Below are 72089 nucleotides of genomic sequence, written 5' to 3' on the forward strand. Positions count from 1 at the left end.
TCATTATGCCAGTGGCAGTGACTAGTGTCCGTGAAAAAAATTATATAATTAATGCAGGAGAGGAGAGAGAAGAGTGCAACTGACGGTAAATAAAGCACATGAGTTTATTAATTGTGAAAAATGCACAAAGTTTATACATGTACTACAAACATCTGACACCGTTCTGAAAGTTCAACAGTTAATAAGTTGAACTGAGCAGTGTTGTGAAAAAATCATAATTCTACAACAAAATCGTTGATCAGATAACTCCATGAAGACTACTTACTTTTTGTAAACGCGCTTCTCAGTTGTGAAAGCCGCTTTATTTCATTTAGTATGGGAAAACTGACTTTTCACAAAAAAAAAATCGGCCAGAGCACCCTACAGATTCAAAAAATCAGTGCATGTGTCAATTTCGTAGGAAATTAAACGAGGAAGAAAACTTTCAACGACCGCACAACAATCCGGCATTTGTAGAAAAAGTTATTAACGGGAACCCGACTTCTTTGGTCGGACAATGGCTCATTCTTCAATATATGTAGCACCACTACTGCTAGTGGTCGTAATATGATTTGACTTTCTATTATTATGCTATAACTGTTGATCTGAGTTGTTTGATGTGTTCACGATAGTTACTCAGCTTAGTATAAAGATTCTTTTTAGTCTAACTCTTCAATATGAAGATATAAGTTTTTGGTACCTTCGACAAAGTTTTAGATAAACTCAAATTCAATAAGTCCTCTAGGGTTCTCTTCCTCGTTGAATTTACTAAAAAAAAAAGACGGGTGGGCAATGTAAGAAACATAACTGGATGTCGTGAATACGAAAACAACTGACATGTTCTTTAACACTTCCGAATATCAATTACATTTTTCGCAAAAACAAAGAAGGCTTCATTTGAGCTCGAATACTGTGAATTTCACACAGCGAAAAGTGCACAAATCTAATCAAACTGTTCTAGATTGGCACTAAACTGAGGATATTTACCTTCAATTTGCGAGCAAGAAATCCTAATAGTTCTTTAGAGAACTTTTAGCGCCATTAGAACGGCTGATTTTGTGTGATGCTCTCCACCGTTGTCCTCTTTTCGTTGTTTTTTTCACCAATGCAAACAACTGGCAGCTGTGGCGTAATCGCTCTTGTCGGAAGCGAAACTAGCTTTGCAAACGACACAAAATACATCTGCTCGCAGTGGCGATAGAATCCAAACTGATCCAATTTTTGTTAAGAGGTTTCTTTTTACGTGATTTCGTTTGTAGCTTTTTCAATAATGGGCGGTTTAAACGGCTATAAAAATAGCCGCATACAGAATTTTAATGTCCATTATTTCATTTTGGATTTGCATAATTCATTGAAAGAAACTATCAGGATGCTGTATGGGATTCGTTCCTGCCTTTCAGAAGGACCAAATTGTGGAACTCACTACGATATTAAGCACTGTTCGGAACATTTTTCTCGAATGATTTGTTGTACAGCAGCAGATATTTTGTTCTCTTCCTCAGAACGCGCTCTGATTGGCTGCTGTTGACATGGGTCAAATGAGACAGGTTTTTCAATAGTGTACTATTGAAATACATCAATGGTTTTTCTATACACGCTTAAGTTGAAAAATTGCGATTCTATTGGTTTCGATTCTACTGGTAGTTAGAGCTATGAGCTTTAAAAATACGAGAAAGGCAAACTTGCCTTATGAATTATTCTATTTGATACTCGTTTATAACAAACATTTCAGAAATGTTTAATTTTTTAATTGTTTGAGATTATGTCACACAACCAGGCGCGTATACAGGGGGGTGTTTTAGGGGTTCAAACCCCCTCCGAAACTCAAAAAAGTATGATATTATGTAAACTCTTTTTTTTCAAATAAGTAAAAAATAAAATGAATAATTTTCAACAAACGACTCCACAATAAAAAAATTTCAAATAATTATATAAAAAGTTCCATTTGTATGGAAATTGATCAACATGTTCTGAAACACCCCCCGAAATTTTTTTCTGGGTACGCGCCTGCACACAACTGAAGATTTTATCATAAAATTGTGATCATATTTCCGATGGCATGTAGCAAAAATTATGTCGATTCGTTAGATACAACAAGAGATATTCACGATCAAAAATTTATCACTCTCTCAGAGGGTAAATTTTGAAAAGGCGCCTCATAGTAAAGTAAGTCGTATTCACGACAAAAAAATCGATGTATTGATTTTTAGAGTTTACATGTTCGAAAAACTCAACTTTCCTTAAAATCTATAAAATCAGTATTTTTGCAAAATCTGTATAAAATTCAGTAAATTTTATAAATTTACTTAAAAATCAGTAGAATACTAAAAAATCCATATACCTGGTAACTCTGGTTACTGACAGTTTTGCTACTATTACTGCTGCTGATTCTCTTGCTATTATAGATTATATTGTTGTTATTATTATTATTGTCATGACTGTTGTATTTCTTATTTTGGTTCTGCGTTAAGTTAGGTTTCCGTCTGAAGTTGGCCTTATCTGCTTGCTTTTCTTGACGCCTACGGTTGCGTTGTTTTTTGTCATATTCAGTCCAGTCGGTCTTCCAACTTTTTCTGTCAAACAGTTCGTGCACTGTGTGACATCCCGATGTACCGGTTTATACTTTTGCCATTCGATGATTATATGGAATAACAATTTTATCGTTTTTAGTTGACTCATGGTGGCGGAGCTCTTCTCCAGATGAACCAGGTACAGTTGATCTCGATACCTTTTATCCATGTTATGTCGTTTCATTTTAAACACCATCAAAGGCTTTAGTCCAGCTTCCGACAGTGCCTGCTTTAGTTCGGCTTCCATCATGTCGGGTAGTCCTCGAACCATAACCTTCATAGGTTTACAAGGATAAATTTTTAAATATTACCATTTAATTCTGTTATAAGTATATCACGTCACTATACAAATTCACTATGTATCTCACGACACTATAAATCTTGTATAATAAACGTCACATCACATATGCACATTTCGAATACAATTTATATTCATCTTCAGTGTGATAGTTTTGTTTAGTTATTGTTATGGTTCTAAAGGTTTGTTGGCGGCAATATCGTGTGTGAAGTATTCCGCTTTTGTCTGCTTCAGGTACAATTCCACTGCTTTGTAGTGGTTCAAAGCCGGAACAGTTAATTTGTAGCCTTCATTAAATAAACGGATTGCTGCCTGTAGTCCTTTGCTGATCAGCGTGTTGAAAGGCGGCATTTTTTCCTTCTTCTGCAGTTCCTCTTCGACATCAACTGGCAGATCAGCGTATTGGTTGTTACTCAGCAAACGGTCGTTTACCTGTACAACACTTGGCTTCAGACGCTTAGCATCCTTTGGATCCTTCTCGGATCTATGGCGCGTTTTACCCATAGCTTGGATAGGTAGACAGCTGCGAATAAAAGATAAAACAAAATCGAAATTAGTCGTAGAAGGTTATTCGTCTATCCACATCGAGTGTTAGATGATGAATAAGTTAGAAAAGTGGACTCATTCTCTTCAACATTCGTTCGCCTCCGACGTATCCACCCAAGGGCAAATCATGAAAATTTTTCAACATAGTTCCACGATCCGCATCCTGTCGTTTTCGGGTGCGTATAGTGTGAAAACTTTGTCAAATTTGTTCACAATTAGTACGGTAGTTTTAGGATTATTCTGTATATTTCTGAAAAAAATAACATTCTCTGGGCAGTTGATAAAGGCTTCCATTAGCCCTCCTAAATCTCGTGTTTTGAAAGTTTTAATCGATCAAACTCGATGTCATTCTCTCAGGCGCATATATCGTATTCCTCGAAGTATGTGAATTTTCCAAATCTTCTTTCTCATTCCATCCAAACTATATATTTTCCAATCCGTCCATGTGCGGATTCCATTTTGACTTTTGTTTATTTTTTAATAGCGTAAACCGTTCATATTCGTCTATGAGTTATCTGGCGATGGCTACTTTTCTTTCTGCGTTCTTCCGCTTCGCAAGTTAATTTGTTTCTGCTTGCTACTTTTGACGTTTTCTTGTGACTACTGATATAGGGTGTAAAGATTCGGCCTGCTCGGGCAGTCTCGATAAAAAATCTGCTACAACTTTGTCTTTACCTTGTTTCTAGTGAATGGCCATTTCTAACCCTTGTAGTTCCAGACGTAGACGCGTTAGGGTAAGCGAAGTTTCTTTTAAATGCCATATTGAAATCAACGGTTCATAGTATATACAATAAATGTCTCATTGCCGTTTCAACCTTCCGAGTGAACGGACGTGCTTTGTGTTTACTGCGAAAGCGTTGAAAACCAGTGCCGTGTGTGATAAAGTGACCGGACGATCAAAACTAGATTGCTATTGTGTAATAGACAATAGTGATTTTTCCTGTGAGAGGTTTTATGCACATTATATACTGAAGCAGTGTATTGTTGTGAGCGGACGATCGAAACAGTACCGTTAGCCGGTGATTGTTCGATCGATCAAAACAGGCCCAGCGGTGTACGTGATATCACTGTGCGGATTAAAAAAGAGTGTGCTTTTTCCTCTCGGAGGTTTTTTGCACACCATCGCAGCGGCGATACGCCGATCGACGAGGGCTAGGCCTTGGTGGCCCCCGTTGGATTTAAGTTAAGTATCATTATTTAGTTTTTTTTTTCCTTCCTGCATTCGACTGTTCTATTTCTCCCCGATTCACTTATTTCTGTGCGGAGGTAGCTCCGCAACATGTCTAGTGTAAATTCTGACCCCCCCGTTCCCGATGATCAAATGGAGACTTCCCTTGACTATAAAAAGTCTCGCATAAAGAGCTACCCGGATGGGCTCGCACTACCGGCCGGTCCTTATGCGGTCTATTTCCGGACCAAATCGAAAGAAAAAAAATTAAATATTTTAAAAATATCGCGGGACCTGTCCTCGCGATACAATACCATAAAAAGTTTTGATAAGATACGTCCAGACAAGCTCAGGGTCCTGTTTACCAGTTCAAAACAGGCTAATGAGCTCGTTCAAAATGATCCTTTTACGCGGGAGTACCGCGTCTACGTGCCAGCTCGTGAAGTCGAAATCGACGGTGTGGTCACCGATTCGAGTTTGACTTGCGAGGACGTTCTTAAGTACGGGGCGGGTTGTTTTAAAGACCCCTCACTTAAGAATGTCAAGATACTGGATTGCAAGCGATTGCATTCAGTATCGATCGCCGGGGATGGAACAAAGTCCTATCCCCAATCAGACTCTTATCGTGTGACCTTCGCCGGTTCTGCTTTGCCCAACTACATCCTCTTGGACCGGGTTCGTTTGCCTGTTCGCCTATTCGTACCCCGAGTAATGAACTGTACTAATTGCAAACAACTGGGGCATACAGCTACCCATTGCAGCAATAAGCCACGTTGTGCTAACTGTGGGGAAGCTCTTGCGGACGGCTCTTGCGGTAAGGATGCTGAAAAGTGTCTCTACTGTAAGGAGGGTCCGCATGACCTCTCTGATTGTCCCGCTTACAAACTGCGAGGTGATCGAATGAAGCGTTCCCTTAAGGAGCACTCCAAGCGTTCTTTCGCAGAGATGCTTAAAAGTGCCACCCCTCCTAAACAGACAACGAACCCATATGCCTGCTTGTCAACTGACGAGAGCGATTCTGACGACCCTTTGGAAGGTCCATCTTCGGCGGTCCCTCATAGCTGTAGGAAAAGAATAAATAAATCCTCTCATAAGCTACCTAGTAAGGGTTCGAAGATGTCTTCCGAAGGGCTTCGAAAAGTTACAGCTAACGGGAATCGGGACACAACACCGAAGCAAAAAGCTCCTGGTCTCGGAAAACTCAATTCCGAGATGGAATTCCCACGACTTCCCGGGACTACAAAATCCCCAAGCGTCCCAGAAAATCTACCAGAGAACCAACTAGGTGCTGGACTTATCAAGTTCTCTGATGTTGTGGACTGGATTTTTACAACTTTCAATATTTCAGACCCTCTTAGAAGCATTTTAATTGCTTTCATGCCAACAGTAAAAACATATTTGAAGCAGTTGACTGCAAATTGGCCCCTTCTCTCAGCGATTGTATCCTTCGATGGCTAAATCATCCACCGAGGTCACGGATCTAATCACTGTTTTACAGTGGAATTGCAGAAGTATCATCCCAAAAATAGATTCTTTTAAATTTCTAGTAAATAATCTGAAATGTGACGCATTTGCATTGTGCGAAACTTGGCTAACTTCTGAAATATCCTTAAACTTCCACGATTTTAACATTATTCGCCTGGATCGAGATGTTCCCTATGGAGGAGTACTTTTAGGGATCAAAAAGTGCTATTCTTTTTATCGAATTAACCTCCCCTCGATACCAGGTATTGAAGTTGTCGCATGTCATGTTACAATCAAAGGTAAGGACCTTTGTATTGCTTCCATCTACATTCCCCCTAGAGCCTTGGTTGGGCATCGGCGGCTCAGTAATATCATAGAGCTCCTTCCCGCACCGACGTTGGTTTTAGGAGACTTTAACTCACACGGTACGGGATGGGGCTGTCTTCACGACGATAACAGATCAGCTATGATCCATGATATTTGCGACAACTTCAATATGACAATCTTGAATACGGGAGAAATGACACGGATTCCTGCACCACCAGCAAGACCAAGTGCGCTGGATTTATCCCTTTGCTCGACATCGCTACGGTTGGATTGCACGTGGGAGGTAATTCCTGATCCCCACGGTAGTGATCATCTACCGATCGTAATATCAATCACCAGCGGCTTAAAACCATCGAAGACAATCAATGTTTCGTATGACCTCACACGAAATATTGATTGGAATAGCTATGCGACCTCGATATCTGAGAAACTTGAAAGAACTCTACAACTTCCTCCGGAGGAAGAGTACACGTTTTTGGCTGGCTTGATTCTCGATACTGCGATTCAAGCTCAGACGAAACGTGTACCCGGCGCAAAAACTAACATCCGTCCTCCCAACCCGTGGTGGGACAAAGAGTGCACAAATTTAAACGCGGAGAGAGCCTCCGCGTATAAAAAATTCAGAAAAAATGGAACACCTGATAATTACCGGAATTACGCGGCGTTAGACGTTAAAACTAAGAACTTGATTAGAGCCAAGAAACGCGGTTACTGGCGTCGGTTTATAGACGGCTTAACGAAAGAAACATCTATGAGCACTCTTTGGAACACAGCCCGACGAATGCGCAACCATAACACCATAACGAATGAAAGCGAGGAATACTCCAACCGCTGGATATTCGATTTCGCTAAAAAGGTATGCCCAGACTCTGTTCCGGAACAGAAGATCACCCGCGCCGCGACACCAAATACAAACGAATCACCGTTTTCGATGGTAGAGCTTTCACTTGCACTTTTGTCATGTAACAATAAAGCCCCGGGATTAGACAGAATAAAATTCAACTTGTTGAAAAATCTGCCTGACCCCGCCAAAAGGCGCTTGCTGAATTTATTCAACAAGTTCCTCACGGGTAATATTGTCCCACACGACTGGAGACAAGTCAGAGTTATCGCCATCCAAAAACCAGGGAAACCAGCCTCCGATCACAATTCGTATCGGCCGATTGCTATGCTTTCCTGTATCCGGAAATTGTTCGAAAAAATGATTCTGTTTCGTCTAGACAATTGGGTCGAAACTAATGGTTTACTTTCAGATACACAATTTGGTTTCCGCAGGGGCAAAGGAACGAACGATTGTCTTGCGTTGCTCTCAACAGAAATTCAAATGGCATTTGCTCGTAAAAAACAAATGGCGTCAGTTTTCCTAGACATTAAGGGGGCTTTTGACTCAGTTTCTATAAATATCCTATCTGAGAAGTTGCATCAGCATGGTCTTTCGCCAGTTTTGAACAACTTTTTACATAATCTATTGTCTGAGAAACACATGTACTTTGCGCATGGTGATTTGTCGACAATACGATTCAGCTACATGGGTCTTCCTCAGGGCTCATGCTTAAGCCCCCTTTTATACAATTTTTACGTAAGTAATATCGATGAATGTATCAACACATCTTGCACGCTAAGACAACTTGCCGACGACAGCGTTGTGTCTATTATAGGACCCAAAGCTGCCGATCTCCAAGGACCATTACAAGATACTCTCGACAACTTATCATCATGGGCTCTTCAAATGGGTATCGAGTTCTCTACGGAGAAAACTGAGCTGGTTGTATTTTCGAGGAAGCGAGAACCAGCACAATTACAGCTTCAACTAGGGGGTGAAACCATAGCTCAGGCCTTCACATTTAAATATCTCGGGGTCTGGTTCGACTCCAAAGGCACCTGGGGATGTCACATTAGGTATCTGAAACAAAAATGCCAGCAGAGAATCAACTTTCTTCGTACAATAACCGGATCATGGTGGGGTGCCCACCCAGGAGACCTGATCAGGTTGTATCAAACAACGATATTGTCCGTGATGGAATACGGATGCTTCTGCTTCCGATCAGTGGCGAACACTCATTTCATCAAGCTGGAAAGAATTCAGTATCGTTGTTTGCGTATTGCCTTGGGTTGCATGCAATCGACTCATACGATGAGCCTCGAAGTGCTGGCAGGCGTTCTTCCACTGAAAAACCGGTTCTGGGATCTCTCATATCGTTTGCTCATTCGATGCGACATTTTGAATCCTCTGGTGATTGAAAACTTCGAAAGGTTAGTTGAGCTTAACTCTCAAACCCGTTTTATGTCCTTGTATTTTGATTACATGGCTCAGAATATTAATCCTTCTTCGTTTGTTTCCAACAGTGCTCATTTCTTGGATACTTCTGATTCTACTGTGTTTTTCGACACATCCATGAGAGAAGAAATTCGTGGAATTCCGGATCACGTGCGCCCTCAAGTGGCCCCAAATATTTTTTATAATAAATTTAGAACAGTCAACTGTGAAAAGGTGTTTTACACTGACGGATCAAACATCAACGAGTCCACAGGCTTCGGCATCTTCAATCAAAACATCACCGCTTCTTACAAACTCAGTGATCCGGCTTCAGTTTACGTCGCAGAATTAGCTGCTATTCAGTACACCCTCGAGATCATTGAAACCATGCCCAAAGACCATTACTTCATTGTCACGGACAGTTTAAGTTCAATAGAAGCTCTCCGGGCAATGAAGCCAGGAAAGTATCCCCCATATTTCCTGGGGAAAATACGGGAACATTTGAGAACTTTATCTGAACGGTCTTATTTAATATCGTTAGTCTGGGTCCCTTCGCATTGTTCCATTCCGGGCAATGAAAAGGCAGACTTATTGGCTAAAGTGGGCGCATTGGAAGGTGATATTTATGAAAGACCAATCTGCTTCAATGAATTTTTCAGTATTTCTCGTCAGAAAACTCTCGAAAGTTGGCAAACTTCATGGACGAATGACGAACTGGGACGATGGCTACACTCCATTATCCCTAAGGTATCGACGAAACCTTGGTTCAAGGGGATGAACATGAGTCGTGATTTCATTCGCGTTATGTCACGGCTCATGTCAAATCACTATACATTCAACGCACATCTCCGGCGTATCGGGATCGTGGAGAACGGGCTCTGCACCTGTGGCGACGGTTATCAGGACATCGAGCATGTCGTGTGGTCGTGCGTAGAGTATCGTGACGCCAGGTCGAAGCTACTGGAATCCCTCAGGGCCCGAGGTAGACCGCCTGAGGTGCCGGTTCGGGATGTGTTGGCGAGTCGGGATAGTTCATATATGCTTCTCATATACCAGTACCTCAAACACATTGATATACAAGTGTAATGTGTTATTCCTCGCTCAGAAAATATAATCTCCACCTACAGGTTCGACACTAACATCCGCCCGTTTCTCTCGATCCCCGTCCCTGTCCACCATCTTCATTGGAACTAACAAGATCTTTTTTTTTGTCACTAACTTTTTCGTTCCCCCTTCCCTGTTTTTTCATCATCTCGATGGCAACTAATTAGATCTCTGTCGTTTTCAAACATTTTGTTCCCACACCCCTTTTTTACCCCGTTTCCCACAATATTTACTTCTTTTTTTCATTCTCTTCCGTAACATCACCATCACCGGAAGACCGCTCCAGTCAATGACCAGCATGCGGGCCACCCGCCGGGCCTTCGTAGCCTGGGGGTGTTTCCCGCGGACCCTCACGGACCGAAGAATGCGGCCAACATAGAAAATTACCATCGCCATCTGGAATCATCTCATCCTAAATTCAATTCACCGGCCACTACCGATCGCCAGATACTATATTACATAATGATACTACTCTAGTTTTAAGTTAGACGATAATTAAGATTAGTAAATACCCTTGGCATCTTAGAGCTTAAGCAGTGTGCCTTAATATTATATTATATTATTGAATAAAAAAAAAAAAAAAACAATAAATATCTGATTATAAATAAAATGTTTAAAATGGGTCATTGCCCATACGAACCAAACCAACCTAACATTCTTTCGCAAGAGATCGTTCAATGGTTTACGTTCCTTTGCAATGTGAGGTATGAATTTTCTGTAGAAATTCATTTATTTATTTGCTGTCAATCAAGAGTAGACCATATTATTAATTACAATAATCGTAATTATTAAACTATTCTAAATAGATCACTAAATAATATATAATTTAGTATGTGTTGAATAATAATAATTAGCTTACCGAATAGAATTGAAATATTGTTTTAGTTTGTTCTTTTACATTGTGAAATCTACAGCTTTTGAATGCTTGTTGAATACAGCCATCAATTGGTTTATTGGTCCATTTTTCGCATAGTTTGTTCAAAATATAATAAAATAATTTCGATTTCTAAGTTTTTGCCTTGAGCATTCAACTACTCATCAACATATTAAAGCAACGAGCATGGTTAAGCAAATAAATCTTGTAGTGAATCCACTGCAGTTGCTTTTCTAAACATGGAAAAGGCATTAGACAATCTTTGGATCAAAAGTTTAATAGCAGGAATGTCCGACTTCCAGTTTCCATTCTATTTGATTATAAATTAAGGATAGCACTCTTCAGGTTAAATCAGGAAATATCTATACCTATGACCACCCAAATATATCTGTTTGTTGTTCACATTCTATATTCTGCGACGATACAAGTCTTTTGCGGTAGGTAGAAAGCTTCGAATTACAGGGTCCGGCACTCGAAGTGTAACCAATTAAAAAAGCCATAAATTCAATTTGGAAAATTACTTTTACTTAATTCAAAGTAAAAAATGTGTAAAAATAATACAAAATTCAGAATCAATTTACTTTTGCTCGATATGACCACCTTTTGCCTTGACTATGGCCTTGAGAGGGTCAAAAAACGAATCGCAAGCTGCCCGAATGTGACTTGCAGGTATTTTGGCCCACTCGCGGACAATAACTTTTTTCAGCGCCTCGAGACTGGTGTATCTTTTAGTTCGGACTTTGCTCTCCAAAATGGCCCAAAGAGAATAATCCATTTGATTCGCATCTGGTGAATTCGAGAGCCATTGTGTGGACGTGATGAAGTTCGGAACGTTGTTTTTCAGCCATTCTTGGTTCACTCGAGCTTTGTGAGACGGTACCGAGTCCTGCTGAAACGTCCATGGTCTGCCACCGAGATGTTTGTCTGCCCACGGCTTCAAAGCAACCTTCAGAATACTTTCCCGATAATATGTCGCATTTACCTTGACGCCAGGCTGGATGAAAACGATTGGAGAGCGCCCATCTGCGGTTACAGCGGCCCAAACCATTATCTGTTGCGGGTGCTGCCTCCTGGTGGCCAATCGATGACTCAAATTCTCGTATGAACGGTCGGTCAAGTAACCCCTATCGTTTTGAGAGTTTACGAATTGCTCAATTGGAAAAATTTTCTCGTCAGAAAATACAATGTTCGGAAATTGACCGCTTTCGGCCAAACGAAGCAACTCCTTCGCTCTCTCAAGTCTAACTTGTTGCTGCTTCGGTGTGAGATCATGCGCCTTTTGGATCTTGTAAGGCTTGACCTTCAGATCATTTTTCAGTATGCGGCGGATGCTACGGTCGGATATTTTCAGTTCTTTTGCCATTTGATTGGCACTTCGTCGAGGATTTCGTTCAAGTCGCTTCTTCACTTTTTGAACCATCTCATGTGACGTTGCAGTCTTTTGATGACCACCTCCATGACGTTTTGCGATGCTACCAGTATTATTGTAACGAGTTATGGTGCGATAAACAAAAACTTAATTCACTTTAAGGTGTTTGAGCTCACGAACAATCGCTGGTTGTGATTTTCCATCTAAATATAAAGCAATCACACTATTACGTTTTAAATCCATCACTGATTTTTTTTCGCGTGGCAAAATGCTGTCTTGCGCTTGTAAACAATACAACTCCGAACTGTCATTTAGCAAATTTCTAGAGAGCTGATGCCTGTGCGTCAGCTGCGCGAGCGGTCTGAAGTTGGTTACACTTCGAGTGCCGGACCCTGTATTTGTACTCGTTATTTTGTAATAGTGATTTTGGTATATTTTCTTCCATGATAATAAATTGAATTGTAAAAATCAACTATCGCGAAGATTAGTCGATGTTACAATGTTAATAATAGAGATAACATAGATACTTGGTATAAATCCTAATTCGCGCAGCGAATACTACCGTTACTGAAATTAATACTAACAAATTTCCTTCTCCCGTGACACTTGTGGAGGGCGCAGTAGTATATACGGCCTCTAGTGACAACAAAGGTTGGACTAACATTCCTTCCCATTCCTTAGGCGATCTACTGGCCGACGCCGGTACTGATCAATGGATTCTGGGGTTACCGGAAGATGTATATTGAAGGATGATTCACCAGTCCCAGATCGGATCATCTAGAAATTCCTTGTAACACAGGGATCAATAAGTCCCGAGACTAACAATGGAAACAAAATTTTTTTTGCAAATTTTTTTTTATTCATCAACATAATTCAATTTTTCAATACCATGTTGATAAAAAAATTTATCTTTCACTTCAAAATAAGCTTCAGTTTCAGCGATGACCTCCTCATTTGAGCCAAATCTTTTTCCCTGGAGCATTTTTTTAAGATCAGCAAAGAGCCAGTAGTCACTGGGGGCTAAATCTGGCGAGTATGGGGGGTGGGGAAGCAGATCAAAGCCCAATTCGTTCAATTTCGCCATTGTTTTTATCGACTTGTGGCAGGGTGCATTTTGTTCCATCGAAAGCAATCGCGGCACCCACTTGGAAAAAATCATTTTCATGCTCAATTTTTCATGAAGGATAATAAATACACTTCCATATGATATCTGTGTCATCTCAGCAATCTCACGGAGCTTCACTTTACGATCTTTCATTATAATTTTTGTCACCTCACTCACATTTTCCGGTGTAACGGCTTCCACAGGTCTACCCGACGTTCCGCGTCATTTGTGTCGGTACGACCACGTTTAAACTCGGCGAACCACCGAAAAATCGTTGCTTTTGATGGACAAGAGTCCGGATAACATTTCTCAATCCATTGTTTCGCTTGCACGGTGTTTTTACCCATTAAAAAACAATGTTTTATCAAAACACGAAACTCGTTTTTTCCATTTTTTAAACAAACTATAAAACGACTTTACTCCAACCTCGATAACTCAGCTGTTTCTGGTCGGATCGACTCAAAATTTTGACCCGTTTCAAGCAAAGGTTAGTACTCTAGAAAGACGTGGTTACTGGTTTACTACGAGCGCCATCTCTTCTTTAGTCTCGGGACTTATTGATCCATGTGTTACAATTTCAGCTAATCTCGGTCAGTAACGGAGTAGCAACCAGGGGTGGTCGCTCAAGCTCAAATGTTAACTTCGTAGTGAGTATGAAGGTTCACTCGATCTCTCTGTTTTCTTCGTGTAGCCTATACATCATTAGTCGTATGATACGATCTTTCTCTATGGAACATACATGTTCCGACATGCAAAGCCGCCTTACTTGATTCTACTGCCGGTGTGTATATCCACTGTATTAGTCTTAAGAATAAATTATTAATTTATGAACCATTCATTCATATTCTGTAAACAGTAATCTTATATTCATTAGTTTTGCCATATGAATCGTTTGCATTTATAGAAGTCATGTGTAAAATTAATTTTTTTAAGAATACACGTGAAATCTGAATCAGCGTAACCACAACGAAAGTGATGAGAACATCGTATACCATTTATACGAAAACCCGATGGAACTTTTCCGACTATATAATTTATATTCATCAGAAGTGTCATATTGGTTCGCAGACGATGTTAAAGCTGGGTATAAATAAACGATATAAATTAAATTAAATCAATAAAAATTTATAACATTTAATGGATGAGCACTTAAAACTTAAATGGTGTCTAATAAATTTTAAATTTAGTTTATAAAAATATCACATGAAAATATCACATACAAAATAAAAAAATGACATCTATTCCAATATAACTTTGTTTTACCCCTGCGCTACTTCAAACTTCTGTTATTTGGTTACGGTTTACTATAGGGTGATTTTTTAAGAGCTTGAGAACTTTTTTAAACAATAAAACGCATAAAATTTGCAAAATCTCATCGGTTCTTTATTTTAAACGTTAGATTGGTACATGACATTCACTTTTTGAAGATAATTTCATTTAAATGTTGACCGCGGCTGCGTCTTAGGTGGTCCATTCGGAAAATTCGCTTTTTTATCGACAAATTTTGTTCAGCGATGAGGCTCATTTCTGGTTGAATGGCTACGTAAATAAGCAAAATTGCCGCATTTGGAGTGAAGAGCAACCAGAAGCCGTTCAAGAACTGCCCATGCATCCCGAAAAATGCACTGTTTGGTGTGGTTTGTACGCTGGTGGAATCATTGGACCGTATTTTTTCAAAGATGCTGTTGGACGCAACGTTACAGTGAATGGCGATCGCTATCGTTCGATGCTAACAAACTTTTTGTTGCCAAAAATGGAAGAACTGAACTTGGTTGACATGTGGTTTCAACAAGATGGCGCTACATGCCACACAGCTCGCGATTCTATGGCCATTTTGAGGGAAAACTTCGGAGAACAATTCATCTCAAGAAATGGACCGGTAAGTTGGCCACCAAGATCATGCGATTTGACGCCTTTAGACTATTTTTTGTGGGGCTACGTCAAGTCTAAAGTCTACAGAAATAAGCCAGTAACTATTCCAGCTTTGGAAGACAACATTTCCGAAGAAATTCGGGCTATTCCGGCCGAAATGCTCGAAAAAGTTGCCCAAAATTGGACTTTCCGAATGGACCACCTAAGACGCAGCCGCGGTCAACATTTAAATGAAATTATCTTCCAAAAGTAAATGTCATGTATCAATCTAACGTTTAAAATAAAGAACCGATGAGATTTTGCAAATTTTATGCGTTTTATTGTTTAAAAAAGTTCTCAAGCTCTTAAAAAATCACCCTTTATAACTATGATCAACGATGATTCCATCTGATGTTTAGTCTTTCATTTACAATAGTATATTATGTTCCACTTAACTGTCTGAGCTATAACCTTCTAAAGTTTCATCTGGAGTAGAAAAGTACCCCACGAGAGCGCTTACATTATTTGTTTGTATGGAGTGAAAAAACAGAAATTTTATCATGGCTTTTCTGTCTGCAAAATATCGAAGCACAATATGTCAGCAAAATGTAAAACACACAGTTGGCTAAGAAGTGTATCGAAAATAAGCCATCCACAAATTTTTCTTTCAAATTATGATATAAAACGATATTTTATTCAAACTAAAAATGAATCCATTATTAACCTCGTACAATACTTGAGCATAAAGAGAACCGGTTGAAATTTAAGTTATTCCTTCATGAGTTTTCAAACTTTTGATCGAACACTCTTCATCATGTTCCGGACAAGTGTTGCATCGCATTTTTTGGACGCTTGAGCCCAAATTTTTTTGAACTCCTGCATGTTTCCAGCTGCCTAACCAGTCTTCTTGAAGACCCTCTTCACGATTGCCCAGTAACGTTCGATGGGTCGAAGCTGAGACCAATTTGGTGGATTGATATTTTCTCAACGAAATGTATACCCTTTTCCGCAAGCCAATTGATAGTGGATTTGGCATAGTGAGCCGACGCCAAATCCAGCCAAAACAGTGGAGATGTACAATGCTTCTTATATAAAGGCAGCAATCTCGTCTAGAAACACTCAGATCGATAGATTTCTGCATTTATAGTTCCGGCAGTGTAAAAAATTGTTGACTTCAAACCACAAAAACATATTGCTTGCCATACCAGTACCTTTCGACCGAGTTGCTCCACTTGAATCGACCTGTCCGCATCGCTCACATTCTCTCCAACGACGACAGTAAAGTATTGTGGACCTGGAAGGTTTTTTAAGTCCTCTTTTACATAAGTCTCATCGTCCATTAAAACGCATGCATCCGGAGCCTGCAAAAGACGCGAATACAATTTCCGGGTCCTTGTTACTGCTTGCTTCTTCTGTTTTACACTTTGTTCCGAGATTTTCTGCTTCTTGTTGGTCTTTAGGTGATTTCGCCTCTTGATACGCTGGACCATTCCGACACTCGTTCCTGCTGTTTTGGCAAAATCACGTATTGACATTGATTTGTTCTTCATGATTAGAGATACAACTTTCTGGTCCAGTTTCGGGTTGGAAGAACCGCCTCTGCCTCTTTCTGGTAGCTCATCCTGTGACCTGTTATTCTTTGGTCACAATGTTGTTCCTTTGGTCACTGAGTCCAGCTTGTATATATATGGCAAATTTTGTAATATTTATGTTTATATTAATTGTCAGTAAATGTCTAAGTAGAATTTAAATGTCAATCGCGTTTCTACTCCGTGTTTACACGTTTGAGTCACGTTTAAGTTCTGCTTAATAGCCTAGGTTGGTGTCAAAAGTAGGGTTTTGTTCAATTATTTATTCTATTTATTTATTTATTTATGTTTTTATTTATTTATTTATTTATTTATTTATTTATCTATATATTTATTTATTCATTTACATTTATTTACTACATATTCATTATTAAATTATATATTATATTCCAAAGTATTTATTTATTTATTTATATTCATCAATTTATGTATGTATCTTTGTTATTGTTCAATTCATATATCAAATCATATCACATATTAAATAATATTTAGAAAAAGGAAACAAGTATAGTAGGTACATATATTAATCAAGACACCAACCAGAAAACGATAATACATTGTAACCGTCATCTGTCTACACACTGTCATCGTCGTCATCATCGCAGCATAAAATGCGGGGTGGCATGCTTTGAAGGCGGCGGTGGGATTGGGATGGAAAATGGACAGCAAGCCGATAAAACCGCGGGAAAACCCTTAAGCAAGAGCTAGTATTTTGTTGACCCGGTAGAGTGAAGGTTGCAGCAGCGTGTCACCCACCAAAAGTGACAATCCGTTTCGTTCCGTTATTTGAATTCTGGTATAAGTGGATCCAAAGGGATCAGTATTTAGTACCGAGGTATCCCACGAACGTTTGATTCGGGATAAGTGCACTAGACCGGTTAAGTTCGTTTGCTGTTAGCCCGACGTGTGTGCCTTTTCGGTGAAACGAAGAAAATAGTACGTGCAGTACCACTCTCCGGGTATTACCCTCGGACGAAGGCCTCCGCTACAGACAGGCCGAGTTGCAGCTTAATCTGAAGACGAGTTGCTGTCCCACCGCCCCGAAGCCAGTGCCGTCCCGCTCGTCGTCGTCCGCTGAGATCATCAAGTCGACCAACGTTCATCACGGCCGCAACGGAGTGTCGAGGAGAAGTTACCAGACAATAAACTTGCGCAAGTAGTAAAAGTTGAATATTCTATTTTTTTTTATTGCAAAATATAGTGCCTAAGTTTAAAATTGTGCGGTCTTTTGATATACAAGCTGTGTCGTCCATTTTGTTTTTTTTTGTTACTTGTTTCCGCCGAAACGATTTACTCAGTGGCCACAGGTTGGGAAGAAAGTCTGCCCAAAAAAATAGTGAAGTGAAATTTCTCCGGTGACCAAGAAGATAAACGACCCTGAACTGGTGGTCCGGTGCTGCAAAGCAGCCACCAGTAGAGTGTATACAAAACGAAAGATAACAATTGGCGCCCAACGCAAAATAAAAAAAAAGTGCTTTGATTCCTAGACCAGAAGCAAACCACTTTTTTCATTGTGTCTCCCGGAGAAAATTCAATTCACACCGTTCATTTCATTATTCGTTTAGTCATCAGGTCGATATTAGTTTCTGAAGTTGTTCGTGAAATTAATTGTAATTGTTGTTTTTGCGAATTGTAGCGAGTGATGAAAAATCGTCCATCGGACACGCCGTCAAATGCTATGGTTTGTGCGGGAAAATTGATCGTTTTATTTCGTTTATGTTAATCTACCAAGTGTTCATTCATACATACAGACTAAATTTGACATTTACCAATACCACTTCATTATATAAATACTTGTGATATTTGTTTATTTTCTAGCGGGTGTAAAATTTATCGTCGTTTTTTCGATTTGTGATTGGTTTCTGTCGTTTATTAGTACGATGACCAAGGCAAATCTCACCTTTGACGGAGCTTGTCAGCTACTCTCAGGTTTGTACTACAAATTAAAAGTGGAGTACTTAGCCGACGACGAACTGGACCATGAATTGGTTTCCCGTTCCCTTAGTCTCTCCATAGGTTTGGATCGCACGCGAAAGCGTAAATGGTTGAAAGATCAGCTGAAAGTGGAAAGGGAAGATACGACGGGAAAATGCTTCCGTAGAATGGTAACTGATCCAACTACCGAAATTGAAAATTGTTTGGAGCGGTATGCCGAGTTGAAAGCGAGTTTGGAAGAAGGGGATGAGGATTCGAAGAAGGTTTGTTGTTGCCGTTTAGTTCACGTCGGTATGCGTTTTGTGCTTGTTCTGGGTGAATCGAGAGGTTCGCCAAAATTGCATAGTAATTTGCAAAATACGGTGGTTGAATTGGTGGAACTTCTTGGCTTTTTCTTGGGGGATTGTTTAGCGCCTGGGACAAACGAAGAACTAAATATTACCCCGACTCCGTCAAATGATAATAATGCTCGAAAGACTGCTCTCAGTGAGGATGATCTAGAATGGATCGAATCACTGCAAGCAAGAATTTTAAATTTAGAAGCTGAATTAGCTAAACGTACGGAAATGAATAATGCTACGACTCAAACTCTCTCTGACCCAAATAAATTCACCCCACACACACTATATCCCAGTTTAAATAGAAGACCTCTAAGCAGGCTTCCCAAATGTACCGCCGCGCGACATTATTATTGAGGCTGTCTTGTCACTCTTTCCATGACAGCCTTGTGATAGGTTTCATCACGACAGCCCTTAGACAAATAGTTCTGTACAGCCAACGTTGCCGTCATTCACTTCGTTCGACAGTTCATTCCATCTCAAGACATTTTGTCATGGTCCAGGACAGCCGAAGAAGCATGAAGTTCTCGCTATTGCGACAGTAAACTTTGGGTATCAGTCACTGCGTTGTTTCTGTCGAGAGCAAAATATTACTCTCCCTTGACCAGGTCTGCGACAGTAGCTGGTGCGGTTCAAATTTGTTGCTCTTGGTTTGCTATGAAGATTCGAGGCAAGCATGTGGGTTTTAGTTTTGCCTTTGGTGATTGCTTTGCGCAGCGGTTGATCATTGCGCATAGCAATCACCGTTGGTAGGGCATTGATAACAATATAATTGATAATTAATAATATACGAAACGGATTGAAGAACGGACTTTGGTTTTAATGAATAGTTAATTTTTATATTTTGGTCGATCTTCTATGAATCGATCGATCAATGGAATTCTATAGAAAGAAAAGTTTGTTTTCAAGAAATTATATTCATAATTAAAGATCTGAGTTCGGCGTGCTCGTTTCAGGCAGTTTACGTTCGGTTTGTCGGCTGTAGCATTCACAGTGTAGGCGCGTACTGAAGTGCGTGGAGCATTATTTCCATCCTCTTTATCTCTTCCTTCAGGATATCAAAGGCGCGATCGTTTCTTATACAAAAGTGTATAAGTCAATTGAATCAGATTTTAGATGTAAACGGTGAATGAATGTTTGTAGCAAAAGATATATTCAAATTGAAGATTCTGTATTCGATACTAGTTAGCGTGATTCTGAATAGCATTCAACTTTGCAGTCGACTTGTACGTCTACGGGACTATTGCATGGTCAGTGCTGCAATACTACGGACACTAAGAATCTTTCCAAGTCAGAACTGAAACATACAAAATCTGGCTCGTTAAGTTCGTTATATGTACATTGAACCACCAATCGAATAAAAACCTTGAGTGCAAAATTTGGAGTCGGAATTAGCAATGCAAAAATCATTTAGGAACTTATTTGCAGGTACCGTACAACAAAGCTTTGAATGCAAAAACTGAATGAAAAATTCCGGTTCTTCCAAAAAACATGTTTCCAAGTGTGGAATGCAGCATGGTTGCCCGTAACAGATTCGAATGTTTATTTCGGTTTATTTAAAAAAAAAAGTTTTAGTTCACCAAGTTATTTAATAATGTCTTTCTTGAGTAATATGGTCTCAAGCTTTCCAGACATATCAAGTTATCTTCTATATATGAACAGTATAGTGTTTCTATTAACTTGGAATATATTCCAAAATACATATGTGCTGATAATCTGGAATTCATTTTCTTCCTGTTATGCATTGAATTATCTTATCTCTAGAAACGGCATATTAACTATTATATTATTTTGGTCATAGCTACCAGAAGTTCGCGACTTTTACACACGTTGAAACTGTCACATGTTCGACGTTTGGAAGCATTGGGAAAATCGAAAAGACTCCCATCCAGAAATTTCGGAAGTTGCTTTAACCCTCATGACTGTGCCTGCAACGCAAGTTTCTGTTGAAAGAGCGTTTAGCGTTCTGGCGTTAGTATTGTCGTCAGCTCGGACAAAATTGTCCGTACAAAACCTGTCGAACATTTTAATAGTAAAATTAAACCATGACCTACTCCATCATATTATTCCACACATGTACAATCGGAAAGACTACAAATCGATGGGAAAAAATGAATAAAAAATTATTTTCATTAATTTAGAGCTAAAATCTTATCATTTACGGTTTCAAAATCACTATAGATTCATCGTATTGAATTTCATTGCCGGTTCTGGTTGGGAAATTTGGGGAGTACGATTACCTATAAAGTACACTTATATTTCCAAAAATGGTAAGTAACAAAAACTACCTAAACATGAATTCAAGCTCAATTTGGTTTTGAAGAATCTTATATCTGTCATTGGAATTATAAAAATTTCATAGTGTCTCTATACATAGATTTTGATTTTGTCATAAAAAAAGGTTTTGAAATTACTTGAAAATCCGACTAGTGAAAGTTGACATTCGACTAAGATAAGCTAAGCAATTCCTCCGTGTGTATGTATGTGTATTGTATGTGTCAAACAACGTCACTCAATTTCTCAGGCATGACTGCACCTATTTTCCCAAATCAGGCTGAAATAAAAAGGCTGCATAGGTTACTATTGAATTTAATTCGGATCCGACTTCCGCAGTTACAAATCTAAGAATGTCGAAAATTTTCTACCGTCTAATTGTCTAAGTAGCTTGTGTCCGCATTTAAAAAAATTAAACGTTTGGAACTTTAAATATTGTAAATGAATAGTGAAACATTCTGAGAGCCGAGTTCATTGCATATATTTAGCAGTTTTCTTTCTGAAAAGAAATTATGTTAAAAAAAATGAAAAATGATATATTGAAAAATTTAGGTGTGATTCCCCGGTGAACGACCACAATTAAGTTTGAAAGCTATTTGTATAGTAATAATAATAATAATAATAATAATAATAATAATAATAATAATAATAATAATAATAATAATAATAATAATAATAATAATAGTAATAATAATAGTAATAATAATAATAATAATAATAATAATAATAATAATAATAATAATAATAATAATAATAATACTCAGCACGTTGAATAGTAGCTATAGTAGCTATGATAATTGAGTTTGCAATGTCCAGTCAGAGCTCTGGCCAGAATACTGCAATGATGCTTGGAAAAATACAGTAGACACTTTGACATTTTCAGATTTAAATCTGGTAGAAATGCTTTTGTCTGAGCGCAAGTTTGCAAGCTGCGCCAGTAGCTGGCATGTTTGGATGCAGCCCAAGAACGAATCTTGTGCTTTATCCAACTAGTTGAAAGTGGTAAAGCTGGTTCAGGACCAACGAAATCATTCGTTAATAATAATAATAATAATAATAATAATAATAATAATAATAATAATAATAATAATAATAATAATAATAATAATAATAATAATAATAATAATAATAATAATAATAATAATAATAATAATAATAATAATAATAATAATAATAATAATAATAATAATAATAACAATAATAATAATAATAATAATAATAACAATAATAATAATAATAATATTGTGACTGTCATTTCCGATCCTAAAAAATTCATTGGTTTAGTTATCCTAGGAGAAACAGAAAAATCAAAACGTCGTTATTCAGAATAAGGGTGCATAAGATATTTTCGAAGTATTATCAATGAATGCTAGTGTATCTGTTTCTTTAGGAATAAGAAGTAAGCACTAAGGATGAATACTTCAGTAATTCAGATATATGAGCCGTTACACAAAACTCTGTGTTTATCTTTTAATATTCGTTAGTTATTAAAATTCATTGCCTTCGCCGACAGTATATATAAATCTAAAACAATTTCTTTATTTCACAATGGTAATGTAATGAAACCCTAAAATTTCCTGCAAAGGTAATCCCAACAACGCAATCGTATGTACTAGTACCGTTTCATTGAGGCAACCGAAATAGTGCGAGCGCACTATGAACCACAGCTCGTCTCCAGAAACAGCCGGTTCATTGCTTCAAGAGACATTGATGAGACAGCCGGCTTGCGACAGCCCTTCGTAACAGTAATTCCCTAAAAATCAAAGGATGTCTTCGATTTTCTAAGGCTGTCCCCGTAACATTTTATGCGAATGAGCGAACAGAAAGAAACAGGATACAAACAGCCCGTTCGGTTTGACTACTCTCCGGATAGAATACTCTCATCAAACTGGTGAGTAGAAACTGTCTCAGTGACAGCATTCATTTAGGCATGCGAGCGCTGTTGCCATTACAGTTCGGCATATGCTTCACACATATTGTAGACTGGGCTTTCGACTTTGCACTCAGACAGTTCATGCTATCTCGTGGCGGATGTCATTGAAAAGCAGTACTGCTGGGAAGCCTGCCTCTAAGTAATATTCCATTTGCTAAGCCGTCCAACCAATTCGATTCGTCGTCTAGTCATCCACATTTTCGCAATAATCCAAACCAACCAATTCAAAACAATAATTTAATGCACAATGACCCTTCTCACATTTTTTTCGATCCAACAATGTTACCAAATCCAGCTGAAGCCATATCTAGCATCCATTCTCAACCCCCAGCTGGTCAATATTCTTTTGCAAGAGACCCACAAATGTTCAATACAGTCCAACCTAATCCATATACAATACCGTATCAGAGCCGTCATTCACTTCCAGTCGCAAAGTGGAACATGGCAAAATACAGCGGTGATGACCAGGGGCTGAAACTAAATGAATTTCTTGAACTGGTTCAAGCATTAGCTCAAGCAGAACATGTGGGAGAGGTACAACTTTTTGAATCGGCAATTCATTTGTTTACGGGTTCAGCACTGAAGTGGTATATGGCTCAGCGTACCACAGGCAGACTGTTGAATTGGCAACATCTAGTGTTTGAGTTGAAGCGAACCTATATGCACCCTGATTTGGACGCGTTGATTAAAATGAAAATTTATCAGCGTCGTCAGCAAAAACAAGAATCGTTTCACGAGTTTTATTTTGAAATAGAAAATTTATTCCGAACTATGAGTGTCCAAATCCCTGATTACGAAAAAGTGCAAATTTTACAGCAAAATATGCGAGTAGATTATAAACGACAAATGACATTTATTCCGATCGTTGACCTTGAAACATTGCTTGCCGCTGGTCAGAAGTTAGATGCTTTGAACTTCTCCGCGTATAACAAGGTTTTCGGAACGGAAAAAAATGTGTTTGTTGTTGAAGGCGCTGGACAAAACTCTAGGAAAGGGCCCAAGAATCAACCAACCGGTCAGCTGGAGAGTGGCCAAACCGCGGCAGTGTCTCAATCCAACCAAACTAGAGTTTATTCTAACACGTCTCTTCTCAGTCAAACCCAGAATAAAAATAACCAACCGTCGCAAAACATCCAACCAAAACGAAACGCCAATTCCGACCCAGATGCTGGACCATCTGGAAGTCATCCGCGCCCGCAGTTAACCCTGGAAGATGTAATTAATTCCCACGTTCTCCCACCGGATAATAACTGCTTCAATTGTGGAAGATTCGGTCATCACGTCGCGTTGTGTAGACAACCTCGTGCTGTTTTCTGCAGTACGTGTGGTCTTCGCGGTTTCCCTACGAAACACTGCCCGTATTGTTTAAAAAACGCTTTGAATGCGAGCGAAAATCGCCGCCCGCAATCTCCAAATGCGTAATAGACTCTTATAGTTCTCAAAACATTCCGTCCCCGTACTGGATACCAGCTACCAGCGATACTTACGTGATACCTACTGTAACATATCAAATATCTTACCCCGTTCCCAATGATAATCGTCCATACGCACAAGTGAAGATCGGCGATTATCCATTATGTGTTCTACTGGATAGCGGTAGTAACCACACGCTCGTCAGCGAAACTTTCTTTAATAAATTAAAATTTAACAAAATACATAATTCGTCCAAAAATGTTATTTTACGTTCCGCCAGTGGGGATGAGCTTCAAGTTCGCGGGGAAGCTCATTTGCCATTTGAGTTTCAAGGATGTATTAGAGTAATTCCTACTTTGGTTGTTAAGAACTTGTCCATAAATTGTATTTGTGGTATGGATTTTTGGAAAAGATTCAAAATCCGTCCCGCAGTTCTAAATTATGGTAAGTTTGAGTCCACTGCAGCGGTATCTGTCGACGAAAAACCAGATTCGGCAAATATCCTTTCCGACAGGGAGAAGAATTCCATTGAAAACATAAAAAAATTGTTCCTCCCTGCTCGGGAAGGACAATTAACGTTAACCAACCGTGCTCAACATCGAATCGTACTGGGAGAAGAATGGAAAGATAAACCTCCCGTACGCCAGTTTCCATACGTCATGTCTCCAAAGACGCAGGAACTGGTAGCCGTCGAGCTAAAAAGATTGTTGAGTATCGGTATTTTGGAACGAAGCCAATCAGATTGGTCACTCAACTGTGTGCCGGTTATCAAACCCAACAAAGTTCGGCTTTGTTTAGACGCGCGCAAGATTAACGAGCGAACCATCCGAGATGCATATCCACTCCCCCACCCGGGTCGCATTCTCGGTCAACTCCCCAAGGCTCAATACTTGTCCACCATTGACCTGTCTGAAGCTTTTCTCCAAGTTCCGTTGGAAAAAGAATCGCGAAAGTACACGGCTTTTTGTGTTCAAGGTAAAGGGTTATTCCAGTACACGCGGATGCCTTTTGGTCTGATAAACAGCCCAGCAACACTGGCACGGTTAATGGATAACGTATTGGGCCATGGAGAGCTTGAACCACACGTCTTCGTCTATCTCGATGACATTGTCGTAGTGACGGAGACGTTTGAGCAACATGAAAGTGTCTTGATCGAAATTGCTAGTCGTCTGAGCAAAGCCAACTTAAGCATAAATCTCGAGAAGTCGAAGTTTGGAGTGTCGGAGATTCCCTTCCTGGGATATCTTCTGAGTATAGAGGGTCTTCGGGCTAATCCGGAAAAAATTCGACCAATTATCGAATACGAACGGCCGACCACAGTAACAAAGCTTAGAAGATTCCTAGGAATGGCGAATTACTACCGTCGCTTCATTCCAGACTTCAGCGGGGTGACTGCAGCACTAACAAACCTTCTGCAAACCAAAACCAAATGCATCCGTTGGAATGATGATGCTGAACATGCCTTTTGCGAAATCAAGGAGCGACTAGTTTCTTCCCCCGTCCTGGGCAGCCCAGATTTCAGCAAAGAGTTCATCATTCAAACGGATGCCAGCGACGTGGCAGTTGCCGGGGTGCTTACCCAAGAACAGCAGGGAGTAGAACGGGTGATCTCTTTCTACTCACATAAATTAACAACACCCCAGAAAAATTACCATGCCGCCGAAAAAGAAGCACTAGCTGCTATTCTCGCCATCGATGCATTTCGTGGATACATCGAAGGGTATCATTTTACCCTCATAACGGATTCTTCCGCATTGACCCACATTCTCAGTTCCAAGTGGAAAGTAGGGTCTAGATGCAGTCGATGGGCGTTGAATTTGCAACAGTTCGATATGACTGTAAAGCATCGAAAAGGGAAAGAGAACGTGGTTCCCGACGCCCTGTCGCGAAGCATTGCAACCATTGATCATTCCTCGTGGCACTCATCAATGTTGAGGAAAGTAGAAACTAAACCCGACGATTTCGTGGACTTTCGAATCGACGATGGCAAACTGTTTAAGTTCGTCACTGCCAAAAACAATCCCTGCGATGCTCGGTTTGAGTGGAAAATGATTGGGGAATTGGACAAGCGAAATACTCACCATTCTTCGTCAGTGTCATGATGAATGTTTCCATCCGGGTTATGACAAGACACTTGCGCGTATCCGGCAACCATTCTACTGGCCAAAGATGGCAGTAGAGATCCGGCGATATGTAAAACAGTGTGGGTTATGCAAAGAAGTTAAGGCAACTTCCGTCCCCACTGTCCCTGAAATGGGTAAAATGAAAATCGCTACACGCCCATGGCAAATAATTTCAGCAGATTTCATTGGTCCCCTCCCCCGCACTCGTCGCGGAAGTCAACATATATTGGTAGTTTGCGACTACTTTTCGAAATGGGTGATGATTCATCCTGTGAGGAATGTCGGAAGTGCGCCCATGTGTGCGATCTTGAAAGACCAATGGTTCTTGAGAAACTCAATTCCGGAAGTCATAATCACTGACAACGGAAGCAGTTTCGTGTCGAAAGAGTTTAAGGAACTATTGGATCGATTCAAGATCACTCACTGGTTAAACTCACGCTATCACTCACAGGCGAATCCCGTCGAAAGAGTCAATAGAACTATCAATGCGGCTATCCGGACATACGTGAGGGAGGACCAACGTGTTTGGGACACTCGTATCTCAGAGATTGAAATGGTGTTGAATACTAGTGTTCACTCGTCGACAGGTTTCACACCTTATTTTATCACTCGCGGACATGAGTTCACAGAAGTTGGTACCGATCATATTCTTATCCGTAACGACGAAACACTAACGGTCAAAGAGTTGGACGAACGGAGAACAAAAATGTTCGAACGTATCTACGAACTCGTCCGCAAAAATTTGGATAAAGCACACGAATCCTCTCGAGACCGTTATAACTTACGTCACCGTAAATTTTCTAAATCGTTTATCGAAGGTCAAATGGTCTATCGTAAAAACATGAAACAATCTAGCGCAGCGGAACACTATAATTCCAAATACGGTCCATTGTTTCTACCCTGCCGAATAAGATCGAAAATCGGAACGTCCTCGTATTAACTTGAGGATTTAAATGGTAAAAACATCGGCATTTGGCCGGCCGAACACTTGAAACCCGGATAGCAGAACAACGCGGCATCATTAAAACAAAATTTTCTAAAACACTTGTTTATTTATCGTGCTTTTCACTCATTCCATCCACATATTTCCAGGCAGCAAATAAAACGGCCACATTAGCTCCAAAAAAAAAAAAAAAAAACCTAAAAATAAACAAAACAAAACGATAAGATTAACCAACTATGTACCAGCATTATCCAAATGATATCAGCGGTATCAGCGTTCGATCCATTTTCAGCAACTGGTCAGCAACGTGCAAGTATAACTGACAGATCGGAAGATAAACACCTGTACGACAGGGTAGAATCCAGGGTGGCGGGATCACGTTTGCCCGTCATTCGGTTGTTGCCTATACACTCTCAACGTAAATGGGTTCATTCGACGTAGCTTCATAAGATTTTCTCTCGCAAGTCGAGAGAGTAATTGAAGTACGTAACGAGTGAGACATTTCATTAAATTTATCATTCTTTTTGACTCTTCGCGAAAGAGTCCAAAAGATAAAGATTTTAGCATTAGTGGATCCGTAATATAAGTTTTAATTAGTTTAAGGTAGTATGCGTTTCGTGAACATGAATGAATATGGAGTCAGAAAGTGAGTGCGATTGAGTAAAATTAATGAATGTTAGTGTGACTGAGAATGAATGAAATTGAATGAATGAGACGTACGAATGAGTTAGGTTGAAAATATTCTGTCCAAGTGTCGTTCTTGTGACAGTAGTGTTGTTTTGTCCAAGCGTCGTTCTTGTGACAGTAGTGTTGATTTGTCCAAGCATCGTTCTTGTGACAGTAGTGGTTTTTTTGTCCGAGCGTCGTTTTCGTGACAGTGAAAAAGGGGAGAAAATGTGAAATTTAGTCTGTTTTTCTTCCGGATAGTTTCTGTTATTTGTTGTGTTTCCGATCAATATTTCTGCTCTACCAATGCAAATACCGTCTCAAATTCTGACGCATATTAAACAGTTTCGACAGCTACACTTTCGCAGTTGTTTTGGGAATGATGGATGGAACATATCGCACCTGATTTTGACAAATATTTCGGCAAGAGCACGAGACTGAAAATGGACAGGCTCACTGCTTTAGAATCATACAATTCCGGGAGAGAGAGCTCCTCTGGCCTTTGGAAAAATCATCCCTCGGAATTGAAACTGGTACTAAGGAAGAAGTAGTCGCATTAGAAGTCGGCTTTCGTTCGAAAAAAAAAACCTACGGTTTTTTTTAAACCGAGTCGGGGAAAATTGTGACCTGTTATTCTTTGGTCACAATGTTGTTCCTTTGGTCACTGAGTCCAGCTTGTATATATATGGCAAATTTTGTAATATTTATGTTTATATTAATTGTCAGTAAATGTCTAAGTAGAATTTAAATGTCAATCGCGTTTCTACTCCGTGTTTACACGTTTGAGTCACGTTTAAGTTCTGCTTAATAGCCTAAGTTGGTGTCAAAAGTAGGGTTTTGTTCAATTATTTATTCGATTTATTTATTTATTTATTTATTTATTTATTTATTTATTTATTTATTTATCTATATATTTATTTATTCATTTACATTTATTTACTACATATTCATTATTAAATTATATATTATATTCAAAAGTATTTATTTATTTATTTATATTCATCAATTTATGTATGTATCTTTGTTATTGTTCAATTCATATATCAAATCATATCACATATTAAATAATATTTAGAAAAAGGAAACAAGTATAGTAGGTACATATATTAATCAAGACACCAACCAGAAAACGATAAAACATTGTAACCGTCATCTGTCTACACACTGTCATCATCGTCATCATCGCAGCATAAAATGCGGGGTGGCATGCTTTGAAGGCGGCGGTGGGATTGGGATGGAAAATGGACAGCAAGCCGATAAAACCGCGGGAAAACCCTTAAGCAAGAGCTAGTATTTTGTTGACCCGGTAGAGTGAAGGTTGCAGCAGCGTGTCACCCACCAAAAGTGACAATCCGTTTCGTTCCGTTATTTGAATTCTGGTATAAGTGGATCCAAAGGGATCAGTATTTAGTACCGAGGTATCCCACGAACGTTTGATTCGGGACAAGTGCACTAGACCGATTAAGTTCGTTTGCTGTTAGCCCGACGTGTGTGCCTTTTCGGTGAAACGAAGAAAATAGTACGTGCAGTACCACTCTCCGGGTTTTACCCTCGGACGAAGGCCTCCGCTACAGACAGGCCGAGTTGCAGCTTAATCTGAAGACGAGTTGCTGTCCCACCGCCCCGAAGCCAGTGCCGTCCCGCCCGTCGTCGTCCGCTGAGATCATTAAGTCGACCAACGTTCATCACGGCCGCAACGGAGTGTCGAGGAGAAGTTACCAGACAATAAACTTGCGCAAGTAGTAAAAGTTGAATATTCTATTTTTTTTATTGCAAAATATAGTGCCTAAGTTTAAAATTGTGCGGTCTTTTGATATACAAGCTGTGTCGTCCATTTTGTTTTTTTTTTGTTACTTGTTTCCGCCGAAACGATTTACTCAGTGGCCACAGGTTGGGAAGAAAGTCTGCCCAAAAAAATAGTGAAGTGAAATTTCTCCGGTGACCAAGAAGATAAACGACCCTGAACTGGTGGTCCGGTGCTGCAAAGCAGCCACCAGTAGAGTGTATACAAAACGAAAGGTAACAATCCTAAGAATAATGTTCCCCAAACTTATTAATTATGTTTTTAATACTGGCATGATGAATTCCAAACCGCTTCGCCAATTTTCGCATAGTAATACCCTTCTCTTAGCCATGTGTCCAGAACTTTAATTTCCACTTCCTTTTCAATACGCGACATTTTGAAAACGCAGAATTTCAACCGCACAAACAAGTAAAGAATCGAAAGCTGACAGCCAAACGCATAGCATGCTGCGATCTGAGCATAAAAAACCATCACAAATACATGCGTACAACGCAAATGTATATGGATGGCTTATTTTCGATACACTCCTTACAATATTGCTGAACAATAGCAAAGTTTATCTTGTATATAGAAGTGAATATTTGATAAAAATTCAATAGACTAGCAGCATGTGCGAGGGAGGCGAGTGTTGCTCACAAATACATCAGAATAAATACACTTTCCGACTGGTTAGTAAAAAATTTACCATTCATAAAAAAACGATATCAAGATCATTACAATGCTGTTAAAATGTTCAAAATCGGTTGTGAAATGCTGAAGTTATAGCGGAATAAAGATAAAAGGGGACTTTTGACGCATTAACCCAACGAGCGCTGACGTATAAAAAAGTCACGAAACCGTTCTAGGTTTCATATTCATTAGATTTGTCATATGGATCCCATGCAGATTATATGTCATAGAAGTCGTATGAAATTAACTTAGATTGGATTGTTTTTACATAAAATGGTCGCAAATCTTACTGCTTGTAGTTATATGTTCTCGATATTCATCAGCTACACTAGGAAGTTCTGAAATTTACCCATCACAAGCTCCAGCAAGGATATATCTTTGCGGGTCATAAAATAGTTATACACTAAGGTCTCTTTTTACACGGGGGTTTCGTACCGTGTAGAAGAAAACCGTGTTAATTGCGAAAACCGTGCAAAAAGACGGGTGGGCAATGTCAGAAACATAACTGGATGTCGTGAATACGAAAACAACTGACATGTTCTTTAACACTTCCGAATATCAATTACATTTTTCGCAAAAACAAAGAAGGCTTCATTTGATCTCGATTACTGTGAATTTCACACAGCGAAAAGTGCACAAATCTAATCAAACTGTTCTAGATTGGCACTAAACTGAGGATATTTACCTTCGATTTGCGAGCAAGAAATCCTAATAGTTTTTTAGAGAACTTTTAGCGCCATTAGAACGGCTGATTTTGTGTGATGCTCTCCACCGTTGTCCCCTTTTCATTGTTTTTTTCACCAATGCAAACAACTGGCAGCTGTGGCGTAATCGCTCTTGTCGGAAGCGAAACTAGCTTTGAAAACGACACAAAATACATCTGCTCGCAGTGGCGATAGAATCCAAACTGATCCAATTTTTGTTAAGAGGTTTCTTTTTACGTGATTTCGTTAGCCGCATACGTGATTTCGTTAGCTTTTTCACTAATGGACGGTTTAAACGGCTATAAAAAGAGCCGCATACAGAATTTTAATGTCCATTATTTCATTTTGGATTTGCATAATTTATTGAAAGAAACTATCAGGATGCTGTATGGGATTCGTTCCTGCCTTTCAGAAGGACCAAATTGTGGAACTCACTACGATATTAAGCACTGTTCGGAACATTTTTCTCGAACGATTTGTTGTACAGCAGCAGATATTTTGTTCTCTTCCTCAGAACGCGCTCTGTTTGGCTGCTGTTGACATGGGTCAAATAAGACAGGTTTTTCAATAGTGTACTATTGAAATACATCAATGCTTTTTCTATACACGCTTAAGTTGAAAAATTTCGATTCTATTGGTTTCGATTCTACTGGTAGTTAGAGCTATGAGCTTTAAAAATACGAGAAAGGCAAACTTGCCTTATGAATTATCCTACACTGAGCTAAATTTTCTTTTTCACATTATATGATATTCTAATGATTTTGCACTATTAGTATTTCCAATAATAGTTACAAGATGTGTTCAACATCATGTCAAATATATGAGATAATCTCATGAAATATAAAACTCTTCTTAACGTTATTTTTATAGGATTTGCATATAACGAATGTAATTTCCAGTCTGAGTCAAATTTATTGGCGCGTCTTATAACCATTACTAGATATCCGCACAACATACATTGGAACAATTTATGAAGCGCATATTATATTCACTTCGAATTTATTTAGATAGGTTCATATATACCATATGACTAGTTTTATAAAATTTATTTATTTATTTATATATATATATATATATATATATATATATATATATATATATATATATATATATATATATATATATATATATATATATATATATATATATATAACTTTCAATGGAGGTCATACGAATAGCAGATAATTGCCAACTACTACTTTTCTTTGAGGATTCAAGCTTTACTAGTATTCCATTCGGTAAGGGAGCACCTCATGATATTTGCGAAAGAGAAGTGAGATCCTGAGACTGAAAATAAAAAAAATGAATCTTACTAGACAGATAGAGAAATGAAATGTACCGTATATATATTTCATGGTCGGTTAACGCATATCCTTGAACGAAGTTGGATGAGCTGTCTTGTCAGCGATTTAAAATTACATTGAGATGAGGAACTTCCTGAAAAAATGGTCTGGAGCAGTTGATAAATATCGAGGACACAACTATTCACGACTTTCATCGGATTTCCATATAAATAATATGGGATATTTTTATAACTTTCATTATGATAACGTCCATTTAGATTTGACGTACACATTAAATAAAGATTATAAGTTTCCATATAATTTCTATGAATTATATTCTGCATATGATTCATATGACAAATCTAATGAATATAAATAAGATTTTAATTTCAGTGTATTTGATACTCGTTTATAACAAACATTTCAGAAAAGTTTAATTTTGAATTGTTTGAGATTATGTCACACAACTGAAGATTTTATCATAAAATTGTGATCATATTTCCGATGGCATGTAGCAAAAATTATGTTGATTCGTTAGATACAACAAGAGATATTCACGATCAAAAATTTATCACTCTCTCAGAGGGTAGATTTTGAAAAGGCGCCCCATAGTAAAGTAAGTCGTATTCACGACAAAAAACCGCGTGGAAAATTTGACGTAATAATTCCAAACACCGTAGATTTAATTGTTTGTTTGTTTTATTTTGGATAAAATGTAACTTTTGATAATTTGAAGGGAAAAAAAGCTTTTTTTTACCCCCAAATTTATGCAAGGTGCACATAACTGTGAAAATGTAACTGTTATCTCACAATAGAAACAGAAATCTAAAAAACAGCCTAAAGTTACGAGAAGGGTCCAGTCATACTTGATTAAACACATTGGATGACGAATTAAAATTAGAACACTTAGGAAACGCATTGTAAAAGTCTTGGCATTACATTCCTTTTGTGGAATTTGGCCTTTCTGTTTCAACAGACTTCGCAGCCGATTGTTAGTGTACAGAATCATTGCATGGCTAGTACTATGGATCCCCTACTAACACTAAGAATCCTTCCAGGTCGGCTCGAACATACGACAACTGGCTTGTAAGACCAGCGTCTTATGCATTGAACCGCCAACCCGGAACAATAATCAAATTATTCTAAACGGCTCTAAATGACCTCATATGACCAGTACGAAATTTTGCAAACCACTTACGAATTGTTGCTTCGCCCGGTGCAGAGTCTGGATAACACTCATCAAGCCATTTTTTGGTATCGGCGGCACTTTTTTTTCATTAAAAAGTAGTGTTTCATCAACACACGAAATTCCTTTTTTTAGCTTCACTCAAAATGCAATATCTCACAAACTAATAATCAGACAGCTGTCAAATTTATACACGTATCTTTTGAAGGTTGGTACTAACTGAAAATGGTATGGATTTAATTCTAGTGGCGCCCTCTCATAGAAACGATACGAACTTTTCAGCCGATCTGTTAACAGTCATTCTCAACTAAACTGAGTGGGAAGACATGGGTATTGGATGAAGATCTATGCACGCAGCGACAAAATCAAAGGAGGAAATTTATAGAGATGAAAATGGATCAAATTAGAAAAGGTATTACAATGTGTCAAAATCATAATACTGTTAGAGCTATATCATTCAAATGGGTATAAAACACTGTACTGCTCGATATGATGAAGAGTTGAAGAGATTAGTAAATTCGACTAGTTCTTCAACGCTACGAAATGCTCGATAATATCAATGACGATGCTGACATCATACACCACAACTGAGTGGAAGAGACATGTAATTTACGACAGGGATTCAAGATCTGTAGACTGAATTATCATTTTATGGAACGACGGTCAATAATCTCGTGAATTGTCGAGTGAATAATTTTAGTTATCTTTCAAACTTTAAATTAACTCTTATAATCGTTTTCTTACAGACAACCTGTTCCCTTTTTTAATTTTTTCTCAAAAAACAAATGACAGTGAATTTAGTGTAATTAAAAACCGTGTTAATTCCGGAATCCGTGTAAAAAAAGCCGTGTATAAAAAAACCGTGCGAAAATAAACCGTGTAAAAAGAGACCTTAGTGTATGTTAAATTACTTAATTGCTATGAGACTAGTAAGGTGATGAGTAATATCAGGAATTAACCACTAGTATAGCTCGGATCCTGAAGAAACAGAGCGATAATCTACGCTAATCCCAGTTTATATGTGATTCATCTGGTAGCAGCGAAAAACCGAGAGTGTGATTTGATTTGATGAATGGTTATTTATACTCGGTTTTAACAGTTTAGTATTTTGCGAGGTGAAAGGAAGTAAGTGTAGTTGAAATGAATTTGTATGTATTATAAGGAACTAGAATAACCTCCATTAAACGCTATTTTTGAATTTTGTTCAACAATTCACATGTTTTACATAAACTTATCTATATAAATTCGGATTAAACTTTTTCTAATGTATGTTTTGTGAATAGTGGTCATAAGTAGGACTGGGAATTTTATTCGCTATATGAAAATCTTGCAAAAATACCTTCGATAAGAGTATCTTATAAATTCTTATATGATTATCTTATAAATTCGAAATGATATTTAATACACAATGTAGCTATCATTGGAAATGCCAATAGTGCAAATACATTAGCAGATCATATAATGTGAAAAAGATAATTTAGCTCCGTGTAGCCAATACGAATTTGGTCCAGTTTTTCTTCTATGATGAAAACAACGCTTCAAAGGAATCGGAATAAAATTCTAAAAAAGATTCTGAATAAGAATCCTAATAGGTAGGTAATACCACATAATATTTTAAACGAATTCCGACAAAAATCATTGCAATCTTCAATTCAGTCGTTTCACGTTTTGTATTAGTTAGTAAGTTAGTTTATAAATTCTTCGCTCCCATTCCTCATTACAAAAAGGTTTACAGTTTTTTCTACAGAAAGTCGCAGTATTAAGGAAACAAATAAAGTCCCAATGGTCATATTCAATTCATGTGTATAACTGAGCTGTTAAGCATATTACTTTTTAATCGAACATCCCACTTAAATCTTAACAGTAGGGTAAAGTGTTATAATATGCCCCCTTAAGAAAACATTGAGATATTTCTACAAGTACTGATATATTTTCATCGAAAATGTATGTATTTCTTTGCAATACGTCTGAGGAACCTAATTTTCAATGATTTCAATAGAAGTGATGAGTCAGTCCAAGTCATCTTTCTGGAGATGAGGTTCTGCATTTTTTTGTTGTTCACTAAACCAACGATGGAGGCGGCAAATCTTATTTTACCCCGGGCGCCAAATTTTCTCGGCACGCCATTGATACGATTCAATGTCTTTTAAATAGTACCGGTTGAAGTACTATTAGAGATGAAGGCACAACATATACAGAAACATTTGGAGCATTTCGTCAAAACATACACCTTCGTTTCGGTTTTTAGCGGATCGTTATTGATAATATAATTAATGTATACATTCAAGCTGCAACCAACAACTACATTTGACGATGCCTTTCACACATCTCACCTGGGTTCTATAAAAACCAGTATGATCGAAACAAGCAAATAACTTCATTTGTTTCCACTTCTTAATTTTTAGGATTACCTATTTGTGTTTGTATGATATTTGGGATATTTTTTCCAATGTTTAAAAAGTTTTGGAGGTATTTATACTGCCTTGCGTTCTAATCCATATTTATGTGTACCTATCCTTATCACTATTTTTGCAGCCATGAATTTGAAAGTTTCGCCTTTAGAATATACCTAACAAAATCGATTTTAATGTCTGATTTATTTTTCATAAATACATTTATTTCATAAGGCAATAGTTTTTCGTCGCCGTAGCATTCACAATAAATAGTACTTTAAACCTAATATATTTCGAATATCATATTAGTATGTCGGTATTCATTAGTTAATCTAAACACTGTTTTTATCAAGCGATTTGCTATTATAAATTACATTAAAAAAGCCTTTTTAATCAAACTAGTGAAGTAATGATTGAAGATTCTGTCAATAAATTTTTTTGTCGTGAATACGACTTACTTTACTATCGGGTGCCTTTTCAAAATTTACCCTCTGAGAGAGTGATAAGTTTTTGATCGTGACGCTACACGCCATCGGAAATATGATCACAATTTTATGATAAAATTATCAGTTGTGTGACATAATCTCAAATAATTTAAAATTAAACTTTTCTGAAATGTTTGGTATAAACGAGTATCGGAGGGGATAATCCATAAGGAGCGTTTGCCTTTCTCGTATTTTTAAAGCTCATAGCTCAGTGATCTGTGAAAGGATTTATATAATTTAACTACCAATATAATCGAAATTTTTCGACTTAAACGTGTATAGCAAAATCATTGAAGTATTTCAATAGTGCACTATTGAAAAACCTGTCTCAATTCTGTATGCGGCTATTTTTATAGCCGTTAGGACCGCCCATTAGTGAAAAAGCTACAAACGAAATCCCATAAAAAGAAAGTTCTTAACAAAAATTGGATCAGTTTGGATTCTATCGCCACTGCGAGCAGATGTATTTTGTGTCGTTTGCAAAGCTAGTTTCGCTTCCGACAAGAGCGATTACGTCACAGCAGCCAGTGATTTGCATTGATAAAAAACAACGGTGGAGAGCATTACACAAAATCAGCCGTTCTAATGGCTCAAAAGTTTTTTAAAGAACTATTAGGATTTGTTGTTCTCATATCGTAAATAAATCCTTTGTTTTTGTTGTTCTCATATCGTAAATATCCTCAGTTTAGTGCAAACTTAGAACAGTTTGTTTAGATTTGTGCACTTTTCGCTGTGTGAAATTCGCAGTAATCGAAATCAAGTGAAGCCTTCTTTGTTTTTGCGAAAAATGTTCCAGAGTTTAATGTCGTACTTAATTACGCAATTTGACCTTTCTGAATGCTAGAAACGAATCCCTACAGCATATTGATAGTTTTGTTCAATAAATTAGACCTATTGTATCATTGATCAACCCAGCGAATTAATGTTTTCTTTTTTGGAAGATTACAATCGGTTGTAAACGCTACACCTACACCAACCATATCAATATCGCACCCACGCACAACAGTTCAACCTGGAATTAGATGACGGAAGTCAGCGGCATCCATCGGAATTCGAATTCAACTCATCACTCTCCATCACAAACGCTTTCATAAAAGGTTCTTTTCAGAGCCACCATTATTTTATTATAAAGAACTATACTGGTTATTTCATAATATTTGTGTTTCAGGATGTTAAATGAAACTAATCTGTACTTTAGTTCAGGTGCAAATTCTACATACGATTTCATACAATTGATCAACTATTTGATATTCGGAAGTGTTAAGGAACATGTCAGTTGTTTTCGTATTCACGACATCCAGTTATGTCTCTGACATTACCCACCCGCCTTTTTTCAATCTTGAATAAAATAAGAAACTTTCGTAGGGCATGAACTAACATAACCTTTTCAGTAAACAGATGTCAAGTTAATAGGATTTTTTCTTTATTTTGCATTGTCGCAATAAATGATTAAACACACTTTACCCTAAAGATCTGGAACCGGAAGTCAGACCAAGATGAAACTAAACCTATGAGACTGTAGGAACTTTTGTTTGAACCTGTTTGTGGAGGTTAATATCATATCTTGGGACCTTTTTTGCTCGTTCAATCCTATTGTTAAGCCGTTTGTTTTTACTCATTAGCTCACTAAACGAAGGGTGCTGTATTCAAATCCTCCCGGGCCCGTTTTTTCTCTCTCGGCGACCTTGGTCAATATGACTAGGGATTATAATTCACAAAGAGCAAACAAAAAATTCCCAAAGAGCAAAAACTTCTAAAATTTTACGAAAAAAATCTGAGATCACTGAACAATTTTTAGACGACATTTAAGAAGAATTTACATCTTTATATATGCACATAAAAGGAGCGTCGCGATTCACTTACATCCACAATTCAAAACATGTAAAGATAAGTCATATCAGTAACTCCACAGTTAATGTAGCTGAAGCTTACATCGATACAGACACAAAGTTTATTTTTACATGTAAGTAGATGTAATATTGTGTCATCACTGATGAAATTATGGCATGTTTGAGTTTACGTCAAGCGTAAATTTCATTTATTCTAAGAGTGTTGCCATCATCGATGGTACACGAATATAGTGAAGTAATTTAAAATAAACGATTTCTAATAATCTACCGGTTGTAATTAAGATTGATTTGGATCGATACTTTTTGGTCCGAAATATAAACATACATTATAACATTTTAATGCAAAAAGTATTCAATTGAATGCGAATAATACATTCGACATATTTATGGTTTTTGCATTTACTTCCAATACATGTAGCACCTGCACAGTGAGATATACATGAACGTATAATTATTTGTATACAATTCATCGAACCTACTCCATTCTGGCTCGAGTTTGAAACTGTCTTGTTACTTTATTATTTCTCGTTTAAGTTTGTCCTCTTCAGCCTAACGCATGATTGTTATACGCACGGTGAATAGTTTTGTTGTTTTCTTTTTCATTAGTATTGCGCTTGAATTATGTATATCGACCAATCAGTTTGTCATCTCATTTCATTTTCATCTCTTATCTCTTGTTTGCGTTGAGGAAAATGCTTACCTTGATATATGCGCAAGTGTAATTGGAGAGGTTTGCCTTTCAACACAAACCTACATTCAATGATTGCACACGGCTCGTATTTCCTTAGTGTATGTGAGTACCACTGCTACGACAATGACTTTGAGATACTATTGCATGTAGTTGTGGATGGTTGAAGCAAAGCGCCTGCGTGTTATTGGTCCCTGTCTAGCTGTAGGACAATAGAAACGCCCACTTATAAATATTTCTGCTATGACAATGTAAGAGGGGGGTAGAATGGGCCATCCCTCTTCCATTGTCGTATTATTTCGGATAGCTACTCCATTGTTTGAAGACAACCCGGGTATATTTTTAGACCGGTATTTTGTATTTAGTCAATTTTGTTTCAGTTGCAATATTCGTGTTATCGCGATTAGACATTCATTAAAACGGGTTGGAATCGAAATAAATACATGTGTTCTAGATGACACTTATTCTATGCAATAATTTTATAATGCTACACATTCGGATACCTGTATGATGGGCCGCAATGGATTTGAAAGAAACTGGTGAAAAGATTTTTATCTATTAATGAGCAAAAATGGATTACCAACGTATTGATATTTCAAATGAAAGTTTTTGAGTAAATGCGATAGTGTTTAAAGTGCCAAGTTATATAACTGTATATGGTTCTTAAAAGTGAATGTAATTATCATCATTAAAAGAAATTATGAAGAATCAGTAATGGTTACTAAACATTATTGGGATGTTTTATCTCGGGTTGAAGCCATTGTAAACAAAATATTGTTTTCCGGAGATCGACAAACTTTTGGGTTAAGTCTCATTTTAATTAGTTTATATATATATATATATATATATATATATATATATATATATATATATATATATATATATATATATATATATATATATATATATATATATATATATAAATATATATATATATATATATATATATATATATATATATATATATATATATATATATATATATATATATATATATATATATATATATATATATATATATATATATATATATATATATATATATATATATATATATATATATACATATACTTCACTTCAAATGGTGTTCTAGTATTAGTGTGTAACTACTATGAAGAATGCCCACATCACTGATGACTATTGGTGATGTTAACTTTTGTGACAGTTTGCAAAGAACTTTCCAAAGAAATCAAATAAAATATTCACATATTTACTAATAGCCTACATAATAATCATCCTAAAACAAATTGTGGTTAATAGCAGGTGGTGGAACGACTTCATTCTTTGTATACAAAGCAAGTCAGTCAGTGGCGTACCGAGGAAATTTGGCGCCCGGGCCAAAATAATAGATTTGCGCCCCCATCGCTGGTTTTGGTTTAGTGAGCAAAACAAAAAACAAAGCTGAACTTCATTTCCGGAAAGCTGGGTGGAACTTGGGCGAGCGAGGTCCCAAGGATTACTTTGCCGCCCCCTAAAATTGTTGCGCCCGTGGCGAACGCCCCCGGCGCCCCACTCCCAACCACTGTAGTCAGTCGATAAATGACAAAAAAAAAGTTTGAATAATAACATTTCGTATCAGTAGTTAGTGGGACTTCGATTGATCATCAATCGTTAAAACACTTGCTTAGGTTCCCATTGAAATTTTACATGCGACCATAAAAATTGATTTTATATATCCGAGAAATTGATGTTAATTTTAGTTCAGAGATTTTGATCATTGCTTCCGGAACCGAATACCCGAGACTGGTATGGCCGAAGTGAGTTTGTTTTGCATTAACTAACAAGACCCACAAATCGGGAATGTTTCGAGGCCTGTTCTGACAGTACCCGAATTGAGCATGTTTGAGTCTCGTATAAGATTGAAGCTTTCGCTCGTTCTATCATCATAATGGTCCTTTCGAAATGACTCTAATCAACACACATTGCTCCGTGAAGTCTGTTGAACAGAGTTCGACGAAATTCATTTAAAACCATGAAATTTCTTTGTTTACCTCTTTCCATCGTGACTTTATTCCGAAGACGGAGGTTGATTCCGATTAAAACGCAATAGCTTGTTATGAAGCTGAAAAAACCGTCATTTGAATGTAAATGAGTGAAAAAAATTATATGTAAAACTCGGTCCATTAGACCTCAGTTCGTAAGTCATTTTGAACTATAATTGCATATCCTTTCAATGCAAAATTACAAAATGTGTCTTAAAGTTCTAATCACATGTCAAAGTGAAGATTAACTTATTACATAGTACCTATTTTCGTCAAAAAAGAAAAATTATTCAAATGCATAGACAAATTTTTTGATATAAAAAATCATATAGAATTTCGTGAGATACTCATTATGCTTGTTGGTTTTTTCGCACTCGGATGACGGTTTTGATTTTAGTCTCAAAAATTATGGTCGAAAATAGATAAATTCTTCTTGTACGTTAGACAGGTTTAAACGTCGAGGAACCTTACACCCACAACAATAACAACAGGCCTTCTGTGTAGCCTCATTCGGATTGGATTCTTGAACTGAATTTTTAAACTGAGTTTTGGAACCTGGATTCTCGTCCACCTGAATTTTGAACTTTTTATGACTTGGAATTTAGTTTAAGAATTCAGTTTCCTAATTCAACTCCACAAAGCTGGTTTAAAAGTTAAAGTTAAGACTCCGGAACTGAGGTTTAGTGCCTTAGTTTATGTTCCAGAACTCTGGTTCAAGACTTCGTCAAATTATGGAAAGGTCATATTTTTGTCGTGAATACGTCTTACTTTACTACGGGGCGCCTTTTAAAAATTTACCCTCTGAGAGAGTGATAAGTTTTTGATCGTGAATATCTGTTGTTGTATCTAACGAATCAAGATAATTTTTGCTACATGCCATCGGAAATATGATCACAATTTTATGATAAAATTTTCAGTTATGTGACATAATCTCAAATAATTCAAAATTAAACTTTTCTGAAATGTTTGGTGATCTGTGAAAGGATTTATATAATTCAACTACCAATAGAATCGAAATTTTTCAACTTAAACGTGTATAGCAAAAGCATTGAAGTATTTCAATAGTACATTATTGAAAAACCTGCCTCATTTGACCCATGTCAACACCAGCCAATCAGAACGCGTTTTGAGGAAGAGAACAAAATATCTGCTGCTGTACAACAAATTGTTTGAGAAAAATGTTCCGAACAGTGCTTAATATCGTAGTGAGTTCCACAATTTAGTCCTTCTGAAAAGTAGGAATGAATCCCGTACAGCATCCTGATAGTTTCTTTCAATGAAATGCAAATCCAAAATGAAATAATCGACATTAAAATTCGGTATGCGGCTATTTTTATAGCCGTTAGGATCGCCCATTAGTGAAAAAGTTCGTTTGTAAAAAGAAACCTCTTAACAAAAATTGGATCAGTTTGGATTCTATCGCCACTGCGAGCAGACGTATTGTGTGTCGTTTGCAAAGCTAATTTCGCTTCCGTCAAAAGCGATTACGTCACAGCTGCCAATTGTTTGCATTGGTGAAAAAACAATGAAAAGAGGACAACGGTGGAGAGCATCACACAAAATCAGCTGTTCTATAGGCTCTAAAAGTTTTCTAAAGAACTATTAGGATTTCTTGCTCGCAAATCGAAGGTAAATATTTCCAGTTTAGTGCAAATCTAGAACTGTTTGATTAGATTTGAGCACTTTTCGCTGTGTGAAATTCACAGTATTCGATATGAAGTGTACCCTTCTTTGTTTTTGCGAAAAATGTGAAAAAGGGGAATGCTTGCATAATTCATACAATTGATCAACTAATTGATATTCGGAAGTGTTAATGAACATGTCATTTGTTTTCGTATTCACGACATCCAGTTATTTCTCTGACATTGGTAGCTAATTTTTTTTCATTTAACAATTAAATAATTTTTTAATTACATTCTTTATGGTGGTCTCAGACGGACTACTATATGCACCATAAAATTTACAAAGTACTCTATAAACAGTTTTAATAAAACACTGATTTTGTAAAAAAAAACTCCACGATTGGAAAGCGTTGTTCTTTAGTTAAAATATTCATGATGATTTGCCAAACAATACTGAGTAGAGACGTCACTTTATACTGTCAAAACAACTTTCAGACAATAGTAGACCTCCATAAAATCCAAACCGTTATTAGGGTGGGACAAATATTATTTTGAGCCAAACCAAACTTTTCGTGTTCTTTTTGGCGTCGCATAAGAACTATGCAAAATTTTAGCGCGATTGGTGAAACTATATTTTTATTCAATTTAAAAAACTGAATGGAACTTAGTTTTGGAAAACTGACTTTTTACAAAAAAAAATTTTTTTTTGTAAAAGACCTATAAACTCTGAAAATCAGTGCAGGTAATATTTTCTTATGAAATTTTATCGAGGAACCTTCGAAGTTCGCAAAACAATCCGTTATGCTTAGAAAAAGTTATTAAAGGAAAACCGACACAAGGTTCGAACAATGGCTCATTCCTTAATTATGTGACTGTCTTTTAATGTGCTATAACGATTGATCTAAGTTATTTGATGCTTAGTATTAAGATTCATTTTAAGTGACAAACCATGTTCCAAAACTGTACAGACAAAAAAAAGTCATGTGAATAATTTTTTGTTCGCATAAAATAACATCAACCATATCTTCTAAACTATATGATATTGAGTTTATCTGAAATATTGCAAAAGACTCCAAAAACCTATTTCTTCAAATTAAAAAGTTAGACGATTTTTGAGTGTTTACATTGAGTTTTGGAACATGGCATGTCACTTAAAAGGAATATACATACTAAGCTGAGTAATTATTGTGAACACGTCAAACTCAGATCAACCGTTATAGCATAATAAAAGAAAACCAAATCATAACATATCACGACCACTAGCTGAAGAGGTGCTAGATATATTAAGGAATGAGCCATTGTTCGGACCTTGTGTCTGTTTTCCTTTAATAACTTTTGTTTTGCGGTTTTCTTTCTCATTCAACTTCCTACGAAAATAACACAAGCACAGATTTTAGAGTCTATAGGGTTTCGTTTTTCTTCATACTTAATCCCATACAAACTTTAAACATCAGGCGCAAAAATAAGGTTTCACCGATAGAGCTTAAATTTTTCATATTTCTTATGAAACCCAGAAGAAACATAAATAGTTTGGTGGAGAGAGAAAATAAACCTTTCCATCTCTTTCCAATACAACATTGTCCCACCCTGATATACGTAAATAAAGATCTTATTTATAATCATCTTCTTATTTAGATCTTATTTATAATCATTAGATTTGTCATATCAATCGTATGCATCGTAAGATAACGGCTCCGTATTTTATCTGAGCTCCTATTTCCACCTCATCCCTTTATCTCATAACTTTGAACATGAATCTTATCTTACAACATTCCTGAACCAAACTGTGAAATGTTTCAAAATGTTTATGTAAGCTATTGTCACACTTTCTAATTGAAACAAATGGTTTTAAATCCTTCAGTGAATTTTTCCATTTAAATTAAACTCACTTTCACATAAAAATACCACTATTCAATGTTGGGTGGTTTCATAATTAGTAATGTTCACTTGCAACTTTTTTTTTTTGTTTCAATTATAGAGGCTTTAACATCTTAGGTCATTCGCCTCTTCGGACCAGAAAATCTTTCTGACCCTATGTGCGGGGTTGGGAATCGAACCCAGGCGGGCTGCGTGAAAGGCATCGACTATCCCATCACGCTATACCCGTCCCCCACTTGCAACTTGTTTAATTACCGATTTAAAACTTCTAAGACGTCTCGACAAGCAAACAAAAATCTTTAAAAATATAAGATGAAATTTTTTTTTTTCAGGATTTGCCAAACAAATGAAATTTGTTCACTTAGTTCACTTGATCCCGCCTTGTTTTCATCTCATTTGGTATCGCAAAAGTTTTCTCAAAATGTTATGAAAAAAGTTTTTTTTCCTTCTTTACATTATCATCAAGCAGTTTTTGGTATCCGTAGTTTAATTTCGTGTTAAATACTAATGAAATAACCATTACGGCAAATCTATTAGCACTGGTTTCGTTCCCATATATGCCAACATAACGCTGTTAAGTGTGTGTGTTTCATCGACTGCTCATCTCATATTTTCATATTTTTTAAAATAGCCATTCCAGATTACCCTTACAGTAATTTTTTTTATATAAAACGAAAGGAAACGGAAACGACCCAATAAGTAATAGAGGTCGAAATGATTCCAAACTGGTTTAAAAAACATTGTGTGTTGTCTCACAGTTGGCATTAGGCCCTTTCAAGAAGAATTCAGACAATTTGAACCTAAGAGTGTAATAGTGCAATATTTTGTTTCAATTGCTATCGCCATTACTAAATAATATAACGAATATAGGACCAACGATAGGATGAATGAAAATCCATTGAGATGAAATTAGGAGCAGAGTAGTGAACATATCACACGTGTTTTTATCTGCTTGTTTTATGAATATTAGTTTAATTTTCAAGATATGTGAATCAAACAAGACGAATGAAGCAGAAATTAGTTATAGTGATTTTAGTGGCAGTATCAGATTTTGGCGACAACGTCCTTACAAATGAAATGAAATAGGGTGCCGTTGCCCTTTAATTCATAGTAGTCATATGGAAACTCGCAATCTTCATTAAAAATGTACGTAAAGTCTAAATCAGCGTTACCATATTGATAAAATTATTATTACACAACTTGTAGGAAAACCTGGTAGGACCTAAATAGTTACATAGGTTTACATTCATTATATCATTGAGTATCGAATGGCAAACATTGTATCTCGTGCATCTTTAGTGCTGAGTCAAATCGCTATGAATTTTTGTGTGAAATATGTGGCTTTTTGTGAGAATTATTTTATTAAGCAAGTGACTAATAGTACTTTAAAATAATAAGTAGAGTATGTTTTGTAAATACTTCTATTTATGCTGTAGAATCAATGTTTTCAACAGCTTCCATCCAAAATGGACGGAAAGGTACTTAGATTTTATATCGGTTAGTCCTTTTGCGAAAAACTCTATTATAGAATTAACAGATAGAGCTCTAAAACAAACACACGTAAATTATAGAATAGAAACAATTTAAGCTATTAAAACAATTAAAAAAAACAATAACTACCCCCAGTGGATAGTACAAAATGTGATGCGAGAGAGGACACACAAAATGTACAATAGTTTGGGAGGATACAAAAATAAGACAATGAATAAGTTTGTATCAGTCGCTTACGTTGCTGGTTTAGGAGAAAAGCACATTTGAAGCATTTTGATATAAATGTTTCTCTTGGACCGATAAACAAATTAAAAGATGACATTTTTACTAAAACAAAAAATAAAATCATGAAGGACAAAAACGCAAATGTGGTTTATATGTGAGCAATGTCAAAAATCATGTACAACATATGTATAACGTTAGAACAAAAAATATTTATGGAACTGGTTTAACTCAACACAGTGTTGAAAATGGTCATATTTTTAAATTTCTATAAAACAAAAATCCTAGAAAAAATCACAAACAGTAACACAAGACTAATAGCAGAAACTTTTGAGCTTGAGCTTGAGCGACCACCCCTGGTTACTACTCCGTTACTGATCGGGATTAGCTGAAATTGTACAGGGAGTTTTTAGATGATCCATCCTGGGACTGGTAAATCATCCTTCAATGTACATCTTCTGGTAATCCCAGAATTCATTGATCAGTACCGACGCCGGCCAGGCCCGAACGTAGATCGTCTAAGGAATGGGAAGGGATGTTAGTCCAACACTTGTTGTTACTAGAGGCCGTATATACTACTGCGCACTCCACAAGTGTCACGGGAGAAGGATATTTGATAGTAAAAAATTCAGTATTGGTCGTATTCGCGCGCGACTCAGTATGTTCCGGTTTCAAGATGCTCGGATGCACCACTAAACTCACTGATTTCCCGAGTAAACGTTTCAACAATATCCTATATTGAAGTCCCGGAAAGTCTTGATTCACAGCTCTTATTCGAGTAAAATGAAGAAAGATTTGCAATACTATCACGTAACGAATAAAAACTTACCTATTTTTTATAAATGAAATTACGTGTTACAAAATAAACGAGTGAATAGGATTTAGACAAAATCGTTGATTCATTGCATTGACATATTCTAAACAGTTGTTATAAAATCATTATTTATTATTTATTATTCTTTATTATTTCCGCTTTATTATTTTAATTACTTATTAATTATTAATTGGTTATATTGGTTGATCTGGGCAGCCGGCTACCGAGAAAAATCTTAATTTATTGTTTGAAATATTAATATCAAGTGTTTTTTACTACGTGTTCAAAATATCGATATATGTTATCTCTGTTATTAACTTTGTAATATCAACGGATTTGCGTAATAGTTTTAGATTATTTATTTTTTTATCATTCAATTTATAATACTGACAGACAATCAATAATATGGAAGAAGAAAACATTCCAAATAAAACTTTTTTTCGAAGTTAGACGGAAATTGACAGGTTGAATGAAGAGATAATTTAGTAAAATAGAGTAATCAGAAATGAAACATTGAAAATATCTGATAACTGAAAGGAAAAAGAAACTCCTGCAATTGTCGCCTTTTGCGACATGGAAGCAGGAACCCACTGGATCTATTCTTGGTTCATTTTTTTCCGCCGGATTCCACACGGCATCTAGGCTGGTACTGTCCGGAGAGAGCTAATAGGCACTATCAATCTCCTAGTGGACCCCAGCCCTTACAAGACTAATAGCAGAAACTTTTCACATTAAAATTAGAGGGGACGAAAATGTAACAAACATACAGCGTGACTCTATAACCTTCAGATCAGCATACAACTTTAGTATTAAGAAACTGAAATGACAGACAGATATTTTGAATTCAACGATAAACAAAAGAAGTAAGTGAAGTAAGTGTATGGGCAGGGAGACCGAAGATTGTAAGATAGCAAATAAGTTTTAACTTTTGACGATGAAATATTTTAAATAAATTAATTTTAGTGTCCGCAGAAGATGAGTGAAAGCCAGAAGTAGCTCGAAACGTCCGGACAAACTGGCATTAGTGGTTTGTTTTTTATTTATTCTTCGCCGAAAAACGTCGATAACCTACAATATATATTCGATAGTGGCGATTAACCATTGTCAACAAACAGAATTGTTTCAATAACCGCTGTGCGGTAATCGCTCAAATAAAGCGGCGTCGCACCTTGGTATACTGCATGCGTTGTCTATTGTCGTGAATGTGTGAAGTGTAGAGAAAAATCTTTTTCAATCCACTTGGTTCTGTAATGATGCTTTTCTCGTATTACTTATATTTTCACAAATATAACAAGAAGATTCTATCAAGAAATTTTTTTTCGAACCCTAATAAAATCTGAAATTAACTTTGGGTATAAACTAACATAAACTGTTCAATTTGTAAACAATAATGTATTGGAACCGGTATATTGTCGCTCTAAATGGCGGTTTTAAACACACTTTACCCTATGATGAAACTCAATAGGAATTTTTTATTTTAGCCTTAGTTTTTAACAATCGGTCAAGCCTGAATGGAGAGTTGGCATCACTGGGAGTGTGATGCAGTGTCCTGGTGCTGCTCTAAAAAAAGTATAATTTCAAGGTGTTGTTTGATACGTATAGTTAACAATTAGGTTGAAATAGTTATTTTGAGTGATAGTGCAGGTGTATCAAGTGTGTGTTTAGTAGTGAGAGTGCTATTTATTGAATAATATTGATCCGCTAAACTAAAGATGCTCAAGTGGCGGATACTGTGAATTTGCTGCCCCAAATTTCAACGATGTTAACCTGTTAACCGATCGAATCGCCATCTGCATGTCATTTTCGATGTTGTCGAATTTCCATGGAATGTGTGAAAGTTTACAAGTCGATCGTGTCATTCAGACTAAAGGTCTAGGGTTGGTCTACAGTGGACCCATTCGCGAGTGTTTTTATTTTATTCTTTCAGTGGTTGTGTTTCATCTCGCGTTGCTGACAGCAGAGCGAGCAAGAGAAAAGGGATACTGGTGAGATCGTTCCTTGGAGATATTTTATATTTTGCTTACTTATTATATTTGTCCTGAGTATCGAAAATCAGGTTTTGTTGAGATCATGTTGTTTACCAAAACATATCCGGATCTCTTTCTCTTCCTACTAACAAATCTCCTATCCCGTGATGCTCGTGGAGATACAGTGGTACCCGCGGTCTCTAGAAACAACGAGTATCGGATTAACATTCCTTCCTTTCCCTCAGTAGCACTGCCTTTGGTCGTAGCCAGTGTCGTTATTGATCATTTAATAAAAAGTTAGGGGTGAGTGGGTATGTACAGTGAAAATGATTTGCTTCTCCCAAGCTTCATTTTGTTGGTTCATTGTACATTTCCACTCATTCGGTCAATTACGAAGTGCAACTACGGGCGATCTACTTCAGCTCAGTTTTTAAAAATCTCAAGCCTTATCCCTTAGAAAATTGAGTAACATTATTGGACACATACACTAAGGTCTATTTTCATGCGGGAGATAACGCTTAACGCTTAAAAAAACACACTTTACCGTATGAAAGCTTGATGAAATTCAATAGGAAGTTTGTGAAAATCAGTCAAGCCTTAATACGTAACGCTTACCTTACCTAAAACCTTTAAAACCCCTCGTATCCCCCATACGTAACGCTTAAAATAGACGCACAAAAATCACACAAAAATAACCGCATAACTTCAGAAATCCGCGTAAAAGAAACCGTAAAACTAAAGAAATTTGTTTTATGCCAAATATCTTAGAAATGCATGAAACGTCCAGATCTAACAATCAAAAAAACTCTTGAAAAAAATTTACTTTGGGACTTGGAGTATTTGAGACCGCGTAACTTCGGAAAACCGCGTAGAAAAACAACGCAAAATGTAAGATATTTTTTAATGCCAAATGTCTTAGAAAAAACTACAAGGATCAGCCCCATAGGGTTGTTCGAGCCGTTGATGTGGAACAAGGCAACTAAAATTTCTAATGATCTACAATCAAAATGTTCAATCAATCCGAACCAACACCGAACATCATTTGTCTTGATTTGCTTTTGTTTTATGACCGAGGAAATTACACCATTATCCCAAATATATGCAATTATATCTTTGTACATACTTGCGATTTCGATAATTAAGCTTCTCTTCGCCAAGCTTGTGTTCAAGTTTTTTATGCAAGCAGTTTTTCAGCGTTAAGTTTCTCTACCATTCTGCGATTTCGGTTGAAGCGATAAACTATTTCTCATTATCAATCGAGTTCATCTAATATAAATCAGAAATTAACCTTAAGCACTCAAAATTCATCCAGAGGTAGTTGTCAATTTCTCATGGGGAAACGACATAACATGGAATTCCGAGCTTGCATGACACAAGATCAGAATATACCAATTAAGGGCTTAGGCTAGTGTGTTTTAGGGCGTTTTAAAGGGCTATTTTCAGGCTTCAAATCTGATTTTCTCAGAAACTGTGACGAATATCAAAAAACCAACAGACAATCTCTTAGAAATTTAGTTTAGATTATTCTGTGAAAATTTCAGAATGATTGTTTGACTTTAGCGGACGGGAAAGTCTTTTTTCTGAAGGAAAAGTTGCATAGCTGAAAACGGCAACTTTCAACTTGTTCATTGAAATCTCGCCTTCAAAAGCATGGATCAAAAATCTATCCTGATAATGTCTAGATAATTTAGTTTAGATGCGATTAGTGCATAAAAACATATATGTTGTCGCGATAAAAATTAAGTGAATGTTATTTTTGTAATGGTAAGTACGTTTCTATGGCAGCACCATTTTTTCTGCTCTTGTATCCTGGTAACGTAACGAAACATAACAGAGAAATAAAATCGGCTCGTTAAGGCTGCCAAACAAGCGGTAGCTTTATTGGATTTTATGTGATGTAGTCAAACTTGTAACCGAAAATATCAAAACATTCTTGGCCACCCGGCCACATCGAGAGTCATTTTACACATTTACGAGAGAGCATGAAGAGAAATGTAATACGCACAGAGAGCGACACGGTTTTACGCTAACAACTGGCATCAGCCCTTAAAGCTTCAAATCGTTTTATGGCACGTTTTTGTCTTGCTGTCTAGCAACAACTTACCTCTAGCATGCTAGGAATAGGACTGAAACGTTAGCTTTGATTTCGCTTCTATTTATAGATTCGCGTGCTTCCAACAGCTTCGCTTTTGCATCGATTGACCAATCAGAGCGATGCTCTCTCTTTGATACATCGCTTACTCCTTCAAAACCGTCGACTATGGCAGGAAAATCCGGTATGCTGGAGATTTTTTGCAGACAAAATAGGACACTGCTAGCTATTAAGCAACATTTTAATGATATACAATTCAAAATACATGGCTATGAACATTCAAATCAATACGTAGAAATATTTTCTATCAAATGATGAAATAATATTAATAATTGATACAAAACAGACTGAGCTGTAAGTGTTTGAAACCTGACCACATTTCTACGTGTAGTTTTTCTTGAGTTTCTGATTTACACCCCTAATAAAGATGTGTTCCACATAAAAAAACGCCAAATGTCTGAGAAAAACCTGTTTTTATCCACCTAGTGGTGTAATGATGCCTTTCTCATGTACATATAATATTGTGGTATTCTATTCAAAATTTTTCTCTTCGATTTTTGAAAGAAACCAAGAGATTGTTTGTGCATAACATACAGAATAAAACAGTGCTTTGATTGCGTAGGTCATCCTTAAGAAAACGAAGTGGGTTCACTATTATATGCACTTCCGGCACCGGAACCCGAGAACCGGTGTAATCAAAGTCGGTTCGTACGGCCACCAACTAACATGACACACAAACTCTACTAGTACGCACTCTAAATTACGATTTAAATGTTTGTTGTATCCGAAAATATTTTATGTGACGGTGTACAATATTGAACACACTTTACCCTATAATTCCGGAACCGGAAGTCGTATCCGGATTTAATTCAGGAATTCCGTATGGGACCACGAGACCTTTCATTTGAATCTAAGTTTGTGGAAATCGGTCAAACCATCGGTATATATGACCACTATTTCCGGTACATCCGGAACCGGATACCGGGAACCAGAATAGCTGGAATCGGTTTGTTTAGTTGCCTATTGATAATGACTATCGATTTGTGTAGTTTTGAGAACAGTTTAGAAATTTTTTTACGTGTTTTGTTTCGCCGGTTTAAGTGACGGTGTACAATATTGAACACACTTTACCCTATAATTCCGGAACCGGAAGTCGTATCCGGATAAAATTCAGGAATTTCGTATGGGACCACGAGACCTTTCATTTGAATCTAAGTTTGTCAAAATCGGTTCAGCCATCTACGAGAACACCTAGTGAGATTATTTGACACATACACACACACATACATACACACACAGACATTGCTCAGCTTGATGAACTGAGTCGAATGGTATATGACACTTGGCCCTTCGGGCCAATTTTCACTAGTCGGTTTTTCAAGTGATTGCATAACCTTTCTATATGAGAAAGGCAAAAAAACGCTAAACATAAGAATTAGTTTTTAATGCTAAATGTCTTAGAAATGCATGAAATGTCCAGATCTAGTGTAATTGAAAAAAAAATTGGAAATAAATCGACTTAGGAATTTAAAAATTTTAAAGATTTCCGAAATCGAAAATTTTTTTGATGCCAGATGTCTTAGAAATGCATGAAACGTTGAGATCTGGTGCAATCTGAAAAAAATGATGTCAGTGTCAGAGAATTGTCAGAGAACTTCGGAATAAGTTAATTTTTAAAGTGATTGCATAAACTTTCTATATGAGAAAGGCAACATGTATATTTTTAAAGAATAATAATAACAAATGGGTACAAATTAAATAAAAGAGAATACCAATGACGGTAAACACTACAAATGATCCCATCAGCGGGCCATCCACCGGGTCTTCGTAGCCTGGAAATGTTTCCCGCGGACCCACAGAAGGATGCGGCAACCTTTGATATATATTAACTTTTATTGCACTTATTTTTATTTATTTATTTATTTATTTATTATTCCTTCATCTGACCAGATATAGTCTACATGAAGCATTGGAAGGGGAAAAGCCCAATTGAAGATCCAAACAGAAACTATCTTCAATTTGGCATAAAAACCCCTTCTTCTTTTCTAATTTCTATGGTTGGCTGAACTGACAATATAATCACATCACAAACAGTTTCATGTTACATAAATTGACATATTGGTTTTTACATAAATTCTTATACACTAAGTAAATTTCTTAAGTCTATCTTTAAAATTATCACATGAAATGGAAAAGTCGAAAAAATCATAGACATTGTTAAAAATACAACACATCCCCCTTATGGGTTCGTTCTGTCCATAATCAGTACGTTGATGGTCAAGTTTTAAAAAGTTCCACGATCTTAAAGTTCTAGGTGGTACGTTAATATTAACTCGAGAAAGTATATATGGAGCGTCAATTTGACCGATTAATAATTTTCCAATAAAAGCGGCCCTAAAGATATTCCTTCTTTTGGCAAGCGTGTCCATACCAAGCAATCTGCAGCGATCTGTATAGGGTGGTAATTCTGTAGGGTTACGCCATGGCAGAGATCTTAGAGCATAACGAATGAACCTAGCTTGAACTGTTTCAATTCGGTTAATCCAGACATCTATGTAAGGACTCCAAACTACAGATGAAGTTTCAAGGACTGATCGCACAAGGGTGAAGTACAATGATCGAAGACAATATGGATCTTTGAACTCTTTTGCTATTTTGAATATGAATCCAAGATTTCGGTTGGCTTGAGCAATAATATGACAGTAGTGGTCTCTGAAGGACAGCTGTGTATCCAGTAGTACACCAAGATCTCTGACAACTGATACTCTCTCGAGACGTTCTCCGGAAACAGTGTAGCTCCAAACAACAGGCTTTTTCTTGCGTGTGAAGGTAATTACAGAACATTTGGATACACTTAGCGTCAATCGGTTACGCGTACACCAATCACAGAAAACATCGAGCTGTTTTTGCAAAACAATGCAGTCCTCTTCGGATCGAATGATGAGGAAGAGTTTTAGATCATCTGCATAAATAAGCTTACATCCTGGTGGCAGGATAAAGCAAATATCATTAAGAAATAAAGAAAACAGCAAAGGTCCTAGATTGCTACCCTGAGGTACGCCTGACAAGTTGGAGAAATTATCTGACTCGTTATTTCCAAGTTTGACAGAGAGAGTTCTACCAACGAGATACGATCTGATCCATTCAGTGAACGTTTTGGAAGCACCCAGTTTTCGAATTTTCGCAAGTAAAATAGCGTGATCCACGCGATCGAATGCTGCTTTGAGATCAGTATAAATCGTGTCCACCTGTGCCCCATCTTCCATACTTCGAATGCAATGCGATGTAAAATGAGCAAGGTTTGTAGCTGTAGATCTGCCTGGGAAGAATCCATGTTGATCTGTCGATATGTATGTTTTAATTTCACTGAACAGAATATTGCTCACGAGAATCTCGAATAATTTAGATCCGGCGCAGAGTGATGTAATTCCACGATAGTTTTCTACATTTTGCTTATTTCCTTTTTTAAATACGGGAAACATGTATGATTTTTTCCAGCATTGCGGAAATATTCCTTGCGAGAGCGACTGATTGAATATAAGTTTTAAGGGAGAGCACAAAGCATTTGCACATCTTTTCAATATAATAGCAGGAATGCCATCTGGACCAGACGATGGTGATGACTTCAACTTATTCAATGCAGTGAGTATATCAGCGTTGGTGAACTGGATGTTATTAAGGCTTAGTACGTCACAAGGAACATCTCTTAGACCGGACTCCACCTGTGCTGAAGTAGATGGCACAGTCTCAAAAACACTTGAAAAGTGTTTCGCAAACAGCTTGCAGATTTCACCAGACAAACTTGAACTTTCATTCCCAAGAGTCATCATGGAAGGAAGACCGTTCTCCTTGCGTTTGTTATTCACAAAAGACCAGAAACGTTTTGGGTTCTGTTTAAGGTTGGCTTGAATCTGTAGAACATGTCTCGAATAAAGGAAGCGATTATACGCCTTATAATTGTTGCTGGCATGAGTGAATTCCCGTTTGGTAGTAGGATTACGTCGAATTGTATAGTGCCGAAGTGCAGCTGCTCTTAAACGTTTTAGTTGACGAAGGTGTCGATTTGACCAAGGTGGTTTTGGTCGAGGACGAGGGGCTGGTACATGTAGTCTAAACAAATAGTTGAGCACAGATGTAAACCTTTCCACCGCTACATTGACGTCTTTTGCATTGTCCAAGAGTAATTCCCAATCGATTGACTCCAATGAACTATTAAGTTTAAGAAAATCGGTTTTAAAAAAATCAAATTCTACATCTTCGACCACATCATTGAAACAGATTTTTTGGTAGCATGTTAATTCAGCCAACAGAGGAGGATGATGGCAATCTATACCAACAAGTGCTTCATCAGCTTGACGCACGTGACAGTTCGCTAACGCTTCCTCGTTAACGAACAAAAGATCCAAAGTGCGATTCAATGCATTAGTCACTGTACAAATTTGAATCATGTTCAATAAAGACATCCCGTCTAACAGAGTGCTACTAGATCCCGACACGACTGAGGATGACGGATCGGCAGACGCAAATCCATAGGAAGTGTCTTTCCACACAATACCAGGTTGATTGTAATCACCAAATATTAGATGAGAGGTTGAAGGATCAAGCGTGTTTGCAACATTCATCGCGGAGTCGATATGCTGTTGTACTATGCTTGCATTAATTGCCAAATCTGGCGGAATATATACTACACCGACGCATACGTCGAAATCTTGACTACCTATGTTCACCCAAAGCTGTTCGAGAGTAATGTTACAATTTTTGTTTTCTTTAGACATTAACCTATTAGTTACAGCGATGAGTACACCACCACCTCTTGTTTTACCAAACATTTTTGGATCGCGATCGTTCCGATAAACTGTGTATCCAGGACCAAACAACTGCAGTGAGGAGATGTCATCGTTCAGCCATGTCTCGGACAGTACAATTACGTCATATTCTGCATCATAAACAGCTACGAAGAGGTCGTCGATTTTTGTGCGCAGTCCTCTCACGTTCTGATAATAGATTCTGAGTTGTGCAGTAGTTGAATCATCGTCGGGTATCTGCAATCCAGATTTGTTTTGAGGAGGTGCAGTATCGTTTGTAGCTTCAGAGGGACATATACCCTCCCTGGCTTTACCTGGAGAAAAAATCGTGGCGGCACCAGGATCTGGGATGACAGTCGATATACAAGTGATGGGTACAGAATCGGAGACATATTTTTCAAGCGTTGACGGCAAACAGTAGTTGACGACTGAGTCGGAAGCATCTGTGTCAATTGGTGGCTGCAAACGGTAGTAATTTTGAGGAGGAGCAGTATCATGTGTAGCTTCGAGAGGACATACACTCTCATTAGTTTTACCTGGAGAAAAATTCATGGCGGTATCAGGATCTAGAGAAGAAATCATGGCGGATGAATCATCTGGGATGACGGTCGACAGGCGAGAGACGGTAACTGAATCGGAAGCATCATTTTCACACAGTAAACAGGTGTTGACGGAGACGGAATCGGAAGCATCTATTTCAATCAATGGCTGCAAACAGTAGTTGTTTTTACCACATTTCTTCATGTTATATAAAATGAATGAAATTGCGCAGTGTCTTTTGAGACAATGAGAGCTTCAACTTGAATTAAGATTTGTGAAAATCGGTTTAATTATTGCTGAGAAATTTCCAATAAAATTGAGTGCATTTGCACCGGAAGTCGGATAATGATGAAATTCAATAGAAATATGGAATCAAAAGACATTTCGTTTGAATCTTGGTTGATGAAATTCGGTTCTGCCATTTCTGAGAAAATTGAGTGACATTTTTTGTCACATACCTACAGACATACATACCCCGGTACCAAACCTGAAAATAGTGGGGAAGGGTAATCGATCTCATAAATTGTGTTTAAGAGTATTGAATTGGTATTTTTACCTATTTTTATATATATAAAAAATAGGTATAGAATTCGCTCAAACTTTCGAAAATTTTTCCGAGGCCCGGAGGGCCGAATGACATATACCAATCGATTCAGCTCGACGAACTGAGCAAATGTCTGTGTGTGTGTGTGTGTGTGTATGTGTGTGTGTCCGTATGTGTGTTGTCAACTAAGAGGTCGAGATCTCAGAGATGGCTGGACCGATTTTCATCAAACTAGTCGCAAATGAAAGGTCTCCCCGTCACCCAAAACGCTATTGAATGGTTTTGAGATCGGATGTTTACTTTTTGAGTTATACAAAGTTTTATGTCAAAATTTTCAGTTTTTTGACAGTATCTGTCACAATTGACCTTGAAAACAGAATATGTTTTCAGACTTAGATTCCGCACGGTAATACCTATCCAACAAGCCATAGATTGTTAAAATCCGTCCATTTTTAACGGAGATATCGAAATTTTTCTGTAAGCGACTTTTCCCCCTATTCCAGCAGTAGGAGTTTTGAGCGCTGTATGACAAAGAAATGCTTGGGAGCAACGGAAAACACGATTTTTTATACTGTTACATACAATTGTTTCTAAGAACCAAAAGGATTGTGTACAGCATTCTTTTTCATGACATTTAGCCTCGGACCGATTTTGGCATGGCTCGTTTTTGGCAACATAATCGTTCGAATATGACATATATAAACCAGATGATGGCAGAATTTTTTTTAATTATTTTGTTTTAAACTACTTACAGCAATAAATGCTGGAACAACATAACATCCATATACCATTTGAATCAGTTCGTCGAGATCAGCAAATGCGTGTGTGACAAATAACTTCAATTAATTTTCTCGGAAAATTTCTTTTCTACAAATTCAGATTCATACGAAAAGTCGTATGCTCCCAAACAAAGTTCCTGCATTATGTTTGGTTCCGACCTCTGGTTTCGGAACTACAGGATGATATGTGAAACGAAATCAAAATTGTGTAACTCATTTTTCTTGAAGATGGCTGAACCGATCTAAGATGCAAATGAAATCTAAGAATCATCTAAGATTCAAATGAAAAGTTTCAAAGTTCTATAAAACATCTTGCTTTTCAGTCAGATCCAACTTCCGGTTTCGGGGATTGTATAAAAATGTCTATTCCACATAATTTAATCAGGTTTATCGGGTTAGCAGATTTGGATAGTCGATAAAAAATTTAACTTTTTTCAGTTTTAGTGGTATTCAGTTGTCGATCAGAAGGCACCTAAAAATTTAATTCGTGCTATGATCTCTCAAAGATGTCTTAACTGATTTTCAAATGTTTTGAAACAAATGTAAAGTGTACAGCTACTCAGGTGAATTTATCTGACTTCGGCCATACCGCTTTTAGAATTCCGGTTCCAGTATAAAATCGTTTCTCAAAGCTCAATCGTTTTCTCAAAAAAAGCCTAATCAAATTTCAGAAACAAAAATTTTAATTAAAACAAACTTATATACAAAAATTAATTATTTTATCCAATTATGACTTCCGGTTCTCGAATTACATGATGATGAATTTTTAAAATTCAAACCGATATAGAAGATGACAATCCCGAAAAGCTTCAAAGTTGAACTCAAAACTGTTGTAATTTATTCGTCATATGGCCATACGAATCGGTTTGGGTTATGCTGGTTCCTGAATACCGGCTCTGGAAGTACCTTAAATTACCGTAAACTCTAGAGTGGAACTTACATATCATGGCATGTTTAATCGATTATCACACTTCTAGATTCAAATTCGATCCGATTTGCAGTTTCGACATTACAGAGTAATGAGCGATTAAAATCTCAAATTGTCGCTTAAAACGAGAGTCATTAAAATAATGTCATGAAAACTTAAACACCGAAGAATATTCATGCAAAAAATACATGCGGATTGATAAAAATAGGTATCATCTCACTGCTAGGTGGATTAAACACGTTTTTTTTCCATAAATATGTTTATTTCATAGGCAATATACATAAGTTTTCCTTCGCCGTGGCATCCACAATCGCGATAACCTTCGCCACAAGCACAATGATTAGTCTCGGAAAGTCCAATTCGAAGGAGATGTGCATCTAACGTATAGTGATTGGACATGAGTCTGGACATCACACGAATGAAGTCCCTACTCACATCCAGTTCCCTGAACCATTCTTTTGTCGATATTTTAGGAATAATTGAGTGCATCCACCGACCCAAGAAGCTTTATTCCAATTTTTATCCTTGCCAGCTGGCAAGTGTTCTTTGGCGAGTCGCGCTATAGAATTCGTTGAAAGAAATCGGTCTCTCATAAATTTTACCCTCAATAGCACCATGTTTGGCTAAAATATCGGCTCTTTCATTGCCTGAATTGGTAGATGAACAATTTTTGTAGACTTGATGAATTTCAACCAATAACTTTTGAACAGGATTGCATTCATGTTATCAGACACGATTTAGGTTTGGTATGAGGAGTACCGTCCCATTAACATGTTGCACACAATGGAAAAAAAATCTGGAACTTGTGGCTAAAGATCAGCTTGTCAACTATTTGAACAGTTGTAGTTTGCTAATACCGGATCAAACGGGATATCGAAAGGGTCACTCCTGCGAATCCGCGTTGAATCTAGTATTGGCAAAATGGAAAGAGAAAATCGAAGGTAAAGAGGGTATTTTTGCAGTGTTCTTGGATCTGAGGCGGAACTTCGATGATCGCGGAAAAAAAGGTTTTTGCACAGTGAATGAAATCTCAATTCATTCACATATCCAAAACATGCTTCAGGGAATATTGTGAAATGTACATTAATGATTCCAAGAATTATCTGGGAAGCAAATATTGTATATAATCACTTTTATATGACTATTGAGTGCGATATGTACTCGTAGTACTATTTACAAAAAATTGACATACTGTAATAAGATCTGTAGAAGAACTTGCACACCCAAAACCTCCTCGAAAAAGGCCTTAAGGTCTACCAACATAACGGATGATCCATCTAAAAACTATTTGAAGTTCAAGCCTTAAGATTTACCAGTGTATGCCATGCCACATGCGATCAATAAGACAATTGTGGTTGCTCTAGGCCATCCAAAAACTACCTGGATTTGTAGCTCTACGACTATGAACAGCATTGAAAAATCACACATAAACTGCTGAATGTTCGTGTAGATTCTAAGACATGTTTTCACTTAAGTTCTTGGACAACTGGGAGTGTTCCGAGAAAGGTCAAAATACACATAGACTGCTGAATGCTCGAGTAAATCTTAAGATCTGTTTTCACCGAAGTTCTTGGACAACTGGGAACCTTCCTGGATCAGCTATACATAGACAAGTAAGCAGCTCTAAAAGTATGAACCACAAACAAGAAAGGCGGCGGGTAATGTCACAGACATTACTGGAGGACGTGAATACGAAGAAAACTGGTGTGCTTCTTTCACACTTTCGAATATAGGTAATCGTTTGAATGAGATTGTGTTTCATTGTTTACTTCCAGAATTGTAACATCTTTACTGAAGCACGACTTATTGACAGGAAACATATTCAACCATACAATTAAATAACACGGAGCAAATACTTTTTGCCTTTCTCTATAGAAAGGTATTAGAATTGCTGGAAAAACTGACTTTCGAACGGAGCCTCGGAGACCCATAGTGTTATATACCATTCGACTCAGTTCGACGAGATAGGAAAATGTCTGTGTGTGCACTTTTCGAAGATATTTTTACCACTGAATTTTCTCAGAGATGGCTGAACCGATTTAAACAAACTTAGGACCGTTTGAAAGCTATTGTTAGGCCATTGATCAAGTTCGAAGATCAAATGGTTGTGATTTTTGGTTCCGGAGATATGATGGTATAGATGACGTAGCCGACAAAATGTGTTGTTTTTTACCTCCCAAGTTTTTCGGTAAAAACTAAACCGATTTTAACAAGCTTAGGCTTGTTTGAAGGCTTGAAAAAAGTCCTCATGTAAAATTGGAGCTAAATCGGACATGGGTAAGGGGTGCTGCCCGGCGGTTAAGGTTTGAACATTTTCGATCTCGATCGTCTTAAAAACTCTTGGCATCAAACATTTTTTTTTGATTTCGGAAATTTCATGTACACCCCCCTGATTTTTCAAGATCTATGAAAATTCCACTAATTGGACTAAAAAGGGTTTTTTAGATTAGCATCACTCTTCTCATACAAATAGGCAACGCGAACCACGCAAACGGTCTGTTCTCATTACTGGCAACTTTCTTCCGTGATGATCGAAGACCAAATGAAAGCACGATCTGAGCGTTTGATGTTTTATACTTGGTTTGTTCTTACTGATATTGTTGGGAGAGCCTCACCTCGACATCCAGTTCCGTCTGAAGCACACGATTCTCATTTTTTTGCATAAATATCTGTTTATTAATCTTATTTTTGTGTAATACATCAACCTTTTACAGTACAAGTGTTTTGATCCCTTGGCCTTTCATCTTTGTTGTTCATACGATTCGTTATTAATAATAGGAGTTTTAGTTACTCTTGTTTTACATACTAATGTTTGATCATAATATTTATTTTAATTATTAATAAAACATCTACCTACTTATAACTATCCCTAACCTAATACGTACAAATTTTGAATTATTTGTATTTCAGAGATTGAGCACCTCTCTTCAAGTTTCGTGCAGTATTGTTCGAATTTTTGTTCTAGTATATCCAGGGAGAACATCTCATGTACTTCACTGATGCTTGTCCAAGGGGGTAGATTTAGAATCATCTTTAAGATCTTACTTTGAATGCGCTGAAGCCTAAGTTTATGTGTTCGTGCACAGCCCGGCCAAACAGGGACTGCGTATTCAATTGCGGGGTAGATGATTTGTTTATAGACAGCCATCTGATTCTTCAGGCACAGTTTAGATGTTCTACAAATCAGCGGATACAGAGACCTGATGAGTATGCTGCATTTTTGAACGATTTTGTCAACATGTGACCTGAATATCAGATGTCTGTCAAAGGTGAGTCCTAGATAGATAACTTCGTCGGACCATTGGATGACCTCATCACCGAATCGTATTCGGCATTCGTCTGATGGAATAAGTTTTGGAGATCTTGAATGTGGAAACAAGATGACATGAGTTTTTGCTGCATTGGTCACAATTTTCCAACTTGTAAAATATTCAGTTAGAGCGTCCAGACCTGTCTGTAGTTTATTCTTCAGAGCATTAATGACACGACCTTTGTAAAGAATGGCAGTATCATCAGCAAATTGTGACGGAACACCACCACCCGGAAGAGGTGGGATGTCTGATGTAAAAATGTTGTAAAGAATGGGACCTAGGATACTTCCTTGGGGTACACCAGTAGGAATAGTAAATCTTTCTGAAAGTGCATTATTCAGAGAAACCTGGAATGCTCTATCTGCAAGATAATTTTTGATAATTTTAATAAGATACATGGGAAAATTATACCGATGCAGTTTAAACACCAGGCCATCGTGCCAAATATTATCGAATGCCTTTTCAATATCCAATATTGCCATGGCAGTCGTTTTGGACACTGATTTGTTTTGCTGGATGACGTTGTTAACCCTTGTGAGTTGGTGGATGGTGGATCTTCCTTTCCGGAACCCAAACTGTTCTTCCAGTAATATATCCTGTTCATCTGCGAAAGCAAGAATTCGCCTTTGTATTGACTTTTCAAACAGCTTGGATAGTGCAGATAGTAAGCGGATGGGCCGATAGCTCTTGGAAAAGGAAGGATCTTTCCCCGGTTTCAAAACTGGAATAACTTTAGCTAACTTCCACTTTTACGGGAAGTAACCAAGCTCCCAGCACCTGTTAAAAAGTTTAGCTAAGAAGACAAATGAGCGAATACTCAAATGTTTCAGCTCAATGTTGAATGTGTTGTCGAAACCGGGGGCCTACATATTTTTGGATTTGTTCACAATAGCCATCAGCTCATTCGCAGTGACTCTGCTTTCCTCCGGAACCAAGCTGTCTGATTGGTCAACCTCAGCTACGCTATCAGCAACGGCTCTTTCATGTGGACTAACAATGTTGAGTCCTAAATTGTGAGAACACACAAACTGCTGGCCTAGTGCATTTGCCTTCTCTACTGGTGTGATTAAAGGTATTCGTTCAGCTGCGTCCTGTGGTGACATCAGAGGAGGAATAGGATTCGGTTTTTTCTTAAGCACCTTCGTTAAGGACCAGAAGGGCTTTGAATGTGGAAGAATTTCTCGAAGCTTTTGCTGAAAGTTCTTGTTGCGAAGCTCAGATATCCTTTCCTGGATTATCCTAGTTAAATTGTTATAAGAAGTCTTCTTATCTAGGATGCCAGTTCGTTGATACTGCCTCCGGTAGATATTTCGAAGTCGGATGAGTTTCTTGGTGACACTGTCAATTTGAAGAGAGGAACTCGGCATATGTTGTACTGGAACCGTCCTATCACGAGCGACTGTGATTGAATGCTGGAGCGAAGAAAGGGCCGCATCGATTTCCATCGGGGAATCTAGTGGCAAATCGATGTTAATAAGTTGGTCGGCGATTTGTTGAAATTGGACCCAGTCGGTGCGATAATAGTTCCTCCGAGGTTGAATAGGCACTGTTTCTGGTGAAAATCCCAACGTCAATATTACTGGAAAGTGGTCAAAAGATAGCTCGTTGAAGACAACCGGAGAGCTGTCTATGGCGATGTTGCTGATCTGGAAAGTCGCGTTGGTTGTTCTGTCGTCGTGTGAGCGTAGCCAGATCTCGCTTTTCGCGCAATCTAAAATAAAGTTCTCACGCATCAAAGACCACCCTTATCGAAACACTTAAAATCATGCAGAACCATACCCGCTCATCGAAACTAAACCCCTTGTAAGTATGTATCACTCACCACTTGTAAACAAACTTCTTGACATCAAACATGGCCTCGCGAAGCAACGCAGAGTTCTGACAGTTGAGTCTAATCAAAAAGATATCATGTTTGAATGGTATTTGAATCAGTAACTCCAGCATCGTAAATTTACAAAAGTTTTAGAAAACTTTGTTTTTCGGGTATTTATGGTTATCTCACGCTGTTGAAATTTTAATTACAAATTCCGATACCTTGCAGAAAAAATTATGTTGCTGGGTTAGATACATCAAGAAATATTTACGATAACTTTCAGGCCATTTTTGTACAGGGTATATTATGAAAAGGCTCCCCATAGTAAATTAAGACGTATTCACGGCAAAATGTAAGACCCGCTTCATATCTACACTGAAACCTCAATTTACGCGCAGATCCGGGCGTAAATTAAATTTAGCGTAAATTAAATAAAGCATCGCGTTATTTCCAATTTTTCGCATAATAAAAGGTTTTTCAAATTTCATTTGATTTTAGTATTAATAACATCAACAATCCTACTACGGCCAATGCTTTATCGCCTGATGACCCTCTGAGTATGTTCTGAGATTATGGAAATGCTTAAAAGGTGTTCCAATATACAAGAACTACTTGGAGTATTTTCCTTAGGGACTACACAGTGTCACATCAAGAACTACAACGTCTAATGCCTTTCGATGTGAATACCTCTTACTTTACTATTACGCCTTTTAAAAATTCGTCCGGTACAATAATGGGCAGAACATAATCGTGAATATCTCGAGCTGTACTAAACGTAGCAACATAATTCTTTTTATATGCTATCAGAAATATGATCAGCAATTTGTGACTAAATTTTCATCAAGGTGAGACAACTATAAATACCGTAAAAACAAAATTTTCTCAAAATTGTGGAAACAATGTAGAAATCTTAGATGGTTTTGAGGTAGTCAGGCACATATCTGTCCCGATCGATTTACTTAACGAGTATAAAAGGTAAACTTTGATCGAAAATCCGGCATACTAGAACTAAAGGCGGAACATGGGTTCTGAAAATGAATTCAGTTCCACAAATCTAGAACTAAATTCATGACCTGATTTCTTGATCTGAATTCCGAACCTGAATTTTGCAACTGAAATCTAAGCCTGTCCCAGATGTTCGTTCTGGTGTGGAATAAATAAATAAATAATTTCAAAAAAGTTATAAATATTGTTACAGCTTATACAGTTAAATATTGGATAAACTTCACAAACTGGTTTTTAGGACCATTAAAATATTCCCAAAGAACAATGCGAAGTGTACCTCTACTGAGTATCTTAATCTACAAAAAAAACACTTCCTAATCCACCTAGTAATGTGATAATGCCTTTCTCTTCCTTCATAACAGTCTGGTGAAAATATTTTTATTCTCATTATTAAATAATTTCGAACACTAATTTGGGCTCATTTTTGACATCAATTGATTCAGATTGATTCGAGTAGTTCACAAAAGCATGATTTAGTGTTTATATCATATAGTAGTCATCATTTTTCCAACCAAACGCTTCACATTTTCGTTGCCTATTTGTATGAGGAGAGTGATGCTAATCTAAATAAAGGGCGGGTGGGTAATGACAGAGACATAACATTTCGTAAAAACAAAGAAAGCTTCACTTGAGACATGACATTTCGCAAAAACAAAGAAAGCTTCACTTGATCTCGATTACTGTGAATTTCACACAGCGAAAAGTGCACAAATCTAAGCAAACTGTTCTTGATTTGCAGTAAACTGAGGATATTTCCCTACGATTTGCAAACAACAAATCCTAATAGTTCTTTAGAAAACTTTTAGAGCCATTAGAACGGCTGATCTTGTGCAATGCTCTCCACCGTTGTTTTTTTCCCAATGCTAATGACTGGCAGCTGTGACGTAATCGCTCTTGTCGAAAGCGTGCAGACGACACAAAACACATCTGCTCGCAGTGGCGATACAATCCAAACTGATTCAAGTTTTGTTGAGAGGCTTGTTTCTACCTGATTTCGTTTGTAGCTTTTTCACTAATGGGCGATCCTACGGCTATAAAAATAGCCGCATACAGAATTTTAATGTCGATTATTTCATTTCGGATTTGCATATTTTATTGAAAGAAACTATCAATATGCTGTAGGGATTCGTTTCCATCATTCAGAAGAGTCAAATTGCGTAATTCTCTACGACATTAAACTCTGGAACATTTTTCGCCAAAAAAGGCTTCACTTGATCTCGATTACTGTGAATTTCACACAGCGAAAAGTGCACAAATCTAAGCAAACTGTTCTTGATTTGCCGTAAACTGAGGATATTTTCCTACGATTTGCGAACAACAAATCCTAATAGTTCTTTAAAAAACTTTTAGAGCCATTAGAACGGCTGATCTTGTGCAATGCTCTCCACCGTTGTTTTTTTTCCCAATGCTAATGACTGGCAGCTGTGACGTAATCGCTCTTGTCGAAAGTGAAACTAGCTGTGCAGACGACACAAAACACATCTGCTCGCAGTGGCGATAGAATCCAAACTGATTCAATTTTTGCATAATACATAAATATCTGTTTATTAATCTTATTTTTGTGTATTACATCAACATTTTACAGTACAAGTGTTTTGACCCTTTGGCCTTTCATCTTTGTTGTTCATACGATTCGTTATTATTAACAGGTGTTTTAGTTACTCTTGTTTTACATACTAATGTTTGATCATAATATTTATTTTAATTATTAATAAAATATCTACCTACTTATAACTATCCCTAACCTAATACGTACAAATTTTGAATTATTTGTATTTCAGAGATTGAGCACCTCTCTTCAAATTTCGTGCAGTATTGTTCGAATTTTTGTTCTAGTATATCCAGGGAAGCCATCTGATGTACTTCACTAGTCCTTATCCAAGGGGGTAGATTTAGAATCATCTTTAAGATCTTACTTTGAATGCGCTGAAGCCTAAGTTTGTGTGTTCGTGCACAGCCCCGCCAAACAGGGACTGCGTATTCAATTGCGGGGTAGATGATTATAGACAGCCATCTGATTCTTCAGGCACAGTTTAGATGTTCTACAAATCAGCGGATACAGAGACCTAATGAGTATGCTGCATTTTTGAACGATTTTGTCAACATGTGACCTGAATATCAGATGTCTGTCAAAGGTGAGTCCTAGATAGATAACTTCGTCGGACCATTGGATGACCTCATCACCGAATCGTATTCGGCATTCGTCTGATGGAATAAGTTTTGGAGATCTTGAATGTGGAAACAAGATGACCTGAGTTTTTGCTGCATTGATCACAATTTTCCAGCTTGTAAAATATTCCGTTAAAGCGTCCAGACCTGTCTGTAGTTTATTCTTCAGAGCATTAATGACACGACCTTTGTAAAGAATGGCAGTATCATCAGCAAATTGTGACAGAACACCACCACCTGGAAGAGGTGGGATGTCTGATGTAAAAATGTTGAATAGAATGGGACCTAGGATACTTCCCTGGGGTACACCAGCAGGAATAGTAAATCTTTCTGAAAGTGCATTATTCAGAGAAACCTGGAATGCTCTATCTGCAAGATAATTTTTGGTAACTTTAATAAGATACATGGGAAAATTATACAGGGTGATTTTTTAAGAGCTTGAGAACTTTTTTAAACAATAAAACGCATAAAATTTGCAAAATCTCATCGGTTCTTTATTTTAAACGTTAGATTGGTACATGACATTTACTTTTTGAAGATAATTTCATTTAAATGTTGACCGCGGCTGCGTCTTAGGTGGTCCATTCGGAAAGTCCAATTTTGGGCAACTTTTTCGAGCATTTCGGCCGGAATAGCCCGAATTTCTTCGGAAATGTTGTCTTCCAAAGCTGGAATAGTTACTGGCTTATTTCTGTAGACTTTAGACTTGACGTAGCCCCACAAAAAATAGTCTAAAGGCGTCAAATCGCATGATCTTGGTGGCCAACTTACCGGTCCATTTCTTGAGATGAATTGTTCTCCGAAGTTTTCCCTCAAAATGGCCATAGAATCGCGAGCTGTGTGGCATGTAGCGCCATCTTGTTGAAACCACATGTCAACCAAGTTCAGTTCTTCCATTTTTGGCAACAAAAAGTTTGTTAGCATCGAACGATAGCGATCGCCATTCACTGTAACGTTGCGTCCAACAGCATCTTTGAAAAAATACGGTCCAATGATTCCACCAGCGTACAAACCACACCAAACAGTGCATTTTTCGGGATGCATGGGCAGTTCTTGAACGGCTTCTGGTTGCTCTTCACTCCAAATGCGGCAATTTTGCTTATTTACGTAGCCATTCAACCAGAAATGAGCCTCATCGCTGAACAAAATTTGTCGATAAAAAAGCGGACTTTCCGAATGGACCACCTAAGACGCAGCCACGGTCAACATTTAAATGAAATTATCTTCAAAAAGTAAATGTCATGTACCAATCTAACGTTTAAAATAAAGAACCGATGAGATTTTGCAAATTTTATGCGTTTTATTGTTTAAAAAAGTTCTCAAGCTCTTAAAAAATCACCCTGTACCTATGCAGTTTAAACACCAGGCCATCGTGCCACACATTATCGAATGCCTTTTCAATATCCAATATTGCCATGGCAGTCGTTTTGGACACTGATTTGTTTTGCTGGATGACGTTGTTAACCCTTGTGAGTTGGTGGATGGTGGATCTTCCTTTCCGGAACCCAAACTGTTCTTCCAGTAATATATCCTGTTCATCTGCGAAAGCAAGAATTCGCCTTTGTATTGACTTTTCAAACAGCTTGGATAGGGCAGAGAGTAAGCTGATGGGCCGATAGCTCTTGGAAAAAGAAGGATCTTTCCCCGGTTTCAAAACTGGGATAACTTTAGCTAACTTCCACTTTGAAGGGAAGTAACCAAGCTCCCAGCACCTGTTAAAAATTTTAGCTAAGAAGACAAATGAGTGAATACTCAAATGTTTCAGCTCAATGTTGAATGTGTTGTCGAAACCGGGGGCCTTCATATTTTTGGATTTTTTCACAATAGCCATCAGCTCATTCGCAGTGACTCTACTTTCCTCAGGAACCAAGCTGTCTGATTGGTCAACCTCAGCTACGCTATCAGGAATGGCTCTTTCATGTGGACTAACAATGTTGAGTCCTAAATTGTGAGAACACACAAACTGATTGCCTAGCGCATTTGCCTTCTCTACTGGTGTGATTAAAGGTATTCGTTCAGCTGCGTCCTGGGGTGACATCAGAGGAGGAATAGGCTTCGGTTTTTTCTTAAGCACCTTCGTTAAGGACCAGAAGGGCTTTGAATGTGGGAGAATTTCTCGAAGCTTTTGCTGGAAGTTCCTGTTGCGAAGCTCAGATATCCTTTCCTGGATTATCCTAGTTAAGTTGTTATAAGAAGTCTTCCTATCTAGGATACCAGTTCGTTGATACTGCCTCCGGTAGATATTTCGAAGTCGGATGAGTTTCTTTGTGACACTGTCAATTTGAAGAGAGGAACTCGGCATATGTTGTACTGGAACCGTCCTATCACGAGCGACTGTGATTGAATGCTGGAAGGAAGATAGGGCCGCATCGATTTCCATCGGGGAATCAAGTGGCAGATCGATATTAATATGTTGGTCGGCGATTTGTTGAAATTGGACCCAATCGGTGCGATAATAGTTCCTCCGAGGTTGAATAGGCACTGTTTCTGGTGAAGATCCCAACGTCAATATTACTGGAAAGTGGTCAAAAGAGAGCTCGTTGAAGACAACCGGAGAGCTGTCTATGGCGATGTTGCTGATGAATATATCCAAAATTGAATGAACTCCCGATCTGGAAAGTCGCGTTGGTTGATCCGGAGCGAGGATGTTGTATTGTTCAGCTTCGTAATCTTCGGCAAGTATGAATCCGTTTCGATTCTGTCTTTTGTTTCCCCACAGCTCATGCCGTGCGTTCAGGTCCCCAGCAATGATGAATTTGTTCTGTCGTCGAGTGAGCATAGCCAAATCTCGCTTCAATGATGCACACGTACCATCTCGAAGATTTGTTTGTTTGGGGCAGTATGCTGCAATGATGATGATGGGTCCCATCGTCGTTGTAATCTCAATTCCGATGGCTTCTATAAGTTGCAATCTAAAGGCTGACAGAAGCCTGTGCTGAATGGATCGTTTAACGGCAATGGCAACTCCCCCTCCTCTGGTAGTTGTCCTGTCGAGCCTGTGAATCCTGTAATTGGAAATAAAAATAGAAATTTCAGGTTTAAGATGAGTTTCAGTTAAAATTGCAATATCGGCATTCTTCTCGTGAAGAAAGTCGTACAATTCAGCAGTTTTGCTCCTGAGTGAGCAAGTATTCCAATTTACTATAACCAACTCATTATATAGCATATTCGATGATGAATTTGCCTAAGGCGTTGATTTGCTCTAACCGCGTTCTGCAGTTTCGTAGTTTTGTTGTCATTGTTTCAAAAATGACGATCAGTTGTTCAGCAGAGAATAAATCAAAAGAGTCATCCTTTGCTTGTGGTTGATTATTGCCCCATCCATGAGGGATTTTTGAAGAAGATTCTTTTTGTGATCCAGCGGTTGAATCTTTTGGGTTGCTGCGAGGAAGTGGCGGCAAATTCGGAATATCCCTCTTCGGTGGGAGCCGTGGGAAATTAATTTCATCCTTCTGTGGAACATTCTTGCGCGTTGATTGTTTACGGGACGCCTGTTGTCGAATTTTTGTGAACTCAGCACGTTTGGACATGATTTGCTAGTAGATGGATGGTCGCCAACACAGTTCACACATTTTACAGCGATGTCATCTAGTAAGCAATCGTTGGTATTGTGTGATTCGGCACATTTCCCGCACCGACTTTTCATGTGGCAATTCCTCGCTCCATGACCATAGTTCAAACAGTTCGTGCACTGTGTGACATCCCGATGTACCGGTTTATACTTTTGCCATTCGATGATTATGTGAAATAACGATTTAATCGTTTTCAGTTGACTCATGGTGATGGAGCCCTTCTCCAGATGAATCAGGTACAGTTGATCTCTAAACTTTTTGTCCGTATTATGTCGCTTCATTTTATGTTAGTACAAAACTTTATTGTCTTCGACTAGAGGTGACCTATCGCACAGACTTTTACTTTATTGCTACACACTTATGTTAACTTAAAAATATTATTTTCGATTTGAATGTGTCTTTGCTCATATTAAAATCAAATAAATGATACACGGTATTGAAACGATGACAACAGACATCCATTGGGTTGTTTTGGCCATACTGTGTGCGATGAAGTGAGCGACGAAGAAAATCCGTTCTTCGCAATGATCTTCCCGAACGTTAAAATTAATTCTTTCCAGTAGTATGGGGCAATCAATGTTGTCATTCAGTAGGTCGAACACGAAGAGTTGTTGAAGGAGTATTCGTCTGTTTTGTAAAGTAGGTAGGTTGATGAGAGCACAGAGATTCTCGTAACGAGGTAGTTGAGGACGATTTATCCAAGGTAGTCTTCGGAGTGCGAATCGGACGAAGCACTTCTGCACCCTTTCGATCCGATCGATGTGAACACCGTGATACGGAGCCCAAATTGTAACTCCATACTCCAGAATACTGCGTACTAGTGCGATGTAAACTGTTTTGAGGCAGTACACGTCGTTGAAGTTTTGAGTGTTTCGTTTGATTAGTCCCAAAACTGCATAGGCCTTCGCAGTAACGAATGAAAACTGTTCGATGAAACGGAGCTTGCAATCGAGAATAATGCCCAAGTCTTTAATAGACGAAACTCGTTCAACTGAAGCCATCATCATGGAGTATTCGAAAATAATTGGAGACTGTGCCCGTGAGAAAGTGATCACATTACATTTCTTAACGTTTACTGTCATGCCGTTTCTGTCACACCAATCAAGGATTCGGTCAATATCCATTTGTAGAGCACAGCAATCCACAAGGCTTGTAATGATGCGATAAATTTTGAGGTCGTCAGCATACGTTACTTTAAATGACGACAATTCACTGTGAAGATCGTTCACGAATAACACGAAAAGAAGTGGTCCGAGATGGCTCCCTTGCGGTACACCCGAAGTAACGTGAAATGAATCCGAGAGTGCAGATCCGATTCGTACGGAAGCATTACGATCCGTGAGATATGATAGAATCCAATTGGTTAA

General features: G+C 37.6%; 3 protein-coding genes across 7 annotated transcripts in view; all 3 read left to right on the plus strand.

Moving 5' to 3' along the window:
* The first annotated feature begins 18381 nt into the window (after positions 1 to 18381).
* LOC131426458 (uncharacterized) lies at positions 18382 to 26496 on the plus strand. The gene is made up of 3 exons (XM_058589205.1): positions 18382 to 18699; positions 23390 to 24196; positions 24301 to 26496. The coding sequence occupies exons 1-3, from the start codon at positions 18382 to 18384 to the stop codon at positions 26494 to 26496; spliced, it is 3321 nt and encodes a 1106-aa protein (XP_058445188.1).
* A 316-nt stretch (positions 26497 to 26812) lies between these two features.
* On the plus strand, positions 26813 to 27457 carry LOC131426467 (uncharacterized). Its single transcript, XM_058589217.1, has one exon. The coding sequence runs from the start codon at positions 26813 to 26815 to the stop codon at positions 27455 to 27457; it is 645 nt and encodes a 214-aa protein (XP_058445200.1).
* Positions 27458 to 39512: 12055 nt separating this feature from the next.
* LOC131440632 (inhibitory POU protein) overlaps positions 39513 to 72089 on the plus strand; it is a 350716-nt gene continuing 318139 nt past the window's right edge. For 4 of the 5 annotated variants that reach the window (XM_058612092.1, XM_058612089.1, XM_058612085.1 and 1 more), the window contains exon 1: positions 39513 to 39991. The gene's annotated coding sequence lies outside the window, so the exon portion shown is untranslated. The remainder of the gene's footprint in view (positions 39992 to 72089) is intronic. The other variant, XM_058612091.1, reaches the window with a different exon arrangement.

The sequence above is a fragment of the Malaya genurostris genome, chromosome 1, assembly GCF_030247185.1.
Source record: "Malaya genurostris strain Urasoe2022 chromosome 1, Malgen_1.1, whole genome shotgun sequence".
Taxonomy (NCBI): Eukaryota; Metazoa; Arthropoda; class Insecta; order Diptera; family Culicidae; genus Malaya; species Malaya genurostris.

Bases quoted from the DNA above. Each gene is read 5' to 3' on its own strand.
- LOC131426467 (XM_058589217.1), top strand. From the start codon at position 26,813: ATGTGTGCGATCTTGAAAGACCAATGGTTCTTGAGAAACTCAATTCCG.
- LOC131426458 (XM_058589205.1), top strand. From the start codon at position 18,382: ATGACCAAGGCAAATCTCACCTTTGACGGAGCTTGTCAGCTACTCTCA. The intron at 18,700-23,389 runs GTTTGTTGTTGC...ATACCGTATCAG, and splicing joins GGGATGAGGATTCGAAGAAG to AGCCGTCATTCACTTCCAGT. The intron at 24,197-24,300 runs GTAATTAATTCC...TGTTTTCTGCAG, and splicing joins CGCAGTTAACCCTGGAAGAT to TACGTGTGGTCTTCGCGGTT.